This window comes from Haemaphysalis longicornis, unplaced genomic scaffold, assembly GCF_048455015.1.
Source record: "Haemaphysalis longicornis isolate Haplotype H1 unplaced genomic scaffold, Haemaphysalis longicornis Haplotype H1 scaffold_29, whole genome shotgun sequence".
NCBI classification, from domain to species: domain Eukaryota; kingdom Metazoa; phylum Arthropoda; class Arachnida; order Ixodida; family Ixodidae; genus Haemaphysalis; species Haemaphysalis longicornis.
This window is the reverse complement of record NW_027526331.1, coordinates 3,448,384-3,520,472: the sequence shown is the minus strand read 5'-3', so window position 1 is coordinate 3,520,472 and position 72,089 is coordinate 3,448,384. Positions and strand designations below refer to the sequence as shown.

At 46.9% G+C, this 72,089-nt stretch overlaps 1 protein-coding gene and 1 long non-coding RNA gene across 2 annotated transcripts in view; both read right to left on the bottom strand.

Moving 5' to 3' along the window:
• LOC144173124 (uncharacterized) overlaps positions 1 to 1,516 on the bottom strand; it is a 5,212-nt gene extending 3,696 nt beyond the window's left edge. Inside the window, exons 1-2 of the long non-coding RNA XR_013323162.1 lie at positions 1,291 to 1,516; positions 597 to 683 (exon numbers count right to left, since the gene is read on the bottom strand). This is a non-coding gene — a long non-coding RNA (uncharacterized LOC144173124). The remainder of the gene's footprint in view (positions 1 to 596; positions 684 to 1,290) is intronic.
• Positions 1,517 to 41,609: 40,093 nt separating this feature from the next.
• Positions 41,610 to 67,391, bottom strand: LOC144173123 (uncharacterized). Its single transcript, XM_077701642.1, has 5 exons — positions 67,240 to 67,391; positions 54,884 to 55,031; positions 49,234 to 49,373; positions 45,680 to 45,797; positions 41,610 to 42,478 (listed from the first exon to the last, which is right to left on the bottom strand). Exons 1-5 carry the CDS (start codon positions 67,304 to 67,306, stop codon positions 42,250 to 42,252), a joined length of 702 nt encoding a protein of 233 aa, XP_077557768.1. The 5' UTR covers positions 67,307 to 67,391; the 3' UTR covers positions 41,610 to 42,249.
• Between the last annotated feature and the right edge of the window lie 4,698 nt (positions 67,392 to 72,089).

The following is a 72,089-nucleotide window of genomic DNA, read 5'->3' as shown; positions in this document are numbered from 1 at the left end:
CAGTGCTTTCAGGAAAAGCCCCAGGCCTAACAATTGCAATGTTCCAGTTAAGAATAATGCTGCGGATACTTTACATTTTTCAAATCTTTTTCTTTGTGGAAGGATGTTTGTTTATTGGCGGTACAGCACTAGCGTGCGTAAATCGCAGCCTTCAGAACCCCAATCAGGCATGTTTAAATGGTACAGGCAGTTACATAACTATTTGAAAAAGTGGACTGCAAGGACTGTCAATTCACATGATAAACATCCAAAAAATAGCTGAAAACAGAACTGGTAAGGCTTTATCGAAGACTAAACTACAAAGGTAATAACATTTTTGTGTCACCACCTAAGAAATATGGCTTCACCGTAAACATGACTAACACCAGGAAGATCGTATACATGGTGATTAACTGCTACGCCCACATTATGATTTTGGGTGAAACTTTGAGTTTTCCGAAATTAACAATAAAGGTTGCCATTGAGCGCCTACATGTTAGGTTATGCATGAAACACCAATAATTGTTACGGGGGAGAGAACTTGTACATACAAGTAATCGAACAATATTCAAGTATGATAGCCCACTGTGCTACCAAAACTGTGTTTGAAAACTTACGTTCTGGCGGCCAAACACTGTTGACAATGCTTGTGGCTCTTGTCCGGTTGAATGGAGGGACGTGATGCGCTCAGACCGTCCAGAGGTCTAAAACGGGATGACACATGATTACCACACATGCAAGAATGGAAATGATTAGGTGCACGAATGTTACGTCTCGGGCAACAACATTCAGCCAAAATCACTGCCCGCGTACCGCGGCACCGTACACATGGTGAGGTGGCTCGCCGCAAACGCAACGAAGCTTGCGAGGCGCGCACATTCGCTCGCAAACGATTCTTCCTCGCAATTCCCAACACGGCACAAACGACTGCGGTGATCAACGAAGCCGAAAACGCTGCGCAGCACAGTTTAGAGGAGTATACCCGCCCGTGTTCTGATAAACTACGCGTAAGACGTGGTTCGCAGTGGTGAACTCTGAAGCTGTTCAATATAGTGCTGCGGAATGGGAAACGTTACTGAGTTACTGAGCGCCACGGCGTTACTGAGCGCCAGTGCGTTTAGCGCTCAATGCAAGCACCACAATCTTTCGCACATCGCCTTTCTAGAGACGAGCCCTCTAGGTTCAACCTCGCCAGTTCAGTTAAACAATTCACACACGCGTGCTCCTGTTAACGAATCCTTAAAGCGGCGATGACAGCTACAAACGACATCCAGTGACAAGAAAGGCGGCAAATGTGACGAGACAGCTTACCGAGAGGAGCCGACGCAGAAGAGCGAGCGACGTTCAGAGGCAAGCGCCAACGAAATTAGCCGTCTTCAGGTGGCAAAGTTGTTCTCAAATACTCCATCGCGAAGTCGAACACGACAGACACAACCGAAGACGACGAGGTGCCCAATTAATCATAATAACTGCGCTTGTTTAACCGCACACCACTGTAAACACGTAAGACGGGTCACGGGGTATCTGTTCCGGAATCCGGCCACGCCGCCGCGCGCCGTACTCAGGGAATCGGCCGTCGGCAGGGAGTTGCGTAAACAAATTAAAACGACAACAATAAATAATTGCCTCTTTTACTGAATATAACATAATCTTTAGGTTTATTATTTATTGTGTGTATTATAATAAAGAAGCTTAGATATTTAAAGTTTACAAACACAAAACGCGAACTGAAGCTTTTGGCGCTCGATTTGAACGTTAAAAAAAGCAGCAGATAGTAAGATAACACTGCGCAATGAAATTTGGCAGTGTTCTAGTGTAAGTAATCGTATTATTATTTGGCGTCTGTTTATTTAGCGCCCGATTTCATGCCCCTACCTCCCCAACTTTTGTTTTCTTTTGATATCTGCCTTGTTCTCCAACGTTGTTTCTGCAGGAGAAACTATGTGGTCTGTTTATTGCATTTGTACACAATATTTACGGTCGCTAACAATAAGAATGGAATAAAATTGTGATTGCTAGTACGTTATAACTCCACTGAGTGACGAGAATGACTGTTGTCAGAGAGGGCTATGATTGTGCTGGTGGGGCAGGAGAGGAACAGGGAACGACGGAATGATGATACAGATGTCACAGTTCAAGGCTGTGCTGTGCTCCGTGCAAGGCTGTAGAAAACAAAAAGTGGGAGGGGGAGTGTTATTCTGTCGAAGTCGTAACAAGCAAGGGCTGATATTTTTTCCTGTTTCAACGTCGGTGCTGCCGATGCTTTTTATTGAATTTGGCAGCTTTTTTTTTTCTTTTGAACATTTTTGACGAGGTTGGGAGGATGGTGCAATGGGATGTCTTTTTGAAATTATATTGCATGCATGGCCTCAATCAATGAAGAGCTGAACACCTTTCCCACACCCTTTCAACACCCTTCCTAAAAACAGGGTGTTGAGGTTGGTCAACACCCTTTTTTTCACGCAAAAAGGGTGGAGAGCTACGAAAAAGGGTGTGGAGATTCAAGAAAAAGGGTGTGAGGGCCTCCCAACACCCTTTTTTCAATTATTTTACACCTTTTTTGGCCAAAAGGGCGTAAAAAAGTTTAGTGTGTAGGCTGCTCTTGTGATTACACACACAAAAAAAATTCCCTCGCATTTCCCCGAGGGGGAGAATGTGAAAGTGCGAATGCATGGTTGTCGGCCCGCTTGCGGCGCTTGCGCTCGGCCCCCGCAGCCCACCGCCTCGCCGCCTTCTCTTCCATTGGGTTTGTAGTATCACGTGCACACCACGCAGTTATCAAGCCGCTATAACGCCGCTGAGTCGCCAACGCACGCCGCTGACGACGTAGTTTGAATGCGTTAAAGATATAAGGCGCGTCACTAACACTGATATCACCGTCGCGTCCGTGGCTTGGTCGGTAGAGCGTCGCGCTGCGGCCGCAAAGTCCTGGGATCGAAACCTGGCGCCGGATGCTGTTTCTTTTTTAAATATAGAGGAACACTGCGGACGCCGCCACCGCCGCCGCCGCCGCCGCCGCCGCCGGCGGTGGATGGTTTGGGGTCGCTTATAAAGTGCATTCGCACTTTAAAGTGCATTCGCACTGGAAATCGGAATGTCTGCAGTACACATTGTAAACCCCCTTGCTGAAACTTGACGTATCCCGTGTAGTTAAAATACACAAGTACCAGAATGCAGTCATTACAATACAGCCATTGCTATAGAACACAGCTGCAAGAAACAAATTTTTATTACTTATTAAGGCCATCACACTAACTCTGCAGAAAGGAAGAAGATAAACGTTTGGTTTCTTCCTTCGAAATATATCGTGCTATTAAAAAACAACTTGAGTAGCCGAAGACTCTCCTGAGAAATGCCAACGTTGTGGACAAAACACAAGGCAATTGGAACTCGGTCCGAGCATAGTCAGTTCGTGTGATGTCATTTTGTTTAGCAACGGAAACATGTTTACCATTAGTGTAGCAGGCATAATAAAAGGTGCGCGAATGTGTATTTTTCGCAAAATGTGGTCATGCCACGGGGACACATCTTTCTGGCCTTCTGCAATGCGGGGTTTGCAATGCTACCCTTCCAATGGAAGTAATGGAAGCAATGGAAGCATTGGAAGCAATGCTACACTTCCAATGCTCAGTTCAGTAGAACAGACTTTTGGGAAAGTTAGTGCATATTTGGTAAAACATAGAGCACGATTTAACAAGAACGATAGAAAGAAGACAAGCACAAACGAGCGCTTGTGTTTGCCTTCTTTCCATTGTCGTTGTCGCGCTCTAAGTTTTACCAATGTTTAGTTACCCCTCTTTTAAGTTTTGAATAATGGTATTGATGATTACGGCCATCATCAGTCCACAGCAGTCAAGACGCCACCACATTTGATTACCGGAACAATTTCGCATCCGGTGATAATTTCGCTGTCGTTTTGTAGCGTGAGCTACACTGGCCGAGGTTGAGCAGTTTCGTGTGGCTCCTGGAGAGCCGTGCTGCGCATGCGAAAGGGCACTGGCGTCACATGGCGCGCAGAACGTTGCTCGCTGCCCGTCGTCTCTCATACACCAGCCACGCGCCAAGCGTCTTCGCCGACCTTCGTTCTGCACATGGGGGCCCGGTCCCCTTGATGATCATGCGAGGGGTGGCCGGGCGTGGAACCGATGGCTCGTGCGTCGCAGCAACACTGGCGTGCGCCTGTGAATGGTTCTGGGGCGATTTGTGACGCTGTGCCAGAGCCCCTTGATAAATGTACATGTGTCACATAATGCGTATACCGTGTGTGTGTCATTGAAGCAGCCATAAGCATGCCAAATCAGGCTAATCCTAGGCAACCAGGAAAACCAAATAATAGCCAGCTGAACCTTACCTCACGCTACGTATATACTGGCATAGCCGAGCTAAGCCACAGCTAATGTTTTAAATAGCCACCCAACCGCAAGATGATTGTGTGCGGATGCTTCGTTTTCTCGTCTCTCAATAATGCTGTAATCATGCCTATTTGCGGCATAAAAAAAAACACGCCACATCGTTGGCCCGTTCATACCCCAATCAGTCAGAGCAACGCGAATCAGTAAGATACGATATCTTGTATTCTTGCAAGATTTGAAAAGACACTTAAGAACGCGTAAAGCTGTAGCAGCCGCCGTATGCGACCACAAAACGCGCCACAGAAGTTTGCACAACCCGGCGTGGCGTTAGGTCAAGCCCGTTCTACATGGTGCGTTTTTCGTCTGGGAATTCGGTGGAACGAACATTTGCACTTTCCATGTTCGCAATGCCTGGAATTGTCGTTTACATGGCCAGCGAACGTCGCGATTTTCGCATTCCAGAGGAACATCGATTGCAGACCTAATTAAGTCTGCCTCAAGCAAAGCTTGTTGTGATTAAAAAAATAGGTTGTATTGTATTGTCTCGGCAGGATGCTTCAAGCTGTTTTGCGGTAAATATGAGTTTATTGGTGGTTTCATGTAACAATCGCCAATTATTAATCAATATACGCACACATAGCAGAGAAGACAAACACAGCAAGCAAGCCTAGGTTCGCTTGTTCTGCGTGCCTTATAGAACATTTTAGAATACCTGGGACGGTTCTTCTTCGGTTCTTCTGTACTTGTTGCCTACTATTGTGTCCCCCAGTTGCACGGACACCGATTAAGCATTCTTTGAAAACGGCGCGCGACATCGTAATGTGAACGCACGTGCGTTTGTTTTGGCGCACTCGTGCTTATGTCGCGCTTATACAAGCAACGCCATCTGGTTACTTCACGTGGAAATGGTGATGCTGTGATGTTGACCTATCTGTGTTCCGATTGCCGGGAGGTCCGGCCCCTCTACCCCGCACGAACAGCGTTCGCGGGGGACACTCGATCGCTACAAACATTTGGCACTGTGCCGGAGCAACGAAAACAGGTCGTTATGCCGCGTGAGCGGCGCCGCATCTGGAAATTCGCAGGAAAAATCCCTCCAGGTTGAACGGGCTTCACACAGACACCAAGCACGTAGGCCTAGCGCCAACATCGGGCTTAGCCTACATTTCCCGCAAGATGCGAGAAAAACCCTTGCAACTTGTCACTTGTGCTGTCGTAGAAGAATGCCACTCATATTGTTTCCTCAGAGAGGTTGCGTTACATAGACGCAATTTCCACAGTCGCAAAAGCAATACATGCAGCTTCGTCATTCTCAGTTCGATATCAGTGACTACGTCACGACATTGCGCATAAAAACAGCCTACCACGCTTTCCTTACGCACAAACCCTACACCAGGAGGGTACTCCAGTCACCGGGCACGTCACCGCCTACAACAAGCCCGCATAGTGCAGATGATGCACCCCTACCCCTGGGTTATGAGTGGCCTGGCGCTGCGGCCGCTGCCTGCGCGCATCAGGTGGGACGACTGCTGCTTGCTGTTCCGCATGCAGCTCGACTCCTGCAACGTGGCGGAGCGCTTGCACCATTACGGGCGCTAGGGCTACCCCATCTGCGGGCTGTCGCTGGAGCACCTACTCCGCTTCTGTTACCCCTCTCCCCACACGGCACCGAGCGCACAGCTCCATAGAGCGCTATATCGTGAAGGTCTTCCCTGCGGCGGCATTGAGGGCCTACTATTGATGATGATGATGATGATTGATGATTTTTATTGTTTTTCCTTTGCAGCGGGGTGATGACGTGTCTTCTTACCATATAGGACTAATATACCTATGTTTTCCACTCATGGTACAATACTAGCGCTGCTTAAGGCAGGAACAAAAAACTTGTTAGGCACAAAATACTTTCTTTTCCTGTTACAGGTGGTAACTGTCCTGGTCAATTTTCCTCTCCCTTCTTTTCGTCGCCTCGACAGCCTTGAAATGAACTTCCTCTGCGCTATCCTTAAATCCTAAGGTTTCTGGAAACCGAATGTTTCCCTCATGTAGATTTGGATGAGTACCCTCGCATTCTAACACTACGTGTCGCATAGTTTGTGTTTCCTTTCTGCAGACCACGAATACACCATCATTTTGTGAATACTTCCCTACAAAGCTCTTAGTTCGCAAGCAACCTGCTCTAGCGTCAAGAAGCAAAGCGCTGCCCTGGGAATTATCGGAGAAATCTTCCTTTCTTATGTCCAATTTCTCAGCCCTGTACATCTCTAGCGACATTTTAGCTTTTGTTTTCTTCTTTTCATTTATTCGTTTCTATCGGCCTTGACTCTTTTTTGGTTACCTTGTCTGTTTTGGATTCTTCACTGTACTTTTCGTATTTCATCGTTAGTCTTCGTCTTCCATAACCACTGCGTGTCTACGCCTTTTAAGTATAGGTACCTAAAAACCTTAGCTGCCCACCTACGTTGATCCATTGCTCTCAACCTCGTCTCAAAACATATTTTGCTCTGCACTTCTCGAACTTCAACGATGCCCATTCCATATCTCCCTGAACTGCTTCGTTAGTTGTTCCTTCCATGCGCTCCTAAGGCCAAACGGCCTACCGTTATCTGGTTCACTTCAAGGCCTGATAGTGTCATGTATCAAGGGCACCCCCTAAGAGGGATGCATCAAAACCCCCCGAAAAATAGAAGGGAAGAACAAAAGAACGAGAATTTTGAAGTGCGCGCCATGAACGCGCCAATCAGCAAGCGCCAGCGCCGACGCACCAAGGAATCCTGGGAAAAGGTGGCAGCACACTGTTCGGCCAATCAGGGGAGGCCACGCAGGGGACAAGTGGCGAGATGGCCATATAAGGACATAGCAGAGGCGAGAAGCCAATGGGAGTGCGCCACGGGAGAGCCCAGAAGGTATAAAAGCGGGGCGCACAAAGAAGAGGGGGGAGGCAAGATAACAGGAGGCAGACAACGAGGAGGCGGCCGGAGCACGTGAACTTCAACGAACGAGCCAGGGGGACGCGGCCAGGCCATCGACCACGCCATCCGAGCCTGGGCGGGAGCGGGCCGACTTCGCATCGGCACCGTCATCCTAGGTGCACCACGAACCTGTGTCTTCGTGGCCCCAGCGGCATCGGTCGGGCACCAGCGTCCAGCGTCCACGCTCCGTCGACGTTCGTCTCGACGGCCCCGAAAGGCTACGTTCGGGCCGTGCCTACCTGGAACCTCCAGCGGCAGCGGCTACCAGGGGGTAGCCACCGAGGAAGCACGCCGCCGAAAGGATGACCGCGCGCGTCGAACGCCGGCATCAAGGACCTCCAGCGAGAGCGGCTACCAGGGGGTAGCCACAGAAGAAAGAAGTGAGGACGCGCGGAGCCCACGCCGTCCAAGGAGTGACCGCGCGCATCGCACGCCGGCACCGACGAAGCGAGACGACGACGGCTACCACCGAGTCGCGGCCACGCAAGGGTGCGACACGTCAGCGCCGACGACCGGGGTAGGCCAGTCCATTATAGGGACATAGTTGTAGGTGTAGACAGATAACCTTGAAGGTGATAGAATGAGTGTATTTGAGATAATGGTGTAGGACTTTACTGTAGAATCTTTTGGTGTTTTGCTTTGAACTGTATTTGTGATATTTAGTTTGAGGTTTGATTGTTTATCGGGTGTGTAGTTTAAATATTGAGTGCTTTGCCTGAGGGTTTTTCTTTGTGTGTGCATTAAATGTATGTTGTTAAACACGTCAACGGCTTCCCCGTGTCCATTGCTCCAAGCTGGTTAAGACCACCCCACCATCCGTTCACGTGACAAATAATTGGCGAGCCTGCCAGGATTGATTTATCCTTACTCAGGGTATTTCCATCGGGCCCAGTCACGTGTCTAACCAGCTTGGAGAATGGATTTGGAAAGGTTGTTGACGATAGTTCAATCGCGAGGTTTGAACAAAACGCAGTTTTTCGAATTGTTAAATAAAGAGAGCCGCAAAGTGCATGAGAAATTTGATGCAGAGGTAGAAGAACTGCATGAGAAATTTGATGCAGAGATAGAAGAACTGCGAAAGAAGGTAGAACTAAAAGCATCGAGGCGGCACTTCGTGAAAAATAGTTTGTGCGAGCAATTAGGGAGCATTGAACCTAGCTCACCTGACAGTAAATGCATACGCCTAGCCCACAGCGATGATGCCGAAAGCAAAAGAATAGAAATAGAAAAGGTGCGTTCGCGACAGAGCTTGCAGGAAGAAAGATGCAATGAGAGTGGTGAACGTGCCGCACGTGAGATCGAAGGCACGCGGAACGCCGACAGAGACGAGGCACGTGATATAGAAAGAACGCGGGTCGGAGACAACTACGAGGCCGCCAGTAAAAACGAACAAAAAGAAAAGGATGGTTCCTTCAGACAGACCGCTGAGGAGAAAGGCGTGTTTGAAGCGCGAGGAGGTGAACGGGCAGGATATGACACGGTGGCGGAACAGACGCAGAGAGATGAGCGCTTTGAGATTAAACATGGTGAAGAAGCAAGTTCTCTCGAAAGTACGCGCTTGGCGCATAGCGAGGAGTTCAATGAGAAAATAAAAACGCAAGGGTTCTCGCAAAAGGCCACAGAGGATGGAGGCGCGTTCGAAGTGCGAGGCAGTGTACTGGCTGGGCGTGGCTCAACCGCAGGCCAGGCGCTTGTCGCAGAGCGCACCGAGAATACGCCAGGCGAGGACAGCTTGCTGCCGCCTAGTAGCGTTGCTGACTCAGCGGGGTTCATGGTCTCGGATATATTAGTAATTAAGAATGAGGTGCCCGCAGTTCCACGGGTTTGTAGGAATAATATCACGCAAGCAGAGTTTAGCTATCTGCCCCCCCAAAAAGCCGATGATACGGAGACAACCACTGGAGTTGAAAAGGGCAATGCAAGGTGTTTAGAGAGTCATGCAGCCCAATCAGCGTCTGAGCTTGTTACCGAGTTCAACGGGGCAGAGCCATGGGCTGAGGCTCCCAAACAGCTAGGGCCGCGCCCTGAGACTGAATATTTTGCAGTTAACCAAAGCAAGCGAAAAAAGAAATTGGACAAGGGTACCGTAAAGGAGAAAGTGGGCGCAGACGAAAAGGGTGTGCGAGCCCCCAGTAAGCGATCTCGCAAGAACATCAGCGCGAAAGAGCCTGCATCCAACAGTGAGCTTTCGGAACAAATGGAGGAGGAATGCGTGAGGCGTGGACCAGTTAGAACGCGTGCGAAAGACACGATGAGGCGAGAAATGGCCCAGCTAACAGCCAGAGCTAGAAAGATGAGCAGACGGTGGGCAAAGATGAGACAGTCTAAAAGGAAGCCCCAGGGTGAGCACGGGAAAAAGGGTAGCTCACAAGATGGGTGTGTCGCGTTAAGCGGCTGTTTCCAAGCTAGTAATGGGCAAAGAGCAGCGCGCAGGCGCAGAGTGAGGAGTGAAAGCGTAAGGCAGCCGGTTCTAGCGGAACCATCGCGCCATGCTACGTGCCGCGGGCCCATGAGCGAGAGTCACAAACTTGGTTATGAAGTCCAAGGCGATAGCACAGCCAACGGTGCTGAATGGTTAAGGCGGAAAAAGGTGAAGATGAAGTTATAGGTCAAGAAACCGGATGGAAAGCATGGAGTTGACATGGAAAGGAATAGGACCTATAACGGTGTTGAATAAGTTGTCTGTTGTGGTACAGCGTAAATATTGTAGTATAGTGAGAAAGCAAGGTTGGAGGTATCAATGAGTTAGTGATGAATTTCAGATTGAAAAATAGTGCTGTTGAATATTAAATCATCGAAGTGTTTAATTTTAGTTATGTGACAGCAAATCTTTGGTGTACGGGCTTGAATTGGAGGTATTAGAGGAGTAGTTGAAAAGTGTGATTGAGTTCTAGGAGGAGGACCGACGTTTTTTATGTGGATTGAGGGAAAGTGTTGTTGAATAAGAGATCAGTGATGTGTTTGATCTTTATGATGTGTTTGAGCGGAGTGTCTGAGTATCGCGGTGTTTTAGAAGGTGATGTATTGTCGTAGAACGGGAACGTTGGGTGAGCCAAGTGTGTGTGTTCGGTACACGAGTGAACTACAGACAGGTGTGAAAAAGGGAAGGCGAGGTGAAGGGGGTAGTGAAAAGTACGACTAAAGAAGTGAGCAGGGGTGGTGAAAAGCCGACTGCGTGAGTAGATCTGTGTGAGACATGATTACTTCAGGTTTGTAACGTGATGAAGGTTGTGCGGACGAAATGTGTATTATGGTGTGTAGAAAGAATCGAACTGTACAGTGATGAACAAGTGAGCGGTGGTGTGTAATAAGGTGTGCTGTGTGTGAGTAGTGAGCAGTGGTGGTGATCAGAAGATATCTCGGCGGCCAAGATAAAGCAGTTTTTTGGGAAAAAACTCTTACAGCGGGGGGTAATTGTTATGTATCAAGGGCACCCCCTAAGAGGGATGCATCAAAACCCCCCGAAAAATAGAAGGGAAGAACAAAAGAACGAGAATTTTGAAGTGCGCGCCATGAACGCGCCAATCAGCAAGCGCCAGCGCCGACGCACCAAGGAATCATGGGAAAAGGTGGCAGCACACTGTTCTGCCAATCAGGGGAGGCCACGCAGGGGACACATATCCAGAAATCTGGGACACGAAGCAAGGACGCCCCTGGTGGCCACGACGCGAAGCACGCGCGTTTTCAATGGGAAGAGGCTGTTTTTTGAATTTATCTAAAAATACAGGGCATAAATTGCATTTGTGAGAACGGGGAACGCTTCCAGGAATCACTGCGAACATTTTAAAGGCCACAGCACGTTTGCTCACGCAGCATTAGTTGTTCCCACAGCGAATGAAGTTTAAACAATGGGAGCCTATGGAAGCAGCTAAAATTTGGGGTCAGTTTCAGCCACAAAAACGCGCCTAGTGACAACACAGTGGCTGAAGTGCAAGTTGTGTTAACTGATATGGCTAGAGCAGGGATTTGGCTTCCCTTGCGTGCAAACGACAAGTCATCACGCGGATGATAAAGCGTTCCAAATTGGCAATTTCTGAAACACAGTCACTGTTATCGCCTAGCAGCTACATAAACGCGCTCTTCCTTCAGCGCTTCTGTGTGCCGATGGCCGAGCGGTTTCGCCTCGGGCACTTCGCGTTGGTTTCATTTTGCCGGGAAGGGATGTCGATTCCGGACCTCGGAGCTCTTTTTTTTTTTTTTCAATTAAGTTTGGTTGTGAAAGGACGACATTTTTGGTGACAAACGTTTGTACATCTACTGTACCTCGCTCGTTGGCTTTATAAATTTTGTCCACATATCCTTTGAAAGCCTATTTTCTCTGCTTATGAGAGGTGAAAGTTCGTTGCGAAATATTTTTAGCACGGTTTCAATGTTTTTTTTTGTGTGTGTATATCTTAAGGTAGCTGGCTCTGATTAGTTTATTAAACGTACAGCAGTTATCAACAAAAAAGTTCAGGAATGGCAAAAAATATTAGAAGTGACAGACGTCCCTGCGATAAATGTGCTAGGTAGCGCCATCTACGCAGTTCACGTGAAATAAAAATAGTTGAGGAAAGTTACAAGGGCGGCGCTAAACAACAACTCGTATCATGGGGGTACGTGCGAGAGGGACGATATCTCTCCGTTGTCTGCATTTTGCTTTTAGCTTTGACCGTACAGACGGAAAACTATTCCCTGATGCCTGTTGTTTCATGACCCACGTGCAGCGAAGGGGCGCATGTTTTACATCTTGGTGCTGCGATCGCAATTTTCTTTTAGGGGAGTATACAATCGTGACAGGTCACAAAATTAGAGGGAAGTCATGGCTAAATATCCTAACCACCTCCACTAAAGGAAAAAAAAAATTGGCCGCCACCCCGCCCTGCGAACGTGAATGTCCAGCGAAGCAGTATCAAACACCGCACATGCTGATGGGGGGTGTTTTATTGTTACTTTAGAGTAATGGTAGTGATAATCGCTTTATGGTCGCTGTGGTAGACCGTCATTGGTTCTGCGACCATTTTCGCTACATTCTTATGCAACCGGGAAACACACGCGGGGTAAGGAATGTGCTCCCATTGCCGCAGGCGTGGTTATAAACCATTTTGCGGATTGCACTCAAGGTAAATATAACTGGTAGCGAAGCTTCCATAGAAGCCCATACGTTCAGAAAATGGCGGCTCTTAAGCTGCTCATGGGGCTTAGCGCCATCTGTGTGAGGAGGGAACACTTCCGGCGGAACAAAAAATAAACAGGATGTGACGCAAGATCCGGTCAGAAAGTGACGTCATTTTGGTGGCATTAGCGGGAAAATTTGACTTCAAAACACCCTTAGCAGGACTCTGATAGCTGAGGGCTCATTTCATTGCCATCTGACGCAAGTTGGCGACCCCTTGGCGTGTGTGCTTCAAGTCAACGCCAGCTTATACTCGTGACTAGAGAAACGCACTTTAGCATACTGTCGTATGATTCGCCTCGGTGTTTATAAAAGCATCTTGCATCTTCTCTGAACCTTTATTCTGTATTCATGCCTTCCACTGCTGTATAAAAGCAATCAGGTGTTTATTTTGATTGCAGCGGGTGGCAAACGTACACCCCCCCCCCCCCCCCCCCGACCGGAATTTTTTTTCTGCCTTGGGATACAGAGCCCAAAATGACACTTGACCACTCTCCCCGGCCCCCCTTTTATATAAAAAAGGTGCCCACTCCTTACCCCGATACCAATTTCTACCAACGCCACTGCTAAGTTTAATTGCGTCGCACATACGCAGGTAGGCGTGCGTGCCTTAAGTACAGATCAAGGTTATATAATGCTTGCTCAGTTTGTGTACTTCTGTTCTAAGAGAAGAAATAACGCGAAGTCATGCTATATAATCAAGACATTTGAATTTTATTCCAGGATGAACATAAAACAAATTTACCACACTGCACGAAATGAGCACGTATACAGTAAGTACAAAATGTTCGTGGGCACTACATGCATTATGATTTTCCTTACGCGCCGAAAAATTGACTTTACCCGTAACACATAGCATTATGAGCAATGAAAGCGTCAACAGCAGAACTACTTCGAAACAAGAGAAAAGAACTAGGCACTGCATCTTGACGTAGAAAACCGGGCCGCAGGAATGCCGATTCACGAAAGTGCAGCGAGCACACTGCAGCTGTCCCGGCGTCTTATCAAGTAGACAAGGGTTTCTACAGAAGTTCACTCAGCATTCACGCCTGCAATTTCCTGGTTGCATTATTAGGCAAGTGTCGCAACAGATAAGTAAAAAGAGGAAAAATGGATCAATGCAAACGAAAGCTACGGCAGTATGTAAAAGCACATAGCCGGAAAGATCTGGCAGCAGCGCAGCACAGAGCAGCACAACACAGTACTGCGATGGAAATAATGTTTGCGCATACAAGTGCGGGAAGCAACGAGCACTACAAGCGTTGTAATGCAATAGAGAAGACACTGAGATAGACAATTAAAGCGACTCGTTTAAATTCGAGTGGTACTACGTCGAGAAGTCCTAGAGTAATTGACACAACTTGCTCTGAGCCAGCCTGAGGTGAAATCAAGAGATAACTGTGACATAACAAAGCTTTAGACCCATTTTTTTCGAAGCACCACCACGTCCCCTTACACAACCCCCGTACACATATTAACAGTACAATAGTTTCGCGTTACCTGTGGAAATGAGAGGAAAATGGTGCAGTAAAACGCCAGGTGTGCGGGAGTTGCTGTTGCAACTTGTACAGCACATCGTTTCTGTAGGTACCGACGAAAGCGCTCCGCTCCAACCGTTGGCAGCATCGTCCCGTAGTTCACCGTGCCTGACGGGCATTGTACTAAACGTGTTCACCGACGATGCAACGCACCTCGCAGGTCCACGCACGGCAAAAATTAAGTTCACACCAAATTAACAAGGAAAAACGAATGCAAATGTGCACCACCAAAACACGCGAGGGGCGTTTCCTAGCAGACGAACTTTAGGAGCGCCTTTCCGATCACTACAAGGACTGCATCACAAAGCAATGACATGTGCCATTCTTCAGAGGGCGCTACAAAAAAGGTTTTTGAGAATGAACGGCATTTTTATAAATTATTTATACACTGTGCCTAAATAAATGTGATTCAGAAATAAATATAGCTCGTAAAATACAATTGTTGTTTTATTGTTGAACAAAACTTGGTTTTTTGTTACTAGTGTTTGTTCCCTCCTCACCTAGTCGCGCTTCAATCGCCACTCCCATAAGCCCCCATGCTGATGTCGCTGGCAATAGGTTCTGAACCGCTTTTTTCCCCAGCCTTCGCTACCATTTATATTTACCTTGTTGCACTTCACACGAGAGTTACGAATGAGATCGAATGGTCCTTTCTAAAGCAGCTGCAACCTAACCTTTACCGGGAACGCGTGCGAGGGTGTTTCCATTGTTCACAGGACCTCATCATCAATATTATGCGGTTTGATGTTTATTGAAACGAATTTTAAACCATCGTCGTCGGTTGACTGAGGGGTGCATATTTATGTTTAATTACTTGGTACGCCCATGTACCCCTCTCCAAATCCGAACTGCTTCGACCGTGTCGGAATGGCACAATTGCATTGGCGTCGGCTACATATCGCGAGGGACCCAGGTTCGAATCCGAACACGAGAACCGTTTTTTTTTTCTTCAATTCACCAGCTATCATCACCGCTGCCAGTGAAAGTTGGCTTTTCTGCAGTGCGTTTTGGGTTTACACCATGACATTTTCCCACCAACGAGAAGTATACAGCTTCGTTGTAAAAAGACCGAAGGTTCGTCGAGGAAGGACCAGACTTGCCGTGGGAGCTTGTTGGAGGTAAGCCTTTCGCATGGATTAGATTTATTTTCGATTATGGATGCCCTGTAGCTAGTATTGCCTGCTCTGGCTATTATTTATGTAGCAGTTACGGTAACTTCGCGTTTCGTGCAGTGCTCTTTCTCCCCCTTTCCCTTTTTTTTCAGGCACATGCGTGAAAGCTTGTTCGGCAGCGTGCGACGTATCGTTGTCTGCGGATCGTCCTGGTTCCCACGTGTCAAGTGTTGCGCCCACGTACACCAGACATAATCGAATTAGCAGTTATCAAGCCGCTGGCGGTTTGTGCATACTCAAGGTCTAGTCATACAAAGGGCCGGATTCTGTAAACTGGCGGCCGTCTTTGGGAATGACGGGGTTTTGGCGTTAGAAATGCGTGTTTTCCTTGGTTCGGCAGTCCTGTTATCATATACAGACGAAAAAAAATAGCGCCGCTCCTGACGAGAAGCAAAACGACAGCTCGAAGCGACGCGACACTGGGAGGGAAAAAAAAGAAAATAGAAACAGAGAGCCATTTTGACAAGAAGGAAACGACAACAAGGAACGCGACGGTGTGCCCTTCGAGTCACTGTTATTTGCCTTTGTAAATATACCTACAAAATTTCGTCTTTTATGGCGGAGCTTCTAGGTGCTTTTATCTACTTTGCGTGCAAACTGAAGCTACTCAATTTTCGTCGGTAGACGGAAATATCGCAATCCTAAACGCCATCGGCATGCTTTCTGCTAGCGCGCGAGAATTGAAAAGCAGGCGCTGGCTGTTTAACGAAGAGCCATTATAGCTGTGCTTGAACCATGATCATCTTGTCCAAACATACTTTAGTGACAATGTATAATTGATCATTTCCTGAAGCAAACGCCCCATGCAAAGACAGAAAGCGCCGAACTGTTACATGGTCCACCCCCCCCCCCCCCCCTCCAACTTTGATCTCAGCATATGAATGACAATTATTCACATGTTTAGTAACAGCGTAGTGCGGACAGGATGCAGAAAAAAACATTTTTTTGTGTGTTTCAAGTGCGCTCAATGAATGGGCACCCGAGTTGCTTCGTCCAGCCCTGTTACAGACTTGAGTGTGGAAGTTCCCAGTGACTATGAATAAAACCCTGTAAGTACGCGTCATTTACAAGCTATTTCCTTTTTTTCTTTCATTTCGTTTTATAAATTATCAATGTCATTTTTCTTTCATTTTTTCCGTCTGAAAGTTCCCCCTCAGGCTATGCTCCTGGTCGAATAATATATGCATTAAAGAAGGGAATATAGCAGTTTGTAAACCCTGTTATTATGACATGGCTTGACATTTCATGCTTACAAACTGGTTCGATTTTCCACTTGCTATGGGAATCACATTGATTTGCAATGCGCTATGCATAGAAGGAGAAGCTGAAATTTTAAGGATGTGCAATGCCGTCAGGATTTCCATTAGGGCATGAACCTTCCATTTGCTGGGAAAAATAAAAAGAATATTGCCGCTTTTAAGGAAGTGCAAAAGTACAGTTTTAGCTGAGCGGGTTTACGGCCAGCGGAGCGCAGACGCCAGTGTGCCTGCGCCGAACGTTGAAGTCGCCAGCGGTTTCCCGGAGCGGATTTCACGCGCGCTCGACTGCCCACCCAACCTGCCTGTGCGATATAAACGCTTCGTTTTGTTTCTAAGCTAGGGGTTATTTTTATCCTTTTTGACTGAAATAAGGGAATGTACCGGTCGGATAGGGAAAATAATTTGTCTCTGTAGAGCACCCAGTTATCACTGATGTTACGACTGTAGAAAGAGGGCAGGAATGTGTCAGTGTAGAAGGTCTCGATTTTGGCGTTAATTTTGCTATAGTCACCTTTACTGTAACCGTGATTTTTTTTTTCGTTTTAGTGCCACTGAACGCAAGCCGAGTGTTAAGGGTTACTTGATGAAGGTTATGATCGCAAAATCTATCTATGTGTATTACGGTACCAACTGTTTCAGAGGCGGTCGTCAGAATGAGGTCGGGGATGTTAGAACCGCGAGCGGATTGGTTCACCATTTGAGATATAATGGCTAAGGCTAGGTTTATAAACTCAATAGACGTCTTCTTCAAGCTCCTAAATTTACTATATTTCAGAAGCCGGTCAAACAAACGCAAAAAAAGCTTTAATTGAAGGTCACCGCCGGTATTGAATTGAAATTTAGCCTGCACTGCGTCCTTGGACGAATGACAGGCACATGTGGAACAGACAAAGCTTATGTTGGTGCGTAAACTTGCAACTGGTTGAATCAAAGTGTTGATCGTTACATGTATGCATGCGAGGTAGTGGTGGGGGTACAATCCTGGTGAAACAGTGCTCACGTGTGCTCACGAGACATCGGATTTTTTCTTTAGCATTGCGATCTCCCTATCAGTGCGCGCTATTGTCGGCACGTTTAACACATTCGCCATGTGCCTCCGAGAATATTATAATTAAGAGCCTCTACCACCTCCCTCACTCTCTGGTCCCGAGAGCATGACAGCACAGTTGCATTGCATGCTACAGCCGTGCATCCACACCTAGCACAGTGGGCAGCTAGATGGACTGGCGATTGCAGTCGTTTGCAAGCGTTGTTGCGCTCGAAGTCTCTCATTCAAACACCGGTCAATCTGGCCGATGTAAGATGCGCCACAGGAGAATGGAATTTAATAAACAACGCCAACTGCGCATTCGGCGAATTCGCTGACATGTTTTACGCCGCAAGACCATAGGACGTTTTGCGTGGTTTCCTTCAGCGAATTTACTTTTTTGAACATCGCCTTTAGTTTCGAAGGCGCAGAACATACCGCATAAATATTGTGCCTGCCTGCCACTTTTTCAGTATGTAAGAAACTCTGTGCGCGTACGAGAGCACTTCGAGGGCTTTTTTATCCAGTTTCGCTTTTTACTTTGGTCATGAATTTTTCTGGGGCATTTTTCGTGAAGTTTGAGCTTTCAAGCTGACCGCCTTAAGTCCAGCGGATACACGAAGCAGGTGGTGGTTTCCGCGGCTAAAAGTGCCTCAGAATACATCATGACAAACCGAAAGGAAATGCGAAACTACACAAAAAAATCCCTCGTACCGCTCCCGTACGTGCACAGAGTTTCGCACAAACTGAAAAATTTGGCAGGCAGGCACAATATTTACGTGGCATGTTCTGTGCCTTCGAAACTAAAGGCGATGTGCGTATGATTTGTCTGTCGCACTGTTCCTGTCATTCGTCCAAGGATGCAGCGCACGCTAAATTTCAATTACAGGCCATACCAACTACCCCTACACAAGCCTTTGTTGGCTTCAACGCTGCTGTCATGCATTTCAATCGCAGTTTTTTTTTATTCTGAATGTTATTTTCCAGTGTAGATAGTAAAGCTAACATGCCGCAGTCCGTGGGGATTTTCATTAAATTTAGCTGAACGGGAAGTGGCAAACATCCACGTGGCACATCCCTCACACCTAACAGTCAGGACGAATCAGTTTTTGAAACCTCTCCCAGCCCCCCTACCCCCCAGAAACGCCATCGTTAAGCAGCGTCGCTCGAGAAAGGGTCCGGCTCTTATCACTTTCAACCTGGGCCGGAATCATTTATCATTCCACTCCGGCGCAGGCCCATCCTTCTTCTCAACGCCTACTACGGCAGAAGCTTTAAGTGCCCCATTCTGCGAAAAAGTGCCATTGTCGTTGTTCGGTACAGAAAAGGGCCGCCGCTGTAAAGATTAAATAAATAAAAAACACTTATCTTCCCATGGGATTTCAACCCGGGCCTCCAGCGCCGCAGAAAAGCGCGTTACCAACCACGCTATCTCCGCAGTTTGCCAGCGGTGGAACAAAACTTGTTAATCCTTTCTCCATGGCACATACCCGCTTGGGGTACTGGCCAGGAATCGAGAGCTTTGAGGGGCTTATGTGCCCACTTCACAAAATTTACAAAATTTACAAAAAAAATTGGCTGACGACTACGATACTCCCTAATGGGAAATCTGAGCGCATCTGTTTAGCTGGTTCGACTTTCCAAAATATGTTTGAGGCAAATAATTTCGGACAGACGTATATGTATGGTTACAGACCACTTTTATTCTGCACATATTAGAGAGTTTTAGTTTAGCGGAAAGCACCACTTTAGCGCGCCCATAGCGTTAGCGGGCACGCTAACCGTAGCATAACGAGGCGCTATCCGTTCGCGATTGCGGCCCGCAAAACGTTAACGCTACAGCTAAAACGCTATACTAAAACTCCCTATTACTCCTTCGCGGTGCGACTGCCACGCTAATGCGGACATCGCGGGAGGCAGCGAGTGGGTGTGGTCCACAGCCGCGCCGCAGACACCTCCTGGGATGCAGCGCTTTGTTTTCACATTGATATCAGTGGACGTACTACGCATTAGTGATCGCGTCATCGGCGAACACACAACGGCACGCGCTACAGCTTTCCTCTCTCCGGTGTTCTCTTCTTTCGACACACGGCGGCTCGCGGCGAACACACAACGGCACGCGCTACAGCTTTCCTATCTGCAGTGTCTTCTTATGTCGACACACGGTAGCTCGCGATGCCGCTTGCCTCGCTTCGGTGTCATCTTCGTTCTCTCCACACGCGGCGGCTTGTGCCACCGGTTTTTCTTCGGTGTCCTCTTCATTCTCTCGGTGACACAGACGCCAACGCCAACGCCTACGCTGCCAAACCCCGGAAGCGGACGCATAAGACCTGCGCTCTAAAATGTGAATTGAACGGCAAAAGTTGTAACATAGTGTGTGCCGCGTGACACCTGAACGTGATGGCACGTGAATAGAACAGGTGCACACCAGCCCCACAGAACCATGATTCCCGGAAAGCTGTGGCGGGCACCAAGCAGCTTGCTGACGTAAGCAGTGAATACAAAAATGCGATAATGGTAACGCTAATAATGAACAGTACTTCCCCGATATATTGGTTCGGAACGTGTCGAGGCAGGCACTCCGCATTTAGCGCGTGTACGATAACCAGAAGCTGAAGCAAGAGCAGCTGCGGGCGATCTGACATCGCCTTCACTTTTTAAACAGCGGAGCTGTTTAAGCTTGCAATGAGTTCCATCCGTGCCTGGCGTCGCTCAAAACTCGGTGCAGCAAAGTGGAGAGGGGGAAAGTGCTAGGCCAAGAAGTGTGAGGGAAAATTGCGAGGAGGCAAGGAGCAGAGGACTGCGCGCCTCAAGAAAAAAACCGCTTCCCCCGGTCGGAATGAAACCTGGGTCCCTGGCTTCATGAAACCGGCGTCTATCCGATTTCGCTATCATCGCTTTCTTGGCGCTCAGCACTTTCTTTGGGTTTGTAGAGTGGGCGTTGGCTTTGGACTTTGGCTGAGTTGAAGTGAATGGGCAGACCTAAGAAATGCCAAGTTAAAGCTACTGTAGACCACTAGCTCCGCTGTTTCCTCAGTCTTCGCATCTCGATCGCGAAGGTGGCCGAATTTTTATCATAATCGGGTTTCAATGGCAAATGTAATATCGCAGGCCAAAAAACGTTTCCCATAAAATATTGCATGATTGATTGATTGATTGATTGTAGGGTTTAACGCGCCGACGCAACGCAGGCGATGAGGCGCGCCGTAATGGAGGGTTCCGGATTAATTTTGACCACCTGGGGACCTTTAAAGTGCACCGAAATCTCGAACACACTGGCGTTTTTCTTTTCGCCTCCATCAGAAAAGCTGCCGCTGCGGCCGGGGATAGAACCCGCGACCTGGTGCTCAGCAGCACAATGCCTTAGCTACTGAGCCACAGCGGTGGGTATTACATGATTAGAAAATGACTACAGCAGCCTCAAAATACGCGGTGTAGAAATAATAAGAGCTGTGCGCAATGTTCACAGACGCACGCGCACGCTGTTTTCATCGTTGATTGAAGTATTCAGCACGGCGGTCAGTACACCAAATCAAGGCAAATCGGCTTAGACGGGCGGGCTACGTCCACTAGCACGCGCTGAAAAAAATCAGGAAAGACATTAACATATATAATGTAGACGGCGCAGTGGAGGATCCAAATGGGATAGCAGAGGGGGACGCCCTAAGCGCCTACAAAACTAGCCCCATTGGACTGTAATTTTGGCAATGCTCTTGTAAAACGGCCTCCTAATCCCTCGCCCCTTCTTACAATGTTAATTTGCACCGCCTGGTCAATGATGTGCATTTAAGTTCAGTTCAATTCAATTCAATGATGTTTTATTATAAACACAAAAAACATTACACAATGATGCATACAGGAGGCGATCCCAAAGTCGGAGACTGCATTCAACTTTTATTTTTTCTGTATTTTTGTTAACCTTGGCGAAATTCGGGCTACGTTGATCGGAACTTTCTGCAAGCAGCCTCCACATTTACGGTGAACATTTTTTCTAAGTGAACAGGAACACATTCCTACACCCTTGTCCCTCTCCTCAACATTTAGAAAGGCGGGGCGGTATTCTACTTGTGACGTTAGGAGGAGCATGTGTGCGTGTTTTTTGTCTAACCAGCTATGTAACTGTAATGACATTCGATTTTGTTAACAATATCTCTGAAATAAATCTGAAGCTTGCATTTATGAAGCCGATAGGCTATAGATCACAGACTTGAACAGCTAATACACCTGCGCTGTCTGGGATCCGGCGCAGGTATCTCTCAGTGATAAGATAGAAAAAATACAGAACAGGGCGGCAAGATTCGTCCTGGGACGTAATCAATGGTGGGAAAGCTGTACCGCTATGAAACAAGAATTGAATTGGGAGCTGCTTTCATCACGTAGAAGAAAATTGCGATTAAAAGTTCTATATTTAATATTTAATATTAAAACTAGAATCAACAAGGATACGTATTTACAGACGCCATATTATTTCTTAAATCGAATTGATCCTTCCTTTAAATTCAGGGAATACCGTCCCAGGGCTGGAATTTTTGCAAATTCATTTTTGTCAAAACGATACATGAGTGGAATGGGCTCTCAAATGTACAAGTGTCTGGTGTGAATGAAAACTTGATTTTTTTCGAACATGTAACCCCCCCTTGTATAACGCCTTCGGGCGCTGCAGGTATACGTTGAATAAAGAATAAAGAATAGCTAACGTACCCGTTTCTTCGCCAAAGTGTGCCTTCAACAGTTCTCGCTTCGCCTTTATTTCCATTTGTGCAGCGAACAAATTGAAAACTTGTACCCTCTCTTGGTAAAGGAAAAATAAATGATTTGATTTTATTTCAAATTACATATTCATCGGTATGTTCTAGGTGGGGCTCCAATATACTTCAAGTAAAAATCTCACCGACTTTTCTGTATTGTGGCTGTTTTTAAAAATCCGACCATGTGAAATCAAACCCCTGCTCCCCCTCCACGCCAAATACCTATGCTTGGAAGCATTTGTTATAAAAGAATGAAAAACGAAGTAAATATGACGTGACGTTATGATAAGCGCAATGTACCAGATGACTTTCGCGTGTACTGACATCTTGCTGCGTTGCTTCGTGCCAATCGGAGCTTTACTTACTAAAGTGAGCTGTGCCTTGCAAACGGCTTAGTTTAAAGACAACACATGTGCAGAGATGTATACAAAAAAAGACGGCACTGACGCATTTCAAACAGTAGCTATAAGCCGCTCTTAGCATAGATTCACATGCGGCAGGATTTTTTTTTCAGCGTTTACTAATTGTGGGTAATCTAAACAGCAGCTTTATTACAGTAATTAGGGTATCATTTGCTTGAAAGTGAACCGGCATAATTATAATGGAATAGCATGATGCACAATAGCGTGCCTTTTATGCAACGAACATAGGACGCAAACTTATGCAAACCAAAAATGATGTAAACAAAAACCAGAGGTAAGGAGGTTAGGTAAATAAATAATCTGGCTTCATGTAAGTTTTCACAAATCCTTCAACACCTCTTCAAACCGTAAGGAGGGAAAGGTTCAGTTAAGCCTGAAGCTAGCGTTGGCTTTCAGTGCAGGGATTGCTCTCGCTTCCGCCTTTGTACATATGAAAAAAAGGCGTACAGATAACAACTGCGAAGTGATTTTATTAGGTGCTTTATTTTCCCCAGATCTTGTTCCCGCGGCTGTACCCATCACCGCGTTGTCACGACTAAGTTGTCACTTATCGTTTCCTATGGAGTGCACGGCCCTGCTGGGGCGGCACTGTTCCCGTCGTGAACGGTGGCGCGGTACGATGGAAATGGACCTGGGTCTTGATACCAGCGCATACTTAACACATGTCAACAGGCGTTCCTCCCGAGCCTTTCACACTAAAAAACGAGCCGAGATTGCTTGTCGAACGTCTTTCAAAATTCACTCTTTCCACAGACTATACGCGAGTGGAACCGACTACGAGCCAGCTTGGTACTACTGCCCTACTACTGCATCCTCTGTGCGCATGTTAAAGGAAATTTAAGCTTACGTTTTCTTGCTCATATACGTATGAGGAATGTATGAGCATGAGTCATAGACACCATGTCTTGTCGTTACGCTTTTCTTCTTGTTGCCGTCGGTCCTGACGCGCATAGTGCCGTTACGCTTTCATATAAGACTCGTGCAGTTTATCCGCGCATTGCGTGTGCTTGCTTGGTTGGTACTGTTGGCAGCACTCTCATGCATTATTTTTGTATTTTTCTATACTTTTTCACTCGTGTATTATCATATAATGCGCTTCCTGATGTGCCGTGCGCATGTCCGAGGTTTTCTGTTTTTTTGCTACAAACTTTTTCAGGGCCCAATGCACCCTGTGTTTTCCTGTTCCGCATTGTCTAAATTTCTTGTGTCTTCTGCCCATGGCTGCCCAAGGCCTTGTTCCAATGCTGGCAGAATTCCATTAATAAATAAATAAATAAATAAACACCCCATCATCGTCGCGCTGTGTTCGTCGGCCATTGTATTATCAACTGCGATTGTGTGAGAAAGGCCATATGAAAGGATCCAACGCTTGCATCAGATAGTTCGCGCATTGAATTCGAAGCACATAAAACGGGGCGCCAAAAGGTTTTCACGGCTCCTTTGCAAGCGCAGCGCAGCAGCGGGCCGCTTCGAGACAGCTGCCGTCCGTGCAGCAAAGCGCACTACGCTGAGGAAAAGATTAGGCGTGTGTGTCAAGTACTCTTCCCTGTGTCCGTGTGTAAACCGCGCTGTCTTCTCCTAATCATGTTAAACCAACACGCCCTGATAGCCACGTTAGTGCATTTCATTTAGAGCGAAAAGAATATTGTATACAAACGAACAAAGAACCGCACACTGTAGGCTAACCCCACGCCATACGCACTTGAAACTGTAGTTCTTGTCGTTTTAAGTGCGAATGCACTTTATAAGCGACCCCAAACCATCCACCGCCGGCGGCGGCGGCGGCGGCGTCGGCGTCCGCAGTGCTCCTCTATATTTAAAAAAGAAACAGCATCCGGCGCCAGGTTTCGATCCGAGGACTTTGCGGCCGCAGCGCGACGCTCTACCGACCAAGCCACGGAGGCGACGCTGATATCAGTGTTAGTGACGCGCCTTATATCTTTAACGCATTCAAACTACGTCGTCAGCGGCGTGCGTTGGCGACTCAGCGGCGTTATAGCGGCTTGATAACTGCGTGGTGTACACGTGATACTACAAACCCGATGGAAGAGATGGAAGAGAAGGCGGCGAGGCGGTGGGCTGCGGGGGCCGAGCGCAAGCGCCGCAAGCGGGCCGACAACCGTGCATTCGCACTTTCACATTCTCCCCCTCGGGGAAATGCGGGGGAATTTTTTCACTTTCACTTACCACTCCCCCGAAAAAAAAAAACTGACCCAGATCCTCCGGTTTAAAAATCAAGTTTATTTATCTGCTTTTTCCCCCGAATGCTGCCGTTAGAAGCAGGCGGTGAAACAAAACGGGTGAGGCCCAACTTCGTGCGCAAGCGCTAGCGCATGCGTTTCCTTCTTTCGCGTACATCGTGCAAGGATTCCATGAAGCCGGCGCTATTGCTAGCATCTACGTTTTCATATCGGCTCTGTAAAAACTGAAGGAGGCATGCAGTGGTAGCTTAGTTAACAGAAACAAGTCGTTCGAAATCTACGTGCTGGCTGCGGGGCAAGGCCGACCGCATATTTCGGAGTAATTTCAAAGAATTCAAGCCAATTTCCAGTAATTAATTTCATTCTCCAAATTTGCCACATAATAAACGTTTACTCTCCCTCCACGTAATTCCAAAAAGGACAATTAAATTGTGAGTAATATCGAGTAATGTCAAACAATTCCAAGTAATGTCAGGTAATTCCAAATAATTTCAACCAATTCAAATTATATCCCAATAAATTCCAAGTACTTACATGTTATTCCAAGTGAGTACAAGTAATTTGAAATTAATAAAACGAATTCTGCAGTATTTTTTCAAAGCCTCATCTAAAAAAATCAGAGGTTAATTCTGCCTGTAATTTGCTTTCCACGCTGCTTCCGGGCCTCTCAAGCACGAAAGCGATGGTTTTTAGAACCGCCGTGAATTGTCGGTTACGGAAAGCTAAAGCGCGGTCATTTCAGTAACTTCCATGCAAGCGGCGGCGGCGATAAGAAGCCTTTTTGCTAGCTTCGAAAAAGTGATAACGCCGCTCCTCCGGTCGCGGACACGAAACAAAACATAAACATACTTTCGCGGCAATAGCGACTACTGGCGCGTGAATTTTGATCGGCAGGCATAGAACAGTTCGTTCCTAAGAAGGCTTCGTTTAGAATTGGATATAAGGTTTGTGGGAGACGTGTTCGATGACAAAGTCTCGTCCCGTAATCAAAGAAAACTTATGACGCGAAAATTTAAAGTCATTAGGGTCTCGGTGTGTGATACATAGCACGGGATGGACGTCGCATTAAAATAAAACATTAATTTCCGTGTCTCAGTAGGACGCTAGGCGCATAATTCAATTTTGTAGTGCGCTTGCTTCAGACTTACGGTCAAGTATTTCTATGCTGGCGATGCGGTGAAAACAAAAGATCAAGGGTTAGTGTGTGGAGAGTAGAAGTTTTGTATTCCAAATATCCCCTAGATGAAATTACTACCTACAGCATAAACTGGCCCGAGAAAATCTGAAAGACCTAGAACATGGTAGAATCCCCTACCTTTCTACCACTAGTCCCCCTTCCCTCCCCCCCTACCCGAGCGATGGGATATCCTAATGTCCATCCCCGACCTGTCGACGCAGCAGGAGCTTGCGTTCAGGGGCCAGGAGTTATTGCACTCGTATGGGACTCGTGAATAGGGTTCCACCCCGTCTCACGCCTGCGGGCGTCACCTGAAATGGGCTCAGTAAAGGTTGTTTCTCCCTCTATATATATATTCATCAGTCCCAAAACCCGTCCTTAGTAGTCACCCTGCTCCTGCGAATACTGAATCAGTTTCATCTCACACGATAAATTCCGTCCGACGATATTGTGGTCGTACGCAATATTTCCCGACATACGGAATACAAAAAGTGACACACGAGATAAAAAAACGTTGTTAATGAACGTGACAGATCAGCCGAAAATAGGTTAATATTTATTTGCCCCCAAAGTTTTCAACTATAACTTCGCGCTGACAGCTTCCCTGCTACTTGGCCAGGGAATAACAAAAAGATAGAGAACAAAATCGTTTCCGTATTTAAAAACCAGCTGTGTTTCACAACGATGGACAGAAAATGTGTTTCACACTGTTTCACACTGTGGACAGAAAATGTTTTGGGCGCTCAAGCACGCAAGACAAGAAAAATACGGCACAGGAGGACTCCAAACTAAAATTTTGTTTCCCGTAAGCGTGGAATAAATGCGGCCTGAACAGCTAGCAAACCACCGCTGCTCGATGAAAACGACCAAGAAAGATATCCCGTCGCCCGGAACTAGCGTTCTAGATATGCGCTTGTCGCCGCAGCATCTGTGGCGGCCGCGTCATTCATGATCTGGGGCCGCAGACAGCATGATGAACGCAAGGCAACAGACACAAAAAGCGACAACATATAACTATCTCTTAGCTGCCTTATCCCCGGTTAGACATCCGCCCGTGGTCCCTAATGCTATCCCTGGCAAGCCGCGGCCAACTTTATATTATAGCGAAGCTGTATACCTCTACCAACCACGGTTCTTTCGTGTGCCCAGCAAAATACTCCGGCGCATGCGTCGTATGGCGCGTGCCATCGGAAAATGATTATCGCGGTGTCTCTCCTTCTGGACGCCCGAGCCAGCGGGTTCGTCTTGCGCGTGCGCCGTTATGCTGGGAGCCGTAAAACTTCAACGAAAATAAGAGCACGCGGGCGCGCTTAAGAAATGAAATACAAAGAAATGTAGCGCGCCCATTGATTGCGACGCGTTCTTAGCAAAAACATGGACAAAGGGAGCGCGCTAACGCTTTCGCGTTCCACTCTTAAAGGCGAAGCTTAAACAATAAAAACATAAATAAACGAACAAAAGTAAATTAATAAGTAATAAAGAATAAAATGAAAAGTAAAACAAATGAAAATTAAGTTATTCAAAAAATAAATAAATGAAAGTATATCACAATAAATGAAAATACAAGCATAAAAAAAAGAAAATAAATAAAAGTAAAACAAATTAATATCAATACATAAATAAATAATATGAACATAAATGAAAATCAGAAAAAAAGACAAGTAAAAGATGAAGGTAAATAAATAAAGCATAGTATAAAATAAATGAAAATAAAACCAAATTGGAAATGAGTATAAATAAACAAATAAATACTATTTATATGAATGAAAGAAAATTGGGAAGGCTACGCATTGCGCGCAAAGCTTCGCTGGTCATCCACCTTCCCAGAGTGGAATGGCTCATGAATTTTTTATCTTCATCGCCGCTGCTCTTTGGGTGCTCCACGGCACAGCAGGTAGCCCGTGGGGATTCTCATTATTCCTTAAAATAAACAAACAGGCAGTAACAAGAAAAGGTACGAGCACAAGATTCCCAGATACTGCTGTGCACTCACAGCACTTTATGATAAACAAGCCGTAGTTCCCGGCCATGCCCGGGTGTGTCAGTACATATAACAATGGGTATAACACATACTGAGTACACCGGTAAGGTCGTTATTTTTCCTCAAATCTAGATTCGCCTCAGTAGGTATAGTTTAGAACAAAGTCTGAAATTACCTCGAAGACATTACCTCGAAGACATGAAATTACCTCGAAGAATTTCCGAAAGAATCGTTTTAGTGTTTGAGTGAAACTAGATACCAGTACTCCTCTCCAGCACAAATATTTCAATCGTGTACGGCGTCCATAGACGAAAGCACACAGAATACGCTTTTCGGCAAAGCCAACTTCCCCACGAATACTCTGTATACCTCTCAGTCTAACCGGCGATTTTTAAGGGCGAAAGCCTGAAGTGCCCCATTGCGCGAACAACCGGCGTTGTTGTTGGTGAAGTTGTTGTTATCATCCTGCACTGAAAACGGCCGCCGCTGAAAAGAGTAAACAAAAAACACATTTCAGAGCGATCGGGAATCAAACTTGGGTCTCCGAAGTACGAGCCGAGTGCGTTACCACCGCGCTACAACAACTTCTTTTCTTCTTTTCTCTTTATTGCCTGTCTTCGGTATACACAATACGAACACCAATAAAAAAAAAGGATTACAAAGCGCGAAAAGACGCCAGCACGTCACTTGCTATTGTGCGATTGTTAAAAAGGCCGATGCCATGCCACACTTTCCAACACATTTAACCAGTGAGGTGGAGAAAGTTGGGCTTTATACACTTCTAAGATCTCCCGTACACTCTGGTAAAACAACTCTCTGCTCAGCCTCACATCAACATCATTATTCGAGATTTCCACATGCTATACAGGTCCAGGAACATCAAAAGATCATACGGGACGCCGCCGTAGTTTTCAACGGCCAAGGACCTGATTCCATGGCTATCCGACGGGAGGCCCTTTTTTAGTGTTCTCTGCAAAACGTCCCACAGGAACACCCCGTCCCAACAGTCTATGAACGAGTGCTCTACTGTTTCTGGCTTTTTAAAAACCAAGCAGTCAGCTGGGCCTCATGTAAAAAATAAACCTTTTTGAATCATCCAAGTTTTGACAGGGGATACTCCCGCGTGTAATTTTAAAAAAAAGACTTTACATAAGGCGGGACAGTCATTTTTTTTACGCACTGACATACATCTTCTCCTGGCCCTGCACTGTATAGGGATCTGTACAAAGGAGTCGGCAAAGGCGTGTCAAGAAAGTCTCTATACAGCTTTTTTTCTGTGCACGGTAGCCAGATATTCGAAACAACACCGTGAGAATAAAACTCTTGCCGCAAGTACCCCCTCACGTAGATAACCATGAATGCCACTGTCATGGACCCAGGAAGTGGCAACAAATTCGGGCAAAACTCTACCTAGGCACACTTGACACACGGTGCGCAATATAGGGTTTGGCACATCACGTAGAAAAAGAAAGCGGTTCACAACCTGACGTAGAAAAAGGTTCGCAAGAGAAAGGCCACCACAGCGCACTCGTCTAAACAGGTTGGTTCGACTTATGCGCTCCCAAGTGGAACACCAAATAAAAACAGCAAACACCCTGTGCAATCTTTGCAAATTGGCACGCGAGCAATGGAGAACCTGCATCACGTACCAAAGTTTTGACACGAAGAATAGATAACACAATCGCTCGCGTGAACACGGACAACAGCTTACCTCCCCCCTTATACACTTTATCACGGATTTCGATGGCTTGCTTTCACCAGAACGGGTCACTAGAGAGTTTTAGCTACCCGTTTTCGACGGCCCGCTCCGGTATCGGCGGCACGCTCAGCGCAACCGGAGCCAATGCCGTTCGCGGCCGAGCGCGCCACGCATGCGCAATTGCGCTCGCGCTCGCTATCGGTGCGGAGCGGACCGTGAAAGACGGTCAGCTAAAACTCTCTACTGTCACGATAGTTTTCGAGGGGGATGTTTAAGTACTTCACTGGTGTGTCTACCCAGCTGATACCTGAGAATGTACGCGGCTTCCACAACCAGCTGCCATGTCAGAAACCAATACACTTATCCCAATTGACAGAACTACCAGTGTAGAGGCAGAACCTTTTAGGAACACTTATACTTTCGTGGATGCTACCCGTGTCTTGGAAAAACAAAGCAATGTCGTCTGCATAAGCGAGCGCATGAACTACGCAGGACTGTAATGAAAACCCGCTGATTTTCCTATTTTGAAGGGTGTTTGCACAAAACGTTTCAATAAACATACAGAACAGCAGCGAGGACAGCGGGCACCCCTGGCGTACAGAACGGCTGACATGAGCTGAAGCGCCTAGCGACTTGTTGACCACCGAGCTTGTACTACAGTCGCTGTACGCCATGCGTACACCATCCGTAATCATTTTTCCTACGTTGTGTGCTCAAGAATCGTCAATAGCAGTTCGGGGAGGACCTTGTCGAACGGTTTTTCTAAGTCTATTTGCCATTGCTACTTCTTGCTCAAGGCTGTCAGAGCATTCCAGGATGCTGCGGGCTACGTGGGTATTGGTCGTAATAGAACGACCCTTAATGCCACATGTTTGGTGTGGTCCGACTATTTCTTTCGCTACTAATTGCAGCCGAGCAGCTAAGACCTTCATTAATATCTTATAGTCGACATTTGAGAGACTGATTGGACAGTATGCTGATACATTCCGAAGTTTAATGGCATCTTCAGTCTTTGGAATGAGAACTGTGCGAGATAGAGTGAAAGATGGTGGCAGTCTGTTGCTTTCGTACGCTTCGTCGTAAACTTCACATATAACACTGCGCTAAGCGTGTCTTTAAAGGCATTGTAAAAACACGCGCCTAGGCCATCTGGGCCTGGCGTTTTACCGGGGGTTAAATCATCAATGGCAATCAAAATTTCATTAACGGTGATTGGCATCTCAAGGATACCCTTCATGTCGTCTCCTATTGTAGGCATTAAGTTAAAGAATTCGTGTCAGAAATTATCGGCGTAGAACTTGATAACAGAGAAAAGGGCTTCATAAAAATCCTTAAAAGCACCCTCTATCTGCGCGTGGTCACTGGTTAGCACTCCACGATTTTCAATTTCGGCTATCCTATTTCTACAAGCGTAGCGCTTTTCTGATGCAAGCGCGCTCTTGGTGGGCGCTTCATCTAACAGCAAACTTTCCGCCCTTGCTCTCACCAGGGCACCATGGTATTTATTCCAGTCTATAACTTCAAGCTCCGGCCTAACCCTTTTAATCTCTTTCTTATTCGACCCTGGCGACTGGCATTCTTCATTAGTAAGCGACGCGAGGTTTTTACGTAGAAGTTGTTCGCTTTGTCTCTCACGATACATCCGTGCACTTGATTTTTCTACCGCACTCAACTTTACTTCTTGTTTAAAAATTTCCCACCTAGAGGACCAGCTAGTTTTCCTATCTGGTAAACGCTGTATTTTTTTCATTTATTTCAGTTGTAAATTTTCCTCCTGGAATAATTTACTATTCATTTTCCAAAGACTTCAATTAAACGTGTTTGCTCTTGGCTTGCGCCCACCATGGGTAAAAGAAACCAGGCAGTGGTCGCTAAACGACAAGGGTGTCATGCAATAATCACCGCACTCAGGCAAGAGTTCGAGCGAAACATAAATCCGATCCAAGCGGGCGTGGCTTATGCCCTGAAAATGGGTGAATTGCACTTGTCGTGCGCCAAGCAGCGCATCCCCGACATCTTCTAAACAATAGTCTGACGCTGCCTCAAGCAACGCCAAGATCAAGTCACGGAATGCGTATCACTGGACTTGTCGTGCGCAGAGCATACACAGATAAAGTCTCCAAAGAAAAACAACTATACGTTCAGTGTCCATTAGTGCACTGATATTCTCAAAAATACTCTCCTTTCGTTCGCTCGTGTCGGCGCATACACAACTACAACACGCCAATCACGCGACAAAAATTTAAAATCGCTTACTATGAACCGCCCTGCAAGACAAGCCGCGACCGATTCAATTGCAACGCCCAAACTCTGTTTAATTAACAGCCTACTCCCCCCCCCCCCCCGTCCCCCCGGAAAGAGCTTGAAACACCGGGACTCTTCGATTTACCGTCTCGGACTCACCGAGAATAGTCTGCAGGTAGTCCGAAGATTCTCCATGAGATAGGAATACACATGAAAAACGAATGCCGGATTGCTTCTGGGGGAGTCCGCGGTGAGTCCGAGACGATAAAACGAAGAGCCCCACTGTAAATAGTCACGTGGAGTCAGGACGCTCGACTTCCGGTCTGTGAATCCTGCCAACGCCGCCTGGGCGTTGATCCTGCTTATCTTAGGCACTATGGATCCGAACCTTAAAGAACGGTAGCCCTTGCTCTGCCGGCCTCAACGAGTGGTTACAGTTTTCTGTAGCCCTCGGGTTGCCAAGTTTTTCAACTTTTCGTCTGCCCGCATACCCCACCCTTGGTCGCGCCCTACTCTTAGCCGATTTTTGGCCGGATGGTGCGGACGCTACGATTTTGATATTTGAGCTTTTTCTCCTTCCTAACTTACTGTCAGGGGCGGCGGAAGGGTCTTGGAACCTTTTTCAACTATTTATTGATTGCCTTTTTTTCCCCCGACTTTTGCTCCGCCGGCTTTGACGGCTAGGCTTACGACGAGGACGGTTTGTTTACGTTGCAAATGTGCGTATAACTTTGCGAGAAATGCGCTTACCGAATTGATTTATGTGTCCAAACTATCGGAGCAACCTCGCGATCAAGCGATTATAACCTTTAAGAGGCCATTATATTGCAGACGTCCTAAAAGATAGAAGTGCCTGCCACAAGCACGAAAAAAAATCTTGGCACCGTCGACTCCGAGAGTCAGCTGAGTGGCAACCAGACGATCTTTCGGCAGAGCCTGCCTCGTTTTCACATTACGCCAGTCGCTGGCTTTGCAACCAACGACGCAGCACGGGTAATTCATGTCTGTCCAGCGGACGCGGCAAGCGGCGGTAAGCAAGCGGCGGCAAGCGGCGTTCGGTAGGTAAGCCCGCACACGAATGAAGACCGGGGGGCCAATTCTCCAAAACGGCGGGCCGTCGCTTTGAAACGACGGGGTAGCGCCATTGAAATGCATGTGTTCTGGGGTCGGGGCCGCCGCTTTGAGGTGGGCAACATGAAGATGAGCTGCAAGAAAAGCACTGTGGCAAGGACGCGAAGCGACAAGTGAAATGACGGAGGGCAGTGGGTGTCGCTTCGCGTCCTTGCCGCAGTGCTTTTCTTGCAGCTCATCTTCATGTTGCCCACCTCAAAGCGGCGGCCCCGACCCCAGAACACATGCATTTCAATGGCGCTACCCCGTCGTTTCAAAGCGACGGCCCGCCGTTTTGGAGAATTGGCCCCCGGGAACGCACCATCGTGACGTCGCGTGCGGCGAGACGTCGTTAGAAAACGTACAGCGAATGGCTTTCAAATGACGCAGCCAGCGCGGACTGTGGAGTCAGCCTCATCGGCTGAGAAAGGCTATGTTTAAAAACTGCTTACAAATTATACATAGAACGTACGGGGCTCAAGCTTGGCTCAAATGCTCCCCATAATCCGTTCTACCAGCTGTATGCATTTGATTGCCACCTTTGAAACGTGTTTCTGGGTCACTTTAAGTGCACGCGGAATTTTTTTTTTGGTAAGGAGTGTCATTAAAGATGGACCTTTATTAAGATCCTGCGTCATGATAGGAATGTACTCGCAAAGTTTAAAAACTGTAGGTCGAGCACTTTTTGCTAGGCAATAATATCTCATCCTACCCGTGTTCACTTTCTTAGGAATGTAAACTCCAAGATCCCGCTCGCTCGTTTGCGGGTTTATTAGAACAAAATCCTCAAGTAGTTCTCTGTAATCCAAAGCATATCAACTGGGTAAACACATATTGAGTAATCCGTGAAAACATGTATTCTACCCCAAACCCCCATATTGATGGTTAGGTGAAAACACTGTAAAACAGCTTTAAGACATTCGTATAGGTTGCCGATATCAGCAAACAAGAGTTCGATATCTGAACGGGCCGGCGATAAAATTCGGTCAGTTGTCGGTACTTAATTCTTTCAATAGAAATCCTATTGCGCCGAAACTCACGCTGGCCGTTCACATGAGCAAGACGGGCTATTCCAGCTATCCTAGCCCCCAGGAAAAAAAATAATAAAAAGGGTAACGCCCCTCCCCTCCCTCCTCCTTTTTTTACCGTCGCATTTATTTTGTGCAGAGCTCAACAAACGCCGTCCGACGGTGCGAAAAGCAACTTCACTCCAGACTAAGAAGTCGCCTCGGCCCCTATCAAAAGTACCAGCAGTGCTGGCATGACGGTGTGCTTCTGCAGGGGAGGTGTACGTAAAGGAGCACACACGGAAAGGCGATCGGCGATAAAGCCCGATACTGGAAACGTGAATTCCTTTTCTTATAATTTTCATTTCCCGCATCACCGAATACGTCAGCGCGGGAAGTTTGAAATCTTGAAGGTTGAGACGCCACGTGGTGCCAGCCAGCTGAACTAGAAGCTTCCTGTCCCAGATTTCTGGATATGAGTGGCGAGATGGCCATATAAGGACATAGCAGAGGCGAGAAGCCAATGGGAGTGCGCCACGGGAGAGCCAAGAAGGTATAAAAGCGGGGCGCACAAAGAAGAGGGGGGAGGCAAGATAACAGGAGGCAGACAACGAGGAGGCGGCCGGAGCACGTGAGCTTCAACGAACGAGCCAGGGGGACGCGGCCAGGACATCGACCACGCCATCCGACCTGGGCGGGACCGGGCCGACTTCGCATCGGCACCGTCATCCTAGGTGCACCACGAACCTGTGTCTTCGTGGCCCCAGCGGCATCGGTCGGGCACCAGCGGCCAGCGTTCACGCTCCGTCGACGTTCGTCTCGACGGCCCCGAAAGGCTACGTTCGGGCCGTGCCTACCTGGAACCTCCAGCGGCAGCGGCTACCAGGGGGTAGCCACCGAGGAAGCACGCCGCCGAAAGGATGACCGCGCGCGTCGAACGCCGGCATCAAGGACCTCCAGCGAGAGCGGCTACCAGGGGGTAGCCACAGAAGAAAGAAGTGAGGACGCGCGGAGCCCACGCCGTCCAAGGAGTGACCGCGCGCATCGCACGCCGGCACCGACGAAGCGAAACGACGACGGCTACCACCGAGTCGCGGCCACGCAAGGGTGCGACACGTCAGCGCCGACGACCGGGGTAGGCCAGTCCATTATAGGGACATAGTTGTAGGTGTAGACAGATAACCTTGAAGGTGATAGAATGAGTGTATTTGAGATAATGGTGTAGGACTTTACTGTAGAATCTTTTGGTGTTTTGCTTTGAACTGTATTTGTGATATTTAGTTTGAGGTTTGATTGTTTATCGGGTGTGTAGTTTAAATATTGAGTGCTTTGCCTGAGGGTTTTTCTTTGTGTGTGCATTAAATTTATGTTGTTAAACACGTCAACGGTTTCCCCGTGTCCATTGCTCCAAGCTGGTTAAGACCACCCCACCATCCGTTCACGTGACAGATAGAACGTCTTATTTTAAGCAGAGTACAGCATTCGGAAACGTGATACACGGAACCATTACTCCTTTTTAAATTCCTCTCACTACTTCATAGTTATACCTCCACAGATCTCTATGCTTCATTATAGCTGCGTTTCACTTTCCCTTACCTTTGAGTTGCTCCTCGTGATTTCTTAAGTAGTTATCCCCTTCGTTTATCCACATTCTCAAATATTTACAATCCTTCACTCTGGGTAATTCGCCTTGTTGGATAGACACTGCGTCAGTGGTAGCGTGATTGAAAACCATTATTCCCGATTTTTCTGCGCTAAAATTTAACCCGGCTCCCTGTCCGCTAATATTTATGAGCCGTTGCATATCGGTCTGGTTATCATCTAAAATAACAATGTCGTCTGCGTATAACAGTCACGGAATACGATGTTGTACCACTTCCCCTTGAATCATATGCGTTAAGTTGAACCCTACCTCACTTTCTTCCAGTTCCTTTTCTAACCCTACCATGTAAAGCATAAACAGAATTGGGCTCGAAGGCCATCCCTGTTTCAGTCCCCGATGGGTGTTGACCTGCTGGGCGCATTTCTGTCCTTCCCATGTAAGGTACTCTCTACTAGATGCGAAGCATCTCATACTCGGGACTGTGTCCCTCCCTCCCTCGTTGTCGTTGTCCGCCGTCCGAGCTCTACTGCGCATGCGCGTCTCTTCAGCCCCGTCAGCGTTTGGGCTGACGTCAGCGCAGTCCACTATAAAAAGAAATAGTTAGGCGGCGCCCGGTTTCGATCCCACGACTCTCTGTCCGCAACGGGAGGTACGTGGCGCTCTTTCCACCGCGCTACCACAAACCGAGACGGGAGCATGTGGTACGAACGCGCCTTATGTCCTTCACTCATTTAGACTACGTCAAGAAGCTACTGATACAACGAAGGCACGCAAAGCTGAACGTCAACGGAAAAGACGAACTGAAAACTAATGGGAACTTCAGTTGACTCCATGGCTGCTTCGCATACTACTCAGGGTTCCCCTAAGGGAAGACGGTGTAATTTTTTTGTCTTTACACATTGCTATAGGGAACTGTATTAACGCGTCATCTAATTCCTGGGGCTTCAGCATTATCACAGCAGTTCTCTGTTTACGTTGTCATATGCCCTTTTAATGTCCAAGAACGTAATCCATGATGGTCTATTCTGCACTTTCGCAATTTCAGTGAATTGCGTTATCCCGATCAAATTATCATCCAATCGCCTGTCTTGTTTAAATCCATTCTGCAGTTCCCCAAGGATTTAATTTTCTTCCATCCATGCTTGAATTTCTGATTTCATCGCCTGCATTGCAAATCTGTACACCACTGACGTTACTTTGAGTGGTCTGCATGAACCAATACTGGCTTTGTTGCCTCTGACTTTATATATTAAATTCATCCTACTTTCGAGCCAGTTCTTCGGTATTTGTTTGGTTTGTATCACCTTATCTATTGTCCTCATAAACGATGCCTTACTTTTAGGTCCAAGCAGGTTTATCAGTTGCATTGGTATTCCGTCCGGGCCCACTGCTGTCTGGGGGAAACCTTTTGCTCTGCTTTTTGCCAATCAAGGTTGCTTAAACTCATTTCCCTTTCCGCAGTCTTCTGTGGCACTGATGTCATCGATGCAGGTTTCCCTACCACTATTGCCCTATACTTCTCACTAATCACCCGAAGAATGTGCGCTAACGCGTGCTCTCGTTCTAAATGTTTCCCATCCTTATTAATCCAGAATTTTTGACGGATATAGTTTTTTGAGCTTAGTAATTTTACATGGCTGCAAACCTTCTTGGATGCGCTTTAGTCCTTCGTTCGTGCTTATGCCATTCATTGCTCGCTTTTCTGCTTGATCTTTGCTTGCACCATTTTCTGCACTTCTAGTTTTTTTCCCCGGTAGACATCCTATTTTTCCCCGTACCCGGCTTATCGACTGGTTTTGCTGGCCTATCTTGCAGCACGTGGGAGTAGCTGTTGCCTTTCGTTGCTTCCACCCGGTGTGTCACCTCGGTGCATGCCTCCCCTTCGCTGCATAAGCCGAACTGTTCGTCATTTGTTGGCGGAATGACGCGCCTTTCTAGCTTCCTCTCAGCTGCTTCTAACTTTGCCTCAACGGCCTCCGTTCGTCGCGTTCGTCACTTAGCGCTTCCTCCAGTTCTGCAGTCCGCTTAGCTAACCCCGAGTTATCCGCTCCTGCGCGTTCTGGCCGGTACACCACTAAGCATGAACGGCATGCACCTGCCCCTTCGTCTGCCTCGCCGCCATCTCGCTGAAGATCCTCTGCGTCTACTTGCCGCGGACAGCTACCACACGGTACCAGCTTTCTAGGTGTCATGTCGTCTGAAAAACCCGACACAACGTGGAAGAACCGCGCAGGTAAATACTCAGCTTCGGCTGTCCTCCGCTGTCCTTCACTCTAGAGCCACGCTGTTGTCGAAGCACCAGAAAAGCACGCCAGCACAGGTTGACTCCGCACTGGCGCCACCTAACGGCAAGTCTTCGGCCAGCTCCTCCACTACCTAAAGATGACCGCCCTCACGAAGCAGCTGTAGCCCGGGCTGGCGTGCCCAGACTGACTGATGTGCTAGCTTGACTTAGCCGACGTTTTACTTATTATCCTTGCTTTATCTATCACTTTAATTTTCTGTTCAATCCTCCCATTCCCCCTCTACTGCCCCCTCTTTCGCGCTGTGCAGTATGCAGGTGATTTCCCTGCCTAGCTCAATGATACCCTCAGTGCACTTCTTTCCTTTTCTTTTCCCTCGAACTACACTTACTGCTTTACAAGTAAAAGACGCGCCGATTTCAACTTCCGACTATTAGGAGCATATATCCTTCGATAAACGTATCCAAACGCCAAATTTAAGGTTTAAGCTATCGGTCATTTCTCCCATCTGGTCATGGAGTTCGTGTTCCCCAGTAGCCAGAACATTGGGTATGAGAAAGACTGTCTGGTTAGGGACAGAACAGCTAAAACAATTCAAAAATAGGCCGGTTATTTACGTTAAACATTGGTACAAATATGGCTGCGCCGCTCACCCGGGAACAGCAAGAGTTGTTTAGTGAGAGTTCGTCCATGTTAATCAGTACATCAGAGGTGGAATACGGTCCGATAAACTGCGACCAAATTTCATTATAGCGCCGATGTTGCCGCAGTATCCAACCGTTTGCAAGCCCTCTCTACGGCGTCATGTTGTGCAGACAGTGTGAAGCTATGATTGGCTCTTGAGGTCATTTCGCGGCTGGCGTAGGAAATCCCCGCAGAAACCGTAGCAGCATTTTAACACGAAAGTGTTTTATTCCGGGATCCACCACGGTCTGACTCCCGTCATATCCGCCACCTGAAATGACATCACGAGAAAAGTTCCATTGACGTGGCTGCGCCAGGATTCGAGCCGGGAACTTTGTCGCCGCAACAGGAGGTACCAGACGCTTTACCCACTGCGCCATGAGCTGAAGCACCGACGGCTGTATGAACGCCCTAAATATCCTTTCTATGACCTCCTCCATTTTGGTGGTGCCGTCTAAGAGAGAAGTGAAGTAGGCTGGTGCATCACGATGCTGATGAGCGCCGACAGTTGGCGCCAGCTGAGCTCGTCGCAACGCAACCGTCTGCCGTACACTCCACGGAGGACGAACGTGGTGGTCGCACATTTGCCAAAGCGACGCGCCAGCAGGTCGTCGCTCACCAAGCATATTCACAAGACATCCCTGCCAATCAGGCTCTTTCTAAAACTTGCTGAGCTCATTGGTTCATGCATATTGGAAAGAATAAAATGGGCGCTAAGCAGACGAAGATGAAGTAGACACACACACACACACACACACACACACACACACACACACACACACACACACACACACACACACACACACACACGCACGCACGCACGCACGCACACACACACACACACACACCACATACAAGCGCCAACACAGACACCAGTCATCTATTCCTCGATGTGACGCACGCACCTTGAATACAAGTTTAATCGGCTTAATCTCCCGTTATCTTCCACCGCTGTTCTTTCCCTGGGTGCTTCCGTCCTAGGAGTTTGCCACAGAGATGTTGGGATCTAAAAATGTAAGACGCAGCGCAAAAGACAGGACGTAGAGTATAAGACAAATACGTGGCGCTGTCTTATACTCTACGTCCCGTCCTTTGCGCAGTTTCTTACATTTTTAAACATGCACCGACCAGCCCACTTGCTCCCCGTTCAAAGATGTTGTGATCGCCTTTCACTCCTTCGTTGCGGCGACAGGCCGGATGCCCTGCTAGACAGCTATGTCTTCATTCCTGATTTTTTTTCCTGGCCATTCTCTTACATCCAAAGATTTTTTTTCTTCTCTCAATATTTTTCTCTTTACTCTTTTTTTTCTCTCTAAAACAAACTGGGTCACAGCCTAATCATTGCGGGTAGCTTCTTTGCCAATCGCCCGCGTAGGTATGCGTCAGGATTTGCGGGTCGAACCAACCAATACAGACAGCATTGGCGCCTCTATGTTATGTGGGTGTATACTTCGTCTTCGTCTGATTAGCGCCCCTTTTATTCTTTCCATGCTCTTTCACTGCAGCGGACCGTGAGTTCACCAAACGGTTCGCTGGTAACCGTTCATTTTCGTTTGCATGGTTTGCGAGCGCGTGTGGTTTCAATCGTGTTTACGCAGTTCTCCGGCGTGTGCAATCCAGTGTCTAATGTTGATGCGTCTGACGGTGTCATACCGACGAAATATAAATAGCCATGTGCAAGTTCATAGCGACGCAGAATACACATCCAACTGATCCTGTAAATGCACATTTCACTTTCGCGTTTTACCGATTCCTATGAAAGCGGGATAAACCACACTTTTTTACCTATTTGGCGATATTCTGCAACGAAGCGGCTATGCATAGTCGTGGGTCCACCCACGGTTCTAAATACCTACGTAACACATTTTTTAAGGCGCAAAGCACTTTGGCGGCCGCTACTGGGGCTTGGAGGTAGCGATTGCGACGGCGCTGGCGGCGTAACTGAGTTAACGAAGGCAGGAAGAAAATGGCGCAGGAAAATGTAGAGAAAGTGTGCGGGGGAGCGCAGTGTGCTGAGCCCGCCCGAGACGCTCGTTGGAGAGTCTGGCGAAATTGTTAGGGGGAGGGCGGCACGCGCTGCTATTGCACCATCTCTCTCACTGCCTCCCCTTACACTTCTGGCGCACACTATACTCGGTGACAACTTAATAACGGCACTGGAAGTTGCCGCTGTGCCTTATCACCGTAGCCGGATGTTTTTCCGTGCGGCGCAAGTAGGGCGTTACTGCGAATATTTTGAACATGGCGTGAGCCGTTCCCGTGATTTTTTGGACTTAATATGCTTACAAACGACTCCAGTGACGACAAACAAACTGCGTGAGACAAGGCAGACGATATCACGCATTCATAGCAAACCCCTTTCAAAACGCGCGCCCACTGACGTCACGGGTCCGGCGCTTTGGCGGAGTGATCCACTACATGAGGTGGTGCCGTTCTTGAGTTGTAACCGAGTATAGTATTGTGTGCGTGGCTAATCCCAACCACGCTACAGTTGCGCGGGAGGTTCAAACACGATTTGCAACGACATGCTCGCCGGCGGCCGCGGCGCGCTGCACGATAGCTACAGAGTAGCGCGGGCTGCTGTGCGTTCGCTGATCACGCGAGCACTTCCTGAGAAGCAGCAGATATGCGCCGTGACCGAGAAGACCGCAGTCTGCGCTGCGCAGAAATTTCGCATTAGGGAGTATATAATTGTCAGTACATTTTTTTTTGCAAAACCTCTTCGCGACCCCTTTAAGGATAGGTGGTTGTGGAAGAGATCTTGAGTTCGTGAAGTGTGGAGGTTGACGAATGGGTGATGTAAGTTAAGAGAGGGAATTTCAGGTCTCAGAACACGTAACTAGGGTATGGTGACGTAGGAATAGGTTGTTGTGGTGCACGTGCGCTGCCTGCAAATGGTGCCGTGTTCGCGAAAAGACGGTGGTGTTAGAGGGATAATTCTTCAGAGTGCTCTCGGTGTTGGCGCAAATCATGGTGGATAGATTGAAACCTACGAGGGGACTGGGGAGTACGCAAGGCAACTTGGCTCACACACAGAAGTAAATACTTTGTGTTTATTTGCCCACCTAAAAAACAACCGAAGACGAGACAGACAGTAATAATGATCTAGTCCTACTTAAAAAGAACGCAGTAGTTTTAGACTAACGTAACATTAAATTAAAGTCTCTACAAACTCTTTACAAGTGCTTTTAGAAAAACGTACACGTAACAAAGTTTCCGATTATTACTTCGTCTGCAAATATAAATGTCACAAACCATTTCTCCGCTTCATCACCGAAAACTGCCAGGCCTGGAAGCCGAAATGACCTCCACGTTTTACGCTTGCGTCTATCTATATTTTGCACCGTACACGAAAACAGTGCCAACGGTAACTCATAGGAAGCGCGTTGGTACGCTGTGCAATGACTAAACATGTCCTTAGAGGAAAACTCGTTCGCTCCAGCTTGTTACGTTGCGGAATCATTGCGTCGCGGAAAAAGTAAATTTAGAAAAATATATTCAGTGCACGTCAGGTAGTTCTGCCTGTTCTGTACAGAATAGTTGCTGCGTTGTAATACAATTCAAGTCCATCCCCAGAGGGACAAAAAAGCAGACGAAAGTTTCTGAACATGTCCTATGATGTCCGTGTGTTTATTTATTGTAGCTTCGTGGATCGGTTCTTTTTGCCCGTCTGAGCGTGTTACAGTAGCCTGGTTATTAGTACGGTAGTGAGAGCTAACGAGAGGATGTCGTATGGGCCCTGTACTGACGCGACTTTCTTGGCCCCGTTCTTCTGCCTCGTACAGTCTAGGTTGCTGAAAACAGTAAGCACAACACTCCGGGCGCCTTCTATGTCGGGAGTTTCTCCGCACAGCTCCAGATCTCCGAGCGTGGTGTCGACGCACTGCGACATCCTGAGAGAGACGGTCCTGCGACAGTCGAGAAGCGAGAAAAATAACGCAAGGGTAGCACTCCGTCCGTTCTTCTTGCTAATCTCTCATACCGACCGAATCCAACCAAACATATCTACCTTAACCCAACCCGAACCAATTTAAACCAACCAGACCTAAGCATATTACATCTCCTCGTCGCCAACTCCCACTTTCCACCTTTCCCTGCCTCCTTCCACTCACGTGACCAACACGTTACCGTTTGTAATCCTTGGGTCACGATTTACTTGTCCATGACCAATTAATGGTCACCACTGGTGAGAAACCAGGTACCCACTAGCGAGCAGACCCATTGAGGTAACAACAGACAGACAGACAGACAGACAGACAGACAGACAGACAGACAGACAGACAGACAGACAGACAGACAGACAGACAGACAGACAGACGCTTACTAAAGCTAAGAATGACCGTCGCCTTTAGAACCCACTGCCGTTCGTCGATATTTTTCAGCTAACAGCAATAACAATATCCGACAGCAGTTCCGTATTACACAGGGCCCAATGAGCTTTCGCCTCTACATTTGTCTCAGGCGGTAACCTTAGGAGCAGTGGTTCGCTTGGTATCGCTTCGAGTTGCACCCATTTTGTAGGCGCGACGTGAAGTTGCGTGAGCGCCCATGCAGAGAACTAGGAGTATTCGATCAAGATTGAGTTCTACGGTGTAGGAAAGTTGAAGCTAAAACGTCTTACGAAAGATCGAAGGTTACTTACAGCGTGCTCCAGAGCCACTAAGCTTGTACGAATTACAGTTAAATAGTGGATACTAGCGAGCAAGCCTCCCTTTACTTTTCCAGCTCTACCTCGTTTAGATGTCGAGTCCAGCCACATGCGTCTTTCCGTAAGCCACCAGGCGTCCCAGCTTAGATTGTCTCAGACTATATTTGCCTGCACATTCTGGTCTGCGCTTGTGTAAACTACAGCTGTAGGCTATCAGGACCATGGCTGAAGAAAGACGACACAGAATGTAATTGATTAGACGCGTTTCAACAAGACTGAAACAAGGTTGTACTTCCCATTTTCTGTGTACCAGAGCGGCCGGCTTTGTATTCATCGCCTATTTATCCTTGACAGCATGGTTCCATTTCTTCTTTTTGTCTGTTTAGTGGACTTGGACATTACACGTAGTGAGCCTCAGAAATAAACAGGGTTCTGGGGGTAATAACTCCTCTATTGGTTCCTTTTTTTCTGTGGGCAGATTTACTCTTTGGGCTGCTCATACTTACCCGTTATGTAGCGCTTTTACATCTTCAAAGCGAATAAAATGTGTTTTCGCAATTAAAAGGAAACTGCTACTGTCGATTTTGCATTTACACTTTTTTCCATATGCTAAGGAGGGGGGTGGGGTGCAGCGGACGAGACCACTGATTCCTTATGTAGTCGGACAACTTCTAATAATCTTTTTTTTGTCTCAAACTATGCTCCAAGCTTACGTGGCTTCGGTGCCGGCTCACAACACCACAATGAGCGACTTTTTCAATTTCCGTAACGGCAAAAATGCGCCCATGGGCTCCGTACCGATGGTTAACCAGCGAAGCCGTGATTTGCGACCGGTGTTTGCCATTGCAACGTTGGCACTGCTCCGCCCGCGCCACCTCTGCCACTGGTCGCCGTTATCACTTACAGGGACACTGAAGCCAAAATACAAGTTGCTCTAGATCAATAGAGGAAACCGAGAAAAGGAATACGTATAGCTTTTTTAAAAATAAGCTAGTAAGTAGCGAAAATGTGAAGACAGGTGCCGCCCCCACTGGCTATATCGCGCAACTTGCGCTGAAAGTGCTTAAATCGTCTGGCGTGCGCAACGTCTTTTCTGGCTGCCGCTGGATGGCGCTACTCGTCCATACTTAAGGCGGCACCGTTTTTGAGGAAGCATGCGAGCTACGCACGAGAAGTTAGTTGGACGCCAACATTCGCGAGACCCAAAATCACAATTCGTTTTTCCTCAACAAAGCGCAAATAATGATCAAGGGACTGATTAAGGGACATTTTCCTTACTGGTATGGAACTGCTAAAGACGTGAAAGTTCGGGAAAGCACGACTGATTTGACCGAAACTAACCAAACCGTTCGGTACGTGGTAGCGTTGTATTTGGTGGCTGCTATACGGCTGTACATCACCGCTGCCTCACTTGCTTTCAGTTTATCCGCTGCCGTCGCGACTGCAAACAGCGACTGCCGTCGCTGTTGGCGTCCTTGTTGATTGGCGATTTCTCAGCAATTAAGGCATCTCCCGGCAAAGAATAAACGCTAAAATGGCTATGGGAAGGTGAGATTTTCATTTGAAACCAACTTGTCGGTTTCCTTCAGTGTCTCTTTAAGCTGTGCTTCACGCAGTAGCCAGCAGCAACCACGCTCTGCTGCTCCGAAGAGAAAGGACGTCTTTATTGGCGCAGCCGAAGGAGCTCCTCTGTAGCCACCTTTTCCCACCCTCCGATGCACCGTTCCCACTTACTCCTGTCTGTGGATTGGAGTGTACGTACCGCCTTTTATAAACCCCGCCAATGTCTCCCCTCAATTCTAATTCCTCTCCAACCTGTTTTTTTTAGGTGCGAAGCACCTTAGGACATTGCTTTGTCCGTGGCTTGTTTCTTGGCGTCCGTGGAGACAGTGTTGCGCATGCGCGAGGAGCAGTGGCTTGGATTGTATTGGATTAAATTGAATTGTATCGGATTGGACTGGATTGGAATTGTATATAGTCGATCCCGGATACATCTAACTCAGATATATCGAATTATTGCATATATTGAACAGTCCAAAATCACCTGTGAATCCTATGCGAAAGCAAATATTTTATATATCAAATTATCGATATATCGAACTTATTTGCGATCACCTTGGAGTTCGATATATGCGGGATCGACTGTATACTGTACACACGCGTTGTCACTCATTTACATACGCGAGTGGGCAATGCCAGGGATGATTTACGGTAAGAAAGATCTCCAGTGCTTCGCCCACTCGTCCTGATTCACTTAGTGGAGATGCGTGAATTTTTGTCTTGCGCATGTGCATGGGATTGTGCTAGATGAAACGTATGCGTACACGGGAACACCGGATATTCCTTCGCCCAGCCGTTGAAAACTTCGCTTCAACAAACAAAACCTGCAGGCGAGAGTGAGTAGGCTTATAGCTTCGCGAAGTTGTGAATTTGTTTGCCCTCGTAAGACATCACAACTCACCTGCATTGCTCATGAGTACGCTTTGAGCCAAATATTGCTGCTGCGTTGACAAGCCCGCCGGGGTAGAGACAGTTCCTCATCTTAAGGAAGTCCCAGCAGTGGAATGTCCACGATAGATCTGCAGAAAGTGACGAATTCGTGGCACATTACTCTACTAAAAAACACAGGATCCGAATGCCTATCGGGACGCGATACTCTTACGATAACGAAGACGTATCGTTTTTTTTTTTGTTTCGGTATTATGGTCGTACTTTTTCAGACTTCTCAAGTTTTATTTCTAAATCAAAACGGTCGTAATAAAATTTCGGAATAAAATATCGGAATAAAATAAAAATGAGCTGAAATTTCGAGCGCGAGGAATGAAGCGCACGCGAAGTAGACCGGACAGAATGCTTTGTATTCCTTGCATTCCTGCTGCGCTTATTTGCGCCGTGAATGGCCAACTGTAGGAACCACACCAAAAAGTAAGTCTACTTTTCCTCAATTTCGTATGAAGCGTTTCTGTGACAGCGTAAGCAAGTTATGAGAAGAGAGCAGTCGATTTCTTCAGCAATTACAGGAGGGGCCAACTTCGGGGCACGCTTTCCACACGTACGTTTTTTTGACTAGCGGTCACCGAACACAACACGAACCGAACAGCAAAGAAACAGACAGGCGGAGGGTTTGAACCAGAATTTTTTTCCCATCTCTGTTTCGGGTACTCAGTTTCCACAATGAAAACCTACAGCACGAAACACACTAAGAATGCAAGTACTAGGAGCCTGCCTACAAAAGAAACATTTACAAGACGTTCACCTTCATAATCATGCGCACTTTATAAAAAAGCTTTCTTCTTTCATCCCCAGGCATGAACACGCTCAGGCAAGTATGTGACCAGCCAACACCTCGTTGTTCGGCCGCTTGAACATTCACTCGAGTGCACTTATCGAAACCTGAAAGCCCTGCTCCGCAGTTTTTATAATGTCTCTCAACTGCACCCGCGTAAATCTTGCATACGACGCCCATGATCCGTGTTCGCTGTACGTCGGGATGTGCGCTTAAAAGGATTCTGTAACCTTTCCTATAAACGCTTTTACTCTTTCTTTTGAGTCTCGAAGCACAGCTCGGCGGAAGCTATGGGTCAGCACGGAGCTGCACTGCGTGCGTTGCTCGTCGCAGAAGACACGACTTCAGTTTCTGCTTTGCTTTTGTAGTTTTTTTGTTAAAAGGGCTATGGAATACATTCAGTGCTGTAACTGAAGGAGAGCCGGCCAATAGCGGCTACACGGCTGTAATAGCGTAACTTTAGCGGTGGAAGAACGCCAAGACCGGGAAAGAGAGGAAAATCTTTTCAGCAATACTTTAAGTTATCTGATGGGCTTTGACCAGTAATTTCTGACTGAGGTACTTTGCGACCCTATAATATAAGTACTGAATGTGTTGGAAGCTTGGAAGCTTAAATGTGTAGAAGCTTGGTCTTCGTAAGGCGGCTTTCCACATTGTGCGTTGAGCAGTTAAACGTGGCCATCTACGGAGGGGAACGGTTACCGCCCCACCTTTAACTCTCTCCATCTCCGCCGCCTCTTTCCCGAGTCGTGTAATTAGAGCGCTGCACAGGCCTGATTTTAAAGCCCGGGCCCGGGTGGAGCCCGCTTTATGAAGCCCGAGCCCGGTATACCTGTCCTTAAGTGAGCACACCCCGGGCCCGTGGTTTCAAGACCAGGCCCAACCCCATCCGGGTTATTTATTTTTAAGCCTAGGGAGGGCCTGCGTGTGATTGACCAGTAGCGGACTTAGACGCTGAATATTTTTTTAGGTGTGAAACACCTTCATTACCATCATCATCATCACCACCAGCCTATCTACGCCCACTGCAGGGCAAAGGCCTCTACGGTTAATCTCCAATTACCCGGGTCCTGTGCTAACTGCCACCAATTTATCCCGCAAACTTTTTGATCTCATCTCATCTGCCCGTCTAGCTTTCTGCCGCCCCCTGAAACGCTTGCCTTGTCTAGGGATCCAGTGTGTTGTTACCCTTAATGACCAACGGTTGTCTTGCCTTCGCATTACATGCCCTGCCCACGTCCATTTCTTCTTCTTAATTTCTAATATTATGTCCTTAACACGCGTTTGTTCCCTGACCCACTCCGCTCTTTTCTTGTCCCTTAATGTTACACCTACCATCTTCCGCTCCATTGCCCGCTAAATCGTTCTCAATTTAGGTTGCACACTCTTAGTGAGCCTCCAAGTTTCTGCCCCGTAGATGAGTACCGGTAAGATGCAGCTGTCATACACTTTCTTATTCAGGGACAATAGTAGGCTGTCATTCATTATCTGGGAATGTCTGCAGTATGCACTCCACCTCATTCTTATCCTTCTAATTATCTCTGCCTCATGGTTTGGATCCAGGGTCACAACTTGGCCTAAGTAGATATATTCGCTTACTACTTCCACTGCCTCGACACCTATCTCAAACCGCTGGGCTGTCCCGAGGTTATTGATTATTACTTTGGCTTTCCGCATATTAATTTTCAGGCCCACGGTTCTACTCTTACAACCTTAGAACCTTATGACCTCGCAATGTCCGTAATCCATGCGTCTTCCGACGTGCGCGTACAGTGACTACAGCGAGTTACACGAGAGGGCGCTCCGGTGCAACGCGTATATAAGGTCTATTCGTTTCACCTGAACCACGTGAACCAGTTCAGGCGGTGCGGCACTTCGCCGTTCGTTTCAGTGGTGCAGCTCGCGGCACCTAAACCGCGCCGTTCGATTCACCGGTGGTGCCGACGGGTGCAGGACGAGTTCACGGCTTTGCCTGCACTCCCTGCCGAGGAGGTTCAGAAGCAGACGAAAAAAGTGCAGGGCTGGTTCCGCCGACGGCGGAACCCACTTTGCACCGCTGTGAACTGGTTCAAGAGGTGCAGGCTGAATCGAATGGACCCATAATCGCGTTCCGCCATCACGGATCCTCTTTCCGTCATGAATGAGAACGAACGCAAACAGCGCCATGCTGCTGCTGAACGTCTACGAAGACAACAAGCGTCCCCGGAGACGAAAGCGGCGGCAAAACGGCTGAAGCGTCAAGCGGAGTGGAGATGAAAGCGCGGGAAGCAGCAGCAAAACGGAAAAAATAAAATCACACATCTCCACGCCGTAAACGATGCCGAGTGTGTCAAGGACACGAATTGTCTTGCGTGTGGCGCTTGTCATTACAGTGCATTACTGCACGTCAAATCATTCAAAACTCAGAGTGCATCATCACCCACGGCGATGACGCTCATCACACAGGCAATACACAGCAAGACAAAGCCGGACACCCAGTAACTAATAAAAAGTGACCATTAGCAACTGTCGCTATTCGTTTTTGGCCATCGGAGAAAGCTTACCTAACGTAGGTTTCCACGTTTAAAGCGTACTTTCAATCACAAAAAAGAGAAACAGAAACAGCGCAAAGAAAAGATGGCGACCACATAATATGAGGCAGTGGTCGAGTATTAATACGCGGCTGCATTAATACACGGCTGCATTAAGAAATAATGCTGTCATTATCTTTGCTTTGTTTCAGTACTCACTCTTTAGAAGAGATGCATTGTCTTCGCAGAGCACGTCAACAGCCCCGCTGAAAGCTGCCACCGTGCGGTTGACGGTCAGTCGCTGTGTGTGCGCGCAATCCTGCACCAATTGCTCCGCCTCGCATTTCTTTTCACCGTGTCTGTCGGAAATAAATTGTTAAGCAATAAGCGAGTAGCCGGCAACCCTTAAAAACCTCCCAGTGGTGCCGAACACGCACAACTAGGAGTTTCGGCCACGGGATATATTCCGCAAACCGCACTCTTTCAGGAGAGAACGAGTTGAAGAGTTTTCTCAGTTTCCATTAGGCTATTGCCGCCATGACGGAGCGAATGGCAGAGAAGAAACACCCGGCAACCAATGAACATTAGGACACACAAGGACACGTAGCTTTATGAAGCCATTCAAAGTTGCAGTTAACGTTAAAAGTGTACAAGGACGCCGCAATAAAATCGCCGTAATGCTAGGCAAACAAACAAAAAAAAAACAGCCACTTTAAACTGTACCAATCTAGAGCGTAGGAACACGCCTGTTTTCTTCCACCCGGTGATGTCAGCGGGCGAAGTTTTTAACCGACAAACCAGCCATGCTTCGGCCTTCTAGCCGAGTTTTATTCGGAGCATTTCTCCCGCAACAAGTATTGCAGCAATTTTGTTTTGTTCCTCTGAGTATGAAACAGGGGATTGGCCAATCGTCAGTGAGTAGTGAAAAGAAAAAAAAAAGTTTCTTATCTAATTAGCGGGAACTGCGGAGAAGTAATTTAAAGCGGTTGTAAAGCATTTTCGATTCAGAAAAAAAAAGAAAAAAGAGAACTGGAAATTGGAGATTAGAGTAATGAATGCCAATTATTATCTGAATTAATTAGAATTTCCAATTAGGCGCAGGATGGCTGGGAAGCAACCCGGCGGAAGAACCCCATTGCGGAAGCCCAGAATGATAGAGCAGCCGGCACTGATAAGGTTGTCCCCAAACAATGAAGTCGCACCTCAAGGAGCTGATGCGTGAGGCCTGAAAATCGTCGACAAGTGAAATGATTTAGTCATCGATATTCGTCTTTATTACTGTAGCTGCACAGAGCTGTTTGGGCCAAACATGGCCTGTGTAACTGCTTATTTAACGGGGGTATACGACAACGAAGGCCCGTAATAATAACCTCCAGGTTGACTGAAGGGCACCATTCACATTCCCAATGAAAGTTTAGATGCAAAACTTTGTTTTAGGTGCGGAGTACCATAGGACCGCACAGTGTCTGTCCATTTCGGGGCGCATAGCATTTACAGTCGCAAAAAATAACACAGGCACCGGCAGGATTCGAGCCTGTGTCTGGCAGACCATACAGAGTTAGTGTCAGTCGTCTTACCCATTGGGCTACGACAGTATGTTTTTTTTTAGCGCCCTAGGCATAACACTTACAAAGAAATAGGGGAGAGGTCAACCAAGATAGTTGATTGTCTCAAACATCACAGCAATACTTTCAGTTGACAGCTATATCAGCTGACCCATTGGGCTACGACCGTGAGCTAGTACCCGAGAGTCAAATGGCTTACTCCCTCGCCTGTAACGCTGTGTTCCGCCCGCGTCCACCCGTGCGCACACCACCATCATGCGAAAATCAAGCGAAATTTGATTTGAGTCGTGAGTTGCAGTTTAATTTTGGGAATAATCAAGGTGCAACTCACGCCTCAAATCGAATGACGGCCGGGGCGCAAATCGAATGTCATTCGGAGTGCAACTTGGATGTCATTTCGAGTCCCCGTACTCCGCACCCTCGCCATCATCCACGGAGTGGAGGTGCTGCCATTTTTCCTAGTGACGATACGTGCATTCCTCTAGTGCTTTTAAATGGTCCAACACTCCGTGCGGATGCAGAAGACGGTTTGGACGCTTTCTCCATGGCTTCGTTTCGCACCTCAGGTGCATAGCTGCGTGTTCTAGGGGAGCTTGCGCCAGTCAGTGCCTCTCCCCTCGATGCGATAAGTGTTGAAGGCGGAATTTTGCCGATAACTTCCAGCCACGCTGTTGGTCACGAGGATTGCACCAACCGAGCTTAGGGCGAAAGTGAGGAAGTGTTCCCGAAATAAAAGGCGGGCACAGTACCCTTGCTTTGACTCAGAGTTCCAGAACGCCTTTTTAACCCAAACAAGGCCTCCACAATGTTTCATTTTAGCCGGTTGGATGACCGACGTTAGGCTGCTCATGATGTAACAGGTCAAAATATGCCACTGTAGTTACGCTAAACTCGTCGATAACATAAGGAGAACAGTGCCATACTCGCCGCTGTGTGGCTACGGCTGAGCTGTCGCTATGCTGAGCCCAAGGAGCCGGGTTTGATCCCCGCCACGGTGGCTGCTTTTCTGATGGAGGCGAAAAGCGAAAGTACCCGTGTGTGTGGAGATTTCGGCGCACGTTAAACATCCCCAGGAGGTCAAAATTAATCCCGAGCCCTCTATTATGGCGCGCTTCATAGCCCAGGTGTAGCTTCGGCGCCTTAAACTGCCCGAAAATTGTTTTAAAGAATGCTGTGAGTCGCCGATGTACGTTAATTCTTTTGTAGCGTAAGCTACACTGGCCGAGGTTGAGTAGTTTCGCGTGGACCTTGAAGGGCCGTGCTGCGCAAGCGTGAGGAACATTGGATTGGATTGGATTAAATTGGATGGTATTGAATATCCAGCCCAATCGTAGTACGCGTGTGTAGAGAATTGGGTCTGTAGATTCGCCAGTCTGCGCATTCCAGAGGAGTGACGTCATAGCTGCGGCAGACGCACTTGCGCCGGCGCGTGCCCAGGTGTGCGCCTCCGTTGCGCAGTAGCAAAGTCTGACGCTGCGCCGGAGCCGCTTGATAGCCGTTTCGCGTGGCTCCTGGAGAGCCGTGGTGCGCATGCGCGAGGAGCAGTGACTGGACTGGACTGGACTGGACTGGACTGGATTGGATTGGATTGGATTGCTGAAACTTAGATCACGCTGCGTATATCCTGGCATAGCCGAGCTAAGCCACTGCTAATTTTTTTTAAAGAATGCTGTGAGTGGCCGATGTACGTTAATTCTTTTCATTCGAGAGCACTAAATGACACATCGTGCAAAAAGGCCGGCATCCGGTGTCGGCGTTGGCGCCTGCGACAGGAAAAAAAGGCGTCTCGGGATGACTTGTCCTAATGTTGCTACACCAGCCCTGTTGGCGCACTTTGTGCACTTTAGAAGGCTCTGAACGTATCTGCCGCTCTTACCTCGAAGAGCCCTCCCACAGCCGGGAAAGGAGCACCAGAAAGGGTGGCGGTGTCCTCATGTGCAGGCCATGCATAGTGCAGGGCAAAGAAGAGGCACGGCCAAAGGTGAGAGTTGCCGCGGTGCCTGTGACTGCGGTGCTCCGCTGATTCTCAATCACGCGAGCCGTTGACAAGGCAGGACGGCGTAAGAGCCACAGTTACTCGCAGCGCAAAACTGGCAAGGCCTCTCAGTGTCGTTCCATTCGACATTAACGCTTTCGCATTCAAAACCTGTCGCAAGTACACCAGCGTCCTCGGACATTTTTAGGGGGGAGACGGTTGGTACATTTATCCACCGCTTAAGATGGAGCAACACTTTACGCACTTCTCTGGTTTAACTTAGCGACGCTACACGGGGGATGAGGCGAGCTGGAATGGAGGGCTCCGGATTAAATTTGACCACCTGGGGATCTTTAACGTGCGCCTAAATCTCGTACACACTGGCGTTATTGCTTTTCACCTCCATCAAAAAAGCGGCCGCCGCGGCCGGGAATCGAACCCGTGTACTTGGGCTCAGACACAGAACGCGCCTTAGCCTCTGAGATACAGCGGCGGGTTTGCCCACTTTTCGTCTTATCTTGCCTTAATGCGAACTTATTTAGACACAGCTGGTGCATAGCCTTCATATTTAGGGAGAAATTAAGTTCCCTATGTTCGTATCAACTAATTTTCGTCGTAAGTTTTGATATGTCACGCTGAAGACGAATCTGCTGCTGGAGCTGACTCCGGAGACGCCTACACGCTATATGAAAGATGAAAGCTGGGATAGTTTGTTTGTTGGCATTGTTGACTAGTGCTCGTTTGCCGTCGTTTATTAACTATTTTTGACCTGTCTAATTCACGCCGGGTAGTCAAAAACACTGTATATTATGCATTATCAGGAGGCGGCTTTTGCTGAGAATAATCCTGGGTTTTCATTTCGATATGTGCGCAGGATGCTTTATAATTATCGAAGAAAGAATTGTAAACGTAAATTTCCTCGTTCAGGTGCGCCGTGTTCATGTTCGCTAAAAATGAGCCGCCCCAGTCACCAGAGCGAGAATGAAAACGCTTATCGAGCTGATAGAAAAAAAAAAAAAAACTTTTGTGTGTTTTACCATTGGAAACAACACCTGTCGGCGGCTGCAAATTATTCTTTCCCTCGCGCACAAATCGTGACTGACAATTGTTTACAGCCTTTTCTTTTCGCCAGAAACAGCTGTAGAGTGCAGGGTACACTTTTCGGGCCGCACTCTGCATGATATTAAAATGGTTTAAGTCTCTCGTCTCAACTAGCGCACGTCGACATTGACTTTGTCGTTTACAATTTCATCGAATGGGGAATAAAGTGATTAACGTGAACATTCTGGGTCGCTTGGTAATCCACAGTAATGAAATATTGCTACTATAAAATCAAAAAGACCGGTATTGTCGAGCTCTGCCTGGCGGACCCTCTCAGAATTGTTCGGTTCCACAGGTGAGGGGAGGATTTCGAGGGTCAGGTGAACTTCGAGGGTGAGGCATAACTTGAAGATTTTTACAATTATTCACCCTGCCGTACGTCGTTCGCATCATTTAATTTGTTAATAAAGAAGTAAAAGGCAAGCATGTGCAAATAATGTCAAATATAAAATGTAAGTGTGGTAGCCAATAAAAGAATATCTACCGAAAACCGCATTTCGCCTTATCTCATTTACATCGTCGAGAAGTTCCTCTAGGATAATCAATTCACCTATGACGCGGAGGTTGAAAGCTATGAAACCACCTTAGGCAGAAGAGTTTACCTTTGGCCCCTAATAGGGTGACACTATAGGTGCGTGCTAAAGAGAGCACACAGCCGGACTGGTGAGACGATTCGAGTAAATTATGTCGAAAAAGCTTACGAGCAGTGATGCATCATTCCGCATGGATCCACGGTATTACTTCTGCGGGGTTTGCATAGGAAGTTTGTAGGAATCTCTGTTGAGTTCTATTTTTTGGTATAATAGCTTAGGACTTCAAAACAGAAAGCGGCAAGAAATATGTGCATTCCACGTATTTGTAACACTGGCAATGTAATGTATACGGTGCTATTGCTTATCATAGTTTTCGTTTACTTTCAGGGCAATTTAGGCCCCGCACGTGGCCTACGGCGTGCCAGCTTCAAATTTTAAGTTGTTAAAGTGAGATGTGACACTGTTTATCAAGCGCGTATGCATGCTCGAGTATTTACACTGGCCATTTCCGGCGAGGTTTGTGCGGTGAGTTTCTTATTACACAGTGGGTCATGAACCTAATCCCTATACATATTAAAATACATAGCTTGTACAACACCTTGCGCGATCAGCTTAAGAAGCGCGCTCAGACAAAATAAACAGGCAACCAAACAATACCTCGTTTCAAATGAGAGAAAAAATAAAAACATACTTACTGGCATACCTCGTCGATAAATGACTGCTTCAATTCTTGTTTCTTCTTTGCCGTGGTCGCCACTTTTGCAGAGCGCAGTGTGGCCAGGTCTGTGAGGCAGTTCATCGCTTTTCGATATTGGCATCCGTCTGTAATTCCGGCTGTCTCAGCTGGCGGAGAAATTAAACAGAACTTTGTCTCGCTGCCTTCAGGGTTGTTATATTACACTTTAGTAGGGATAAATATCGGTTTCTCATCATGAAAACAAAAACTGCACGTAGTCTTTCGTTTAGTCGCCTCGATCAAACAAAAAATACTACCGCAGCCTCTCGCGCGTTTACAGTAAGGGTTGAATTTTAATGTTTTCATGCTGGAATCAGATGAAAAGTGATGCGTCGCTCTAAAACAACATAAACAGCCCCTTTAGTATTCGATAGTGCTCCTACCACATTGTAAAAAGTTCTAAGAAGGCAGCTGGTAACTTTACTCATCTGTTCGAGCAGCATAGTTTAGCCAAGAAGAGATCCTGTGGTTTAACATTTCAGAGAACCAACTACCGTGGCTAAACCTATATAAATAGAGTCAGTTTGAAACGAAAAATTTGTCGAAAAAAGTACGGCGCAAGTTTTACTCGGAACGCCAATATTTTACCCCAGAAAGAAAATCTGGCACTGTACTATATTCGACGTATGAAAAGATTTATAAAATACCCGGCTCCACACATCCCATTTATATTGGAGTGAATAACATCCGCAACTTCTGTAGTTTCAAAATGGTTGTCAATGTAAACGAAAGAAATAAGTAAGGAAGGAAAGAAGGAAAGAAGGAAGGAAGAAAAGAAGGAAGCAAGGAAGGAAGGAAGGAATCAAATGCCATTAAAAAGCAAGAATCAAGGGGCAGAAACGTGATTCGAAGAAAGCACAATAGGTGTAAGGCGTTCAGGTTTCTAAGCCTATAGGTTGAAGTTTATGGTTATTTGAAATTCTCCAGCTAAACACTACCAAAGGGATGACACAGAAATATAGAACGTCTTATGGAAAGAATGATATGTCCCAAAACCAAGATATCGGTTGCGTTATTTCTGCTAGCAGCGCGATGGGCGGTGTTGCAATGCGCGGCTAAAATCCGGAAAGAAGCCAAGACGGTGAAGCAGTACGAAAAAATTCAAGCCCCTTTATCCAGCAAGATAGCTGAAACGCGAATCGTTCTCTGCGTAAAATTATATGGGCGTTTGCGACTGATTTCGAGTGGCTTAGAGTATGAGTAGTTGCTTACACTTTACACGTCACATACACCATCTACGACTATGCACTTGTACATTATGGCTTTATGGTCACTGTGGTACACGTCAGGGGGTCGAATATTGTGACACGACAGAGGTGGTTTAGGATACTTATGTCAATGCACGAACGATTCTGCGTCGTGCGGCGCGGCGGCGTTTGACACTTGAGCGAGTAGTGGTCAAGCATAAAACTCTCAATTCATTTCCCGGCCGCGACCGAGAAATTAACCGATAATTTTGAAAACTCGGTTTCGAAACGTCGGCGTTGAAATCACCGCAGCCGAGGTAAATAATCCCGAATGCTTCACAGTGCCGGAATACCACAATCGGATAGACTTCGTCTATTCGATCGACCCAGGTTCGATTCTTATAAGCGAAAGCGTTTTTTAAAGGTGATATTTTTTCTTGGGCTACTTAAACCCAGAACTTTTGGCCTGTCTGTCTGTCTGTGACTTGATTCAGACACCCGGAAAAAGTGAAACAGAAGCTGCGGAATAGTCTTATATACTCACAGCCAAATCTAAAGTCCGGTGCCAATGTTCATGCTTGCCAACATTGTTGAACAAGAACAGGACATTACGGAAATATAAGACAGAAAATTAATAAGCGATAGTTACAGTGTTCCTTTATAAAATTTATAGATGCTTGATTTTTGCAAAAGGAAATACTACATCCACTGCACAAAAAATTCACCCCGTCACCTACTGTCGCCCACGCCACTATACCTTCTGGCGGAATTCTAAGAAATCATTCAGCAATAGTTACGTAACGTTTCACTGGATAGGTTTCATGTTTTCCTTGGAACGCACATAAAAAAGGGAAACGCGGTTTTATAAACGTTGAAGTAGGGCGCCTCGATTCACGCGCGTCTCGGCCGTACGGCAGCGCTGGCATCGGGGCACCCGACCTGGAGCAGTGAAACGCGGTGCATTTAAATTGACTTGTGCAAACCTTCAGCGTTTTTACCCTGGGAGGAATGTGACGGAAGAGGAAGGAAGAAAGAGGAAGAGGATGAGCAGATACGCGGGCAATTTTTCTTCTTCAGGCACTTCGCGTGTCATCATCATGTTCCCATTGTGTAAAGTTGGCTTTCCTGCTGTGTCTGTTCGTGTTGCTGTCTATACGGTAACGAAGGCATTGTGTAAAGTTGGCTTTCCTGCTGTGTGTTTTCTTGTTGCTATCTATACGGTAACGAAGGCATCAAAAGATTCGCTTTAAAAAAGGTGAGGTTGGAAAGGATCCCACCATTCGGAGCTCACGACAACCAAAACGGTCAGCAAAAACCCCAGCATATAATGCGCGCGGCACAACCGCGATATGACCCGCCCTAGGATGCAGATACGACACTCCTCCGAAATTAAACATAACAAAGAGCACAGCGACAGCCTGTTCCCTGCCATTTCATGGGGAGACCACGTTACACTTAAAGCAGGAAAGCTTTAGAGCCCATTTCATGGGCACGTGCACAGTCTGCCGCCGATAACGTGCACACTATCCGTCGGAGACGCATTGCAGCGCGTGTACAACAACGTACGAGGGATGGACGGAGGTGCTGCACACCCACGCACCCCTCGATTATTGTGGTTCGTAGTCGGGTCATCGTATCTGAAAGAGGGTGGGCGTCACAGCGGCTTTCAAGGATCCCGCTTGTCGGCATAGCAGGACTACGGTACCCGTAATCCCCCGCAATTTATCCGTACCAACGTTCCGACGTCTGCGGACACCGCTTCCTTTGTGCCACCATGCAGAAGATACCACGAAAATCACGATCACCGTCATGTTCGCGTCCGGATAACTTTCAAGGGCATCCTCAACCTAGTTCTAAAGGCTGGTTACAAAGCCTTTTGCGTATCATCAAGAGGTGCCATCGTGTATATCTTGTGGAGTTAAGGTAGGTTGATATTCTTAGTGGTGTTTTTTGAAAAACGCTTGGATGGGGATTCCTATCCCACTCCTTGTGTTCTTCCAACGTAACCATCGAGAAGTTTTAGTTACTTTGTATTCTAGGTCGGGTATAATCTGTCGCTCCGCTTCTCTTTAAAGGGACAGACAACCGATTTTTGTCGCGTATATGTTCTCTAGCTCATATGAAAAACAGCGTTTTATAGCCCGGTAACCTCAAGCAATTTCTAAACAAATTGGGGGAAATAATTTTAATGTCACCGCAAACTTTCTGAAATCGGAAGGGTGGCGGTTCGTAGTGTCGAAACTTGCACTAGAATATGTGTCCCTGTCACGTGACCTTTAAGCCTAGCAGCTACTGTAACGGCTGAAACGTTTATTTCAGTATTGAAAACATTTTAATACAAGTATTTGTACAAGGTTAAATTGCATATGCGTTTCTAAACCTTATTTTGAAAATTTTAAAAACATGCCGCCCACCGTCGCTGGAGTGCCCTCAGAGTGGGTAACAGATCCTCCATGCCCAGAATCAACCGCAGCGTTCAGTAAACAGACCCAGTGAAGGAGCTTTGACGATTCTGCCTGAGTCAGGGGCATTTGTTCTGCCAAAATATTTGATTTCAGTTTCCAAATACACCATCGGCAGATTAAAGAAAAAAAAAAAAAAAAACGTCGCGCCCGGGGAGAACCGAACTTCCCGCCTCCACAACGTGAAGCCAGATTCTACCTATCGTCTATCCCAACAGATGGCGCAATTGTGCAAAATAGGCCTAAAATGCGCTCCAGAAAAGTCGGAATTCCTACGAATCCACTGCACCACAGAAATGTCCAAAAACACCCCAGTTCAACTATATATAGGAACAGCGCCCATACCAGAGAGGAGGCAAATAAGAATACTCGGGATGCACCTGCAAGGAAATGCTCGAGCGGACACCACCATAACGCAACTGCGCGCTAAATCTTCCCAACTGGCACGCATAATCAAGCGGCTAACAAACAACCGGAATGGAATGAGGGAAGAAGACACCGTCCGAATAGTACAAGCAATGATCATCCCTCGTATCGGCTACAGTCTACCATTTCAAAATCTCACAAAGTCGTACGATGAGCGCATCAACGCCATAATACGCACAGCGTTCAAAGCTGCCCTCAACCTACCCCAGTTCACCTCCAATGAGAAGCTCACTCACCTTGGGCTCACGAACACCATGGAAGAGATAAAACACGCCACCCTTCAAGCACAACGAATACGACTAGAAAAGTCCCGCACGGGGAGGGCGATCCTATGGCAAGTAGGCGATCCACCCGATCGCAGACGCCAAGAGCAGGAAACAGACCTAAACCCTGCACAACGATCCCACATGAAAGCGCTGGCCCTTCCAAAAAACATGCATCCTAATATCCACGTAGAAAGAAGAAAGGCCAGGGTCAATTTCCTGCACAAAAAATTCGAACATCACGATAATACGGTGTACGTCGATGCAGCGAAGTATGACGAAGAAACGGCGGCATTAGTGGTGACCACCCGTGAAGGGGACATCATAGACTGCATCACCATGCGAAACACCACCACAAAGCACGCGGAGACCGGAGCCCTCCTTCTCGCGATTCGCTGGGAAGAACGAAATGGCCGCGGCCTCAACATCATCACCAATTCGCAAGCGGCTGTGCGAATGCTAGCGGCAGGAAGAATACCGCTTGCACTTAGAAAGGTACTTCCGGAATCCCTCGAGAAAGTTCACAACATTACGTGGACCCCCGGACACGAGGGACTGCCGGGTAACGAGGCGGCGAACAGGCGAGCGTGCGACTTCACTCACCACCCCCCTGTGACTGACGCCTTACGATACCCAAGCACTACTACGTACGGGAAATACCTACAAAATACCAGAAAAGAGCGGGCTACATATCCAATCCCGCATCGCGAACTAACAGCAAGTGAAGCCCAGATGCTACGTAAGATTCAAACAAACACCTTCATACATAAATCTCGCTGGGCGAAAATTTCCCACAACGGCACCCTGACTACACAGAAGACTGCAGGCTATGCGGAGAGACTGCTACCCTCTTCCATGCCACGTGGGCCTGCCCACACCTCTGGGCAGGGGCCGAACACCAAAAGAACCCGCCACTGACTTCCCGTGAATCATGGGAGGCCGCCCTCGCCAGCCCCGACTTACAGATCCAAAAGGACCTAACCAGCCGGGCGAAGACGGGAGCAGAAGCCACTGGAGCCCTGGACAAAGGGTTCCACCTATGATTCTTTCATCTTTTTCTCCCCTTCCCCTTTCCTCCATCTTTCCTTCAATAAAGTTTATTCAGTCAGTCAGTCAGACCGTTGCATTAAAAACACACATAAAGGAAGAGGAAAGCCTGGGATTCAAACTTTTTTAGCTGGGGACAAATATCTTTTTTTCATTTCGCATACAGACAAAATATGTTGCCGAGATGTCATGGTTGTCTATGTCTATGTCATGATTGCCAGCATTATTTTGGGGAGTGACGCATACGGCTCGTAGATCTAAAAATTTCGACTTAGAAAGTTCTAAGGCGTTGTCAGCAAAATCGTTTCTCGTCAAGGTGCTTTAAGTGATGCCCTTTCATTTGGGATAGAGAATATATACTCGACAAAAATCGGTTGTCTGTCCCTTTAAATTCCCTGTCGTAAAGTGATTTCGTTTACAATTCGACACTCTATTTACGGCTACTGGCGAAGTCTGCCCATCAAACCATGCTGTCACGGGTTGTCATATTATGATTAGATCATCCTACGGGAAAACCACAAAAGAGGCCAATGCATTACCTTGCGCCACAAAATGAAAATTGCGGAATATGACGTCAACGAAGAAAACGTAGCGCGGCTCTTTTGAACATAACTTAGACCCCACCTCCAACATAAACCTGGCCCCACCTATAACTTGTCCCTTGAGGTGTACACGCCAAACCTCACCCCGCCATGAGCTTGCTGGCATAGATTTCAACGCAGCCTCATATAACTGCCCCAATTGAGGTCCATTCGGATGGACCTCAAGTTTCAAGCCTTGTGACCTGACCAAAGCTCTGTTACTGAGTATAATACTGACCATGGCGCATATGTGGAGTAGGGAAAGGCGGAGAACATTTAAACAATTCCATGGTCAAGAATATACCAAAATCAAGGACTATTATTTACTTTTTAATGCCACTGGCGATGCCATCCGCTTGCAAATAGCTTCACTAATCCTGTGATGATAATTAATAATTATCATCATCAGTTGATAAATAAGGTTGAATAATTTGTTTCATCAACACTAAAGCATTTATTTTTGCCAGTTGTTTAAACTTTAACAGGTAAACTGTAGAATTTGCCCGTACTGAAAACTTCGAGAGCTGTACCGCCACAACCCGCCTTCGCTCGTATTATTATGTTCGTCATGATGCTTAACCGGGCTTAAGATGCTAAAGATATTTAAGGTGCTTAACCAAAATACTTAACAGAGCACTACAGCAGTCTAAATAGCATTGCATTTACCATACATTATCGTTCACGGCGGCCCCAAACTAAAATTTCTTCTTGTGGACTTGCGCAACTAAAAAGGCATCGCCATAGTCAACGCGGCTGCCTTGCTCCTCCTTATCAGATCCAGCGATCGAAAGGGGAGTGGCATCCGTCTCTAATGGAAGCCCCGGACGGATGAGCGGACACGGTTGTGAAATGGCAGGATTGCAGCAGTGGGCTCACCTCCCCTGTTCCCATCCCGGGGAGTGATCCCTCTGCAGTCGGCGGCATCAGGTACAGTATAGGCAACACTGCCTCCAGGAGAGAAAACGCCGTCTCATCCATACCTCATTAAGCAGAGGAATGGATTACGGAGGGTTATATTTGCTTGCCGCATCAATGATGCCGAGAAGTTCCAGAACACCCCCCCCCCCTACCCCGAAATCCTACATCTCTACTGTCTCTCACACTAGAAGCTCTAACAACCCCATAAAAAACTCAGTTCACAAGTATCCCCAATCTGACGACGTCAGAATGACACGTGCTCCCACATAGGCCTATTTTCACGCCATTTACCCGAGCCAGTTCACTTCAAACAAATGCGCTGACTTCCCGGTGAATGCGGATCTCTGTACCGCATCCCACGGACTCCTCGAAACCACTAATAATCCCCCAAGTACCCACTTCACTCCTTGAGAAATAAAACACCTTCCTGACCAACTTTCATCTGGACGAACAGCTTATTGTGATCACAAGGGCTCGGGCCGCTGCGCTAGAAGGGGTCCCTTGTACTAAGGACACCACAAACTCAGGAAGCAAGCAAACTTTTGCTCCAGTGCAATAAAAGTGTTTCGTCCTCCTTGCGAGTGTAAGAAAATAATGCGCTCATCACATGTCATTTCCCATTCTTACAAATTTCTTCCAACGGGGAATCTACTTGGAATTCTTTTTTTTAGTTTGTTAATATTACCATCATCATTCACAGTCCATTCGTGTCCACTGCAGGGCGAAGGCCTCTCTAGGGATTTTCGACTTCTTCAGTTGCGGCCTTTCCGATTTGTTCATGAATTTTTTTACCTACTTCGAAGGTGAATTTCTCTCTTGGCATATTCATTCAACTTTACTTTAGATTTCTGTGTATATTTCTAAATCTGCAGCCAATCTTTCAAAGTACAGTTCTCGAGGCATTTTCCGGACAGATTCAAATTGAGAATATCCCTAGCAAATGCCAAGTGACTAAATTGCTTTCCTTTATTCGTAATGCTGATTTTTCCCACTTGAGTGTCCTACACACCCAGGCCGTAAATAGTTCCGCAGGGATTGTTTCTTGTGACACTTTTTATGAAGATACCACTTAGTTTATTTATGAAGAAGTATCGTACGTATCCCTTATTCCTCTGTGTAAGTTCACAAACAGCGCTATGTAGGAGGTATAACTGGAAGACGGTAGGTCGGTTGGTGACGATGGCAGGTTGGCCGACGGCACGTAGCAGACGCCTATTTACCGGAAGCAAGATGATCAAATGGGCAGTTTATTTGTACGACGTATTTCCAACTCATGACCTGATCAGAAAAAAGAGGTGGGGAAGGTGCCGCATGCAGCGGGGCTCCATTATTTCATCCGCAAAATGCCAAACACGTGAGTTTTATTCTGAAAGCACCGACTCCCAATCGGACGTCACAATATAGAGTGAGAAGGACCTCTCAACTACCGCTCACTAGGCCGCTGATTGGGTGCAATAACAACCAATCATCGGTGTGTACGCAAACAATCACGTGATCCACTCTATCACTCTCGCCCAAAAACTCGAAGGTCAACGAATAAACAAAAACAAGCTGGCAGCGTTCAACAATCTTAAAGTATTGTCCACACGATTCATGCCGGCGCTGTGCCCCAAACCTACAAAATTCCTTTTCGTTGTAAGCGAGTTCCTGGAACTCACTTTGTGCTCGCATAATATAACAGCCTTGTGACACTTTCCGCTGTCGTGGAGACAGCCACTTACACGAGACAAATTTACGCACCCCCGCAACTTCCGCCAGTGCAGCATGTTTCGACACCGCGACGCGTTTCTCTATTCATAATTCTCACCCTTCGAATGACCTCGCAGCTAACGTAAATCAAACCATAGCCGCGAATATTTCCATTGCCCACACGCGCTTTTCCGCGTGTTGCTGCCATTTGCAATGGCAGCAGTCATGACCGTTAGATAGAAGAGGGACCCAATCTGCGAGCTTCGCTGAAGAAACGAGGGAAAACATCATTCAAAAGCGAGGATCACTTCTGACTGCTATTGTGGCCACCCTGGCCTCTCGATCGGTCTTCTTTCCAGCGTCCTTGCGGGGGAAAACACAAAGTTAAAAGGAAAAGCCTCCTAAAGCAGCTCGTCGCGCCCTTCTCACACTGCGGCAGGTCGGCATGCATGAAAAAAAAAAACACTAAAGCAAACACGCTAAACACTACGATGTCAAGCTGCCGGACAGTTTTCATTAACTAAGCGAGATACCCGAACCTAAGAGTGTGGCTTATTACTCCGCAATCCCTGAATGATTTCATCAGAGTGGTGGTGGCTGCTGGATCTAACGGGTTTCTTTATCATAAAATGCCAGATACAAATAATTATTGCCTTTTGTAGACTTTTCAATTGCCCGGTTGACGTCATGAATAAGTCTGATTACTCAGAATCTCTGCTCAATTCCAGCTTGCTCTCCATGATTTCAGAAACTTCAGCGTGTGGTTTGTGCGATTGAATGTTATCTTCGCGAAATAATTGTATAACCGATATGAAGAACTTCGACAGGGATGCAATAGATAGTAAGCTGATGGGTCTGCGCTTTTAAATTATCCGACATTACAATTCTTTGTATTACGGTTATCGCTTTGTTTTGCCTAGCTAGTTGCATTTTCGGTGAGTTTAGGAAATGTTAGAATGTTTCGGCGAGATATCTTGAAAAAGTGACTCCGTCATGTTATTAAAAATCTGCTGTTGTGGCGTCTTCGCTTGGTTCTTTCCTTTCTTTATACTTTTGAGCGATTTTGCAACATCATCTGCAGCTATGAATGGAGCCAGTTCCGCAGGGCGAGTGCGAGTCCTAAGAAGACGGTTTTCTGAGATGTCGTCTGAGGAAAAACAGTTCGTATAGAACGTTAGGGATATTTTGCGTACAGCTTCCTTTTTGTTTGTTTCATCAGCTGGTCTCTCTTGCTTGACTAAAATTTTCTCTGCTCTTGAATACTGCTTCATTTTTACCCATGTTTCAGCATGGAACGCCCGGAGTTTTGGTTTTGTTAATCTAGGAGAATCGAAAGAATTGTAGTGATATTGTTTATTCGCGTGCGCTGCCTAAATATTCTGGCGACTTTGAATGAGGGCCTCGTTTTGGGAGCTATTTGAGCACTTCCTTCCACAAACTGTCCTCTTCCCACAGCGAGCCGTAACTAGCTGCGATTATCATAAACAGGTTGTTCATCAGGGCATCAACGCTACCTTCTCCTTCTACAGTGAAGACAGCGAACCTGTTCTGAACCGCTATTTTACATTTTCCGCCCTCTCTCTTATTGATTGCAAGTTTGTGTCTTTGATCTGGAGAGTCTCACATTTATTTCCTTTTCATATCCAGCCTTATTATACCCCTTAGTATTCCGTAATGGCTGCAGTTGACCTTGCTGGGCACATCAAGGCTGGGAAGAATAATTGGACGGGTGGGTTGAGTATTGTCTATTTCATTGTTATTTTTCACACTAACTTTTTCCATGTGCATTTTCTCTCATTTTTTTTAATACAAAGGAGTGCATTCATGATGTTGAAGTTTTTTTAGGAAAATTCATCGACTGTATCTTCTCGTGCATTCGGATAGCACATTCCAGTGTGTCGAACTACTTGCTAAGGTGTTTGTCCTTGCGCGATATTTATGTTAAATTTTCCGCTTGCTTACTATCGCGTATTGATTTTTTTAATGGAATCAATGCTTATTCGTCATCCTCTAAGAAAATGTCGGCGACCTCATCCTCGTTGCTGAGTGTACCTGCGCGATCCGGCATTAACTTCAGCGTGATGGCAACTGCCGCAGCGCTTTCGTTACTACTACAAATTCCCCCACATTCTCTACTATTTGTATGCATCGAAATTTCCACTTCAAGTTTCCTTGTGATGCCATGCCCTCAAAAGGACAGGATGCGGCCATTATCGACTGCTTACACTGTCGTTGTTGTAACAAGACACGTGTTTTTCTATCCACCTTAAAAGCTTGTGATGTTCGATTTTTGGATCTACCAACGACAATGATACCGAAATATCGCTTGTATCTAAAGACGCATTGCGGAAACAAAACTCCTTGAAGTGGCTTACGCAGGATTTCACTGTAGCGATATGGCTAAGTGGGGGCGGAAAGGACGAACAAGAAAAGAAAGAAAGAGAACTAAACAAAATTACACCACAAACGACGAATCTATTAAAAAGGACCCAAACATCATAATGGAGTGGGCTCAATCAACTTTCTCGCGGTAGTAATTCCCGTCCATTTTTCTTTCGGGCGGCGGATGTGAATTGGCTGACCAAAATAGCGCAAGTTAAACTTAGGCATCACTCCAGACAAAAAAAAAATGTTTATTAGTTTGCACTTGAAATATTTATTGAAATATTTATTGAAAGGCCGAGCCAGTGTCTTTGGCCGTTCCCTTGTCCCCCTAGAACCTAAAAATCTAGCGGACGACCAGCTCTCCTGTGCGTATTAAATTTCGTAGAACGCAGGGGAAAATGTAAACATTTTTAGACGGTTTAAAGTTGGTCTTTCGCTGTGCCTTGTCAAATACAAAATATTTACAAGCGTAATTACTAACCTTAGAAGCCTGGCCGCCAGGGGTCCCATTACAATGCCAGACAGTGTATTGGAAAGGGGGGCGGGGTGGGGGGAGATGATTATATTGGCTGATAATACGCAGCTGCTGCTGCCCTTACGGCTGGATGTGGGTCCCGTGGTACTGCCAAAATCTGGGGCCATTTTTTTTCATACCACTTCCTGTTGATTCACTGTGTACTTGGCAATAGTAATGAAGTCAAAGTGACTGAAACTATCGCTGAATCGGTTCGACAAATTTATTAATGACGGCTAAGGAAGGTCATGGTGGAAAGACTGAAACACAAATGTGACTTACAAAAGGCCGAGCATGTCAGTAGCAACACTTGTTTTAAGGCCCTTGTGGGTGCGCCTTTAGGGTTCATCACAGCTATTTCAAAAGTGATTTTTAGATGGTATTCGGTATAGTGCAACGAATTTTTTCACAGCTAATATTGAGTGCTGAATCTTGCTCTGTGCATATTTTCAAGATAAGAACTTTGCTTTAAAACAGGTTCGAAAGCTATCAAACCATATCAGTGAAATGTATGAGCAGTAACTTGGTACCAGGAATTACACGGTTTTGATACTTCTGAAATACATTTTTACCGTGCTTATAGCAACTTGACTTCTTTGTGCAGTATATCACGTTCCCGCTATGGTTTTACTAGGTTCATGAGTGGTTGCCTTTTTGAGCGGGAAAGATGGTGATGTTATCGCACATGAAGAAAAAAGTTACGCTGATGCCCGTTACACTCAGCGATTGATGCCTGGGGAAAATAAAGTACGGAGATCGATTGCCTCAGCTCTTCCCCTTTCCGCCGCCAGAGCGCGGTGAACATTTAGTGTTAAACCTACGATGAAGTGAATTGCAACTTACCCTGACAAACTGAAACGATCGTGAAGAGAGCAGCAGCAGCGACGATTCCTCTCATAGGGCCCCCCATGACATCCAGCGCACGACGCGCGTGCTGTTTCAGCGTCCCGAGGACCGAGTGTCGGCTTGCGCGTAGGAGGGCGTCGGACGGAGCCGATATCTACAGCCCCTACTGGAAAGCCTTTTCAACCACTGCCGCGCACTATGACATAGGCGAATGAACTTGGGTGAGGCGTGCTGCTTTCACGAGAACGGTGGGGGCATCTTGTGAAAGCCGAAGTGAGCATCAAAAAAACTCTGCGCACGTACCGGAAACGAGCTTGCTTTCAGAAAAAAGAAATAAACGTAGGGGTGCTCGCCTTCTACAACCAGTGTGAAGCTAACCCACAGGGCTATCGTGATTCATCAGAAAGAGAGAGAAATAAGACAACAGTTAACTCACTCTGTCCGAGAAGTTGACTCGCAGTTTCACGAGTTTGTCGAAAGTGACGACAGGAAAAAAATTTGTAGTTTTGTCGTATTTTTGCGTGTCGTACTGTCGTCTTGTCGTATTCGTGTTGTGTCGGGATTACGATGTTCTGTCATGTGTCGTATTAGTGTCCTCATTTTCATGTTCCGTCGTGCCGAATTCCTGTCTTGTCGTGATCCTGCTGTTCCATCAGTAGTTTCACATGGTTTGAATGGTATTGCCCGTTGTGAAGAGTAGCGTAAATGGCAGTTCTCTTGTGACTACAGGAATGTTTGTAGTTGAGAAAATTGACTTTGTCGTTACCTCAGTGGCTAAGGCGTTGCGCTGCTGAGCACGAGGTCGCGGGTTCGATTCCCGGCCGCGGCGGCCGCTTTTCTGATGTAGGCGAAAAGCAAAAATGCCCGTGTGTACGAGATTTCGGCGCACGATAAAGATCCCCAGGTGGTCAAAATTAATCCGGAGCCCTCCACTACGGCGCGCCTCATCGCCTGCGTTGCGTCGGCGCGTTAAACCCCACAATCAATCAACGACTTTGTCGTTACGACAGAAATGCGTGTGGTAACCACAGATGGATATGTTGTAACAACAGGGCTTCTGTTATCCCAAAAAAGTTTTTGTCGTACGACAGGAATCATTGTTAGGTTCTTGCGGTATTCCTATTGGGATTTTAGGCTGGGGTTGATGTTGTTTTTTCCCATTAGGGTGAGAAAAAAGCACGAGCAAATGTGAACAATAGTGTTCTTTTTCCATCGTTATATGCCACCTAAATGTCCCATTCAGAGAGTGAGTTGGGGTATTTACAACACGCGCTATAGAGCCTTAAACAATGAACGCCTACTGATAGCTTCCATTCTAAACGTAGTATTTGCATTTTTCTAGCTTTGCACAAATTACGTTACACTTTGGCTTAATATCTGCGGCGATCAACACAAAATTTACAGGTACCTTCTATCACGCGCTCCGGTGCTCTACTGGCAATGCGACGTGCGTATCAGCGCTCGTCAAATGGAAAGATAGCCTCACCAACTGCCCTGTTCTCGGAATATAGGATGTTGAGGTGTTCGAAAATTTGAATTCTAAGCCGGCAATCGGTTCACAAATCAAACTTTATATTAATATTCCACACTCTTCCAATGCTACATTTCTTAAACCCCTATACTCTGGGACATGCACTGTTATAACATCCGAAGACCTTAACGCATACATAGCATTAAATCCAACTCCACGTAATTTTCACACTAAAGGCTGTTATTACTGATTCGATGTAGTTGACACATGATAAATTAAACTTTAGCAACAAAGAAAAAAGAACTTTTGGACAGAGCTGAAGTGATCCGAAATAACGTTTTTTTTTGTGCAAGGGGGGGGGGGGGGTTGACAAACGACGGTATATTATGTACGGGGGGTGTTATCTAAGGGTCTGGCAATGTTTTTGTAAAATTTGGGGCAAGAAGCCACAGCGGATGGAAAGCCGAGCTCCCCCGTTCAGCGGCTAGCAGCGTTATCCGGCGCCGTTGTTATCGCAGCCGCTACTTGATCTGCAGACACGCAGTGAGCGCACTGAGAACGCGGCAAGCGGAGCTCATCCAACTTTTTTCTTACTTCTACGATGCTCGTCGACGCTGGAGACACGTGGGGCGTCGTGATGCGCTACGTCGACCGCCATGCAAGTGTCACGAAAGAGCCCAAGAAGCGCTTATCGGTGAAACGGACCTATGATAACACCCACCGCTTTCTTAACAAGGGAATTTCACTTCACAGCCTATGTTCTCATAAATGCACGTGAACTCAATTCATAAGGCGTCTTGTCGCTTAGTCACTATATAATAGACCCTTTGCAATATGGCTCGAGCGCCAGCGGATGAGCAGTAAGCCACTCTAGCAATACTGTGCACTACCATCATGAAGGGAGCAAAAACAGCGAAGAGGCAGCAAACGCAGATCAGCTAATGTCCGCAGCGGCGTAATAATCGCGTGTGCCTCTCGCAAATTTGTTTTTCCCATAACTGAGTGGAAAAATACCCCTTCTGCTCTTCCTTTATTTGAGGAGAAGCGCATTCTGGGCTTTTATTCCACGACGTTGTCGACTGACTGACCATACAAGATCCTACAAATTCAGCGTGAAATACCGTTGTGTGAGATGATCAGCAGCAAACGAATGCAGGATTTGTTTCTAAGAACCAATAGCCTTAATTCTGTCTACTCGTTTAGTCGTCGAGTTCTGTGTTTGTTCGGTGCGCCCTTGCTCTGTCGTAGTGCCGACTGGCCTCAATGAACTGACTATGAGGGGCCCGTTCTGTGCAGAGCGCTCATGTTGCTAGTGTTCAAACTTTCCAAATCATTCGCAAAAAGGACGAAAGCATACATAAAGACACTTTACTTGGCTCCACAAAATGTTCCGAACAAACTTTCGTTGCCTTGTAGACAGTAAAATATTGTCCTTCATCTCTCTTGATTGCGGTGTTCCATTTTCTTTTCATGTGTATGTCAGTTGGAAACACGCGATATGACACATGCAAAAAAGTTATGCAAGTTATAAACATGTGATGTATCTTCCACCTGTACCACCTAAGCACTACAATTCTTACCTTGGGTCAGGGGGTTCGTACTTACATTAAGATTTATATAAAAACAGCATTCTAATTCAGTTCGAGTACGGCGTTGTCGCTGCGCGGTATACGGCGTTAACAGCACGCGAGAACGGAATTCGCGTATGTAGATAAAAAAAATGAAGCCCTAGACAACATTCCCGATCTTGCTGTTGAAATGTCAAAACAAGCAGAGGGAAACATGCCTGCAGGCTCGAATTTCGGCTGCACCGACAGAACCCCCCTGCCTGAATATTTGCGTTAAAACTTCGGCAGTCACGATCCGCACGTGAAACTGTATGACAAAACATCTCTACAAAAATTAAGACGAGCGCGGTTATGGTTCACAGATCTCAAAACATTCATAAGCGGAGGCAGAGCAAAGCACGTATGCAGGCGAGTCAAATTCGCCCAAAACGAAGCAACTCTCCTGCCTAATTTTTCGGCGCTAATAACGGTGGCAGTCGTGACCGCCGATTGAGACACGTCTCTCAAATGTATAAGAAAGACGCACGGCCCTGCAGATTGCCAAATTAAAACGGGAGACGCTAAGGGTTCGCGTCGTGCGTACCTTCCGCCCAGTATCAGTGCACGTAAACGTATCGCTTGCAAAGACGTATGCAGAAGTGGGCATTGCGCCTTATAATGCTAGAAGAGCACTAGCAGCATGTACAAAGCAACCAAAAATATCTGTTTATGAGGATGCAGAATGGTGAATCCATGTGCCAAAACGTGTAACCGCAACGGCGTTCCTGCGGGACGCTTCCTTTATCATGGCGTCGTCACGCTAACCACCAGTGCTGCCCTCGCTGAATGTACATGTGGCCTGTCTTTTTACAAAAGGTTTATAACGCGAATTTCTTGAAGGTGTTTTATAATATGCAAGCCATACTAAATAAACTAATACTTTATACCATAGACGTTTCAGCGCGATTCACATCTCAGAAGCACGCGTTTCCAGAAGAAATTGTGAACAGCAAAAATGGTTATCCGTTTAGGGCCATTTACGCGAATATGCTTGGGGTCTTTTAGCGAGCAAACTTATAGCATACACACTTTACCCAATAAAACAACACTGAAGGACTGCTGAGAGCAGTGTTAGCGCTATTTAGCTTTGACTGTCTTTGGGCCACGTACCTACATACATACATACATACATATATACATGCATACATGCATACATACATACATACATACATACATACATACATACATACATACATACATACATACATACATACATAAAGGGAACAATAAATCTTGGAAGATGGTAGAAAACACAGGAAAACTTCGACCAAGGTAGCGACCAAGATGGCTGTCAACGTTTCAACAAAGAGACTTGCCTTCGTCAGAGACTTGCCCTGACGAAGGAATGTCTCTTTGCTAAAACGTTGGCAACAATCGTGGTCGCTACCTTGTTCGTAAGTTTTTACATACATACATACATACATACATACATACAGAGAACAATAAAACTTGGAAGATGGTAGAGAACACGAGAAAACTTCGAACAAGGTAGCGATCACGATTGTTGCCAACGTTTCAGCAAAGGGACTTGCCCTGACGAAGGCAAGTATCTTTGCTGTAACGTTGCAACAATCGTTATCGCGAGCTCGTTCGAAGTTTTATTTTCTTACAAAAATACATCCATCCATCCATCCATCCATCCACCCATCCATCCATACATACATACATACATACATACATACATACATACATACATACATACATACATACATACATACATACGTACGTATACGTACGTACGCACGTACGTACATACATACATACATACA

Excerpts from the sequence above, each read along its gene's own strand:
- LOC144173123 (XM_077701642.1), bottom strand. The coding sequence starts at position 67,306 with ATGGGGGGCCCTATGAGAGGAATCGTCGCTGCTGCTGCTCTCTTCACG. Across the intron at positions 55,032-67,239 it reads GATCGTTTCAGTTTGTCAGG|CTGAGACAGCCGGAATTACA; the intron begins GTAAGTTGCAAT and ends TTTCTCCGCCAG. Across the intron at positions 42,479-45,679 it reads CGTACTCATGAGCAATGCAG|GACCGTCTCTCTCAGGATGT; the intron begins GTGAGTTGTGAT and ends CGACTGTCGCAG.